This window comes from Bufo gargarizans, chromosome 2, assembly GCF_014858855.1.
Source record: "Bufo gargarizans isolate SCDJY-AF-19 chromosome 2, ASM1485885v1, whole genome shotgun sequence".
NCBI lineage: Eukaryota > Metazoa > Chordata > Amphibia > Anura > Bufonidae > Bufo > Bufo gargarizans.
Genome location: NC_058081.1, coordinates 451739660 through 451811748, shown reverse-complemented (window position 1 = coordinate 451811748; position 72089 = coordinate 451739660).

The following is a 72089-nucleotide window of genomic DNA, read 5'->3' as shown; positions in this document are numbered from 1 at the left end:
CAAAATACAGTGCTGTACAGCCTCAGTGCAGGGCTGATCGAGGTCTATGGAAGACCCGACAGCTCCTGCACTCACCCGGCCCTGGCGATCACATAACCACCGGGCTGGAACAGGAAGCGGCATAGCGCTTCCTGATCTGTATATACAGTGCTCATTGAGAGCTGTTTATACAACAATCTAGAAGGCAGGAACACCCAGGAACAGTCTCTGCCTTCTTTCTGGGGTGCCCTTCTGTCACCGACAGTGGGCCCACTGCACAGCAGCTGCATGATTATCATGCAGCTGCAATCTCTAAATGGACATTCCAGAACATCCATTCAGAGATAAACCGACCGCCCAAGGGCGTTTATAGTTAATGGGCGGTTGGGAAGTGGTTAAAATCAAAAATAACCCATTATACAGTCTCTGTTGTGGACAATCCTTACTTGTTAAAATGGTCCCTTGACAATAGCTTCACGGGCTGTACAACATTGCTATGAATGCAACATCTGAGGGTTATAATGATGGGGAGCAGCGCAATCGCCGCTTCCAGTCATTGCACTCGCTAGTTACAAATAAATGCGCTTTGTGACAAAGTAATTAGTCATAAAGCAAATTTATTTGTAAAGTTCAGCGAAGCATCTGAATGGAATTTTGAAATACTTCGCTCATCTCTAATTATGGCTTACAGCTACTGAAAACCCAAAAGTCAGTATTTCAGAAAATTAGAATATTATATAAGAGGAATGAAAAAAAATAAAAGATTTTTATTACAGAAATGTTGGCACTCAATAATTGGTTGTGGATCCTTTTGAATGAATTACTGAATTAATGTGGCATAGCATTGAGGTGATAAGCCTGTGGTACTGATAGGGTGTTATGAATGCCAGGTTGCTTTGATAGTGGCCTTCAGCTCATCTGCATTGTTGGTTCTTGTTTCTGTCAGCTTCCTCTTAACAATTTTCTATAGATTTTATATGTGGTTTAAGTCACGTAAGTTTTCTGGTCAATCAAGCACAGTGATTCTGTGGTTATTAAACCAGGTATTGGTACTTTTGGCAGTGTGGGCAGGTGCCAAGTCCTGCTAGAAAATGGAATCAGCATCTCTATAAAGTCTGTCAGCAGAGCTAAGCATTAAGTGCTCTAAAATTTTCAGGTCAAAGGGCTGCTCTGACTTTGGACTTGATATAACACAGTGGACCAACACCAGTAGACGACATGGCTCTCCAAATCATCACAGACCGTGAAAACTTTACACTGGACCTCAAGCAACTTGGGTTGCATGCCTCTCCATTCTTCCTCCAGACTCTGGGACCTTGATTTGCAAATGAAATGCAACATTTACTTTTAACAGGACTTTGGACCTCTGAGCAACACTCCAGTCTTTTTTCTCATTAACCCAGGTAAGACTCCTCTGATGTCTCTGGGTCATGAGCGGATTGACACAAGGAATGCAACAGTTGTAGCCCATGCCCTGGATACGTTTGTGTATGGTAGTTCTAGATGCACTGACTCCAGCCACAGTCCACTCCTTCTGAATCTCCCCCAAATTTTTGAATGGCATTTTCTTGACAATGCATTTAAAGCTTCAGCTACCCATGTTGACTGTGCACCTTTTTCTATCACACTTTTTTCCTTTCACTCAACTTTCCATTCATATCCTTGGATACAGCACTCTGTGAACAGCCAACTTATTTAGCAATGGCCTTTTGTGGCTTACCCTCCTTGTTACCCTCCTTGTTGAGGGTGTCAATAACTGTCTTCTGGACAACTGTGAAGTCAGCAGCTTTCTCCATGATCGTGTAGCCTACTGTACTAGACTGAAGGACAATTTAAAGGCTTAAGTAACCTTTGCAGGTGTTTTATGTTGATGTTCTGATTACAGTGTGACTACAATTAACCAATCAATTAACAATTTGATGATATTCTAATTTATTTAGATGCACCTGTATCAATGGTACAGTGAATTATAAAGAAAAGGTTAATTAAATAATTGACAGAAGCAAACAGAACATACAACTAAAGGATAGTGAAATAAGTGCTATCTACAGTGTATATACTAGCCAGAAACACACACATAGACCACACATTGCCCATCCCTGGAACATCTCAAGGATAGTGTTTTAGCCAATCAGCTCAGCCCATCTGTAGTTTGTAGACACAGTTGTAGAGGCATTTTCAGAACTGTCTTTCCTCTAAGGGTCAATTCACATCATCATCTCCAGTGACCGTGTTCGGTTTTCAGGCTCAAAAAATGCAGATTCGCAAAACACAGACACTGGAGGTGTGCGACCACCATTTTCCCCTTCCATAGATCCAGCACTATGTATTAAATGCTTATTTTCATCCACAAATCGGACAAGAAAAGGACATATTCATTTTGTGGTAAAGTTGCTAAGGCATTTATGGCCCAATTCTTCTCTGCTGTAAAATCCTGAAGTCAGGAGTTTTGGGCTTCCAACGTTTCATTGTATTATTGCTCATAGTTCCCTAAAAGGGAATTGATTTTCTAAACCAAATATCAGCCGTTAGATAATTCTACAAAAAATGTACTTAGAAAATTAGAAGGGGACTCCTTTTCATCCATGCAACACCAATGTTCAATCATGCATCACAACTAGTGTTGAGCGAATAGAAGTATCCAAAGTGGCTGCCAACACCATCTTGCTTGAAGATTCAGCGAGAAAACTTGAATGTTGTGACATGTGATGTCAACATGACGGCCAGTGTGATGATGTTATCACACACAATGCAAGATTTTGTGCTGGATCTTCAAGCAAGGTGGCTGCAGTGACCTTTCACACTCAAATGGATAAGGTAAGTGCGATTAAATTGTTTTTTAAATTATTAACTCCTGAAAAGCCTTAAAGGAAATGTGTCACCAAATATTTTATCTGCCAGTTAAAACCATATCGCACATATCCTTTTTTCTAATCTGATTAGAATTTTCTGAATACAAACTTTTTATTCTGTTTGATGAATATGATTATGAGTGCAGCCATCTTGTCTGAGCTGTTCTTAACAGAATTTACAAAGCATAAAAAATTGCTTTATGGCAGCCACATGGTCCATTGACACAATGGTTAGGAGGGGACCTCATTGACTGCTATGGGAGAGTTTTATAGGCTGTAATGATATCACCTCTGTGTATAGATAAGCAGGTAACTGCAGTAAACTTACAGCCAGGTCCATAAATATTGGGACATCAACACAATTCTCAAATTTTTGTCTCTATACACTATCACAATGGATTTAAATTGAAATAAACAAGATGGGCTTTAACTGCAGACTGTCAGCTTTAATTTGAGGGTATTTACATCCAAATCAGGTGAACTGTGTAGGAATTACAACAGTTTGCATATGTTCCTCCCACTTGTTAAGGTACCAAAAGTAATGGGACAGAATAATAATCATAAATCAAACTTTCATTTTTTTAATACTTGGTTGCAAATCCTGCAGTCAATTACAGCCTGAAGTCTGGAATGCATAGACATCACCAGACGATGGGTTTTTATCCCTGGTGATGCTCTGTCAGGCTTCTACTGCAACTGTCTTTAGTTCCTGCTTGTTCTCAGGGTATTTTCCCTTCAGTTTTGTCTTCAGCAAGTGAAATGCATGCTCAATCAGATTCAGGTCAGGTGATTGACTTGGCCATTGCATAACATTCCAATTCTATCCCTTAAAAACTTTTTGGTTGCTTTAGCAGTATGCTTTGGGTCATTGTCCATCTGCACTGTGAAGCGTCCAATGAGTTCTGAAGCATTTGGCTGAATATGAGCAGATAATATTGCCCGAAACACTTCATAATTCATCCTGCTGCTTTTGTCAGCAGTCACATCATCAATAAATACAAGAGAACCAGTTCCATTGGCAGCCATACATGCCCACGCCATGACACTACCATCACCATGCTTCACTGATGAGGTGGTATGCTTAGGATCATGAGCAGTTCCTTTCCTTCTCCATACGCTTCTCTTCCCAAAACTCTGGTACAAGTTGATCTTGGTCTCATCTGTCCATAGGATGTTGTTCCAGAACTGTGAAGGCTTTTTTAGATGTTGTTTGGCAAACTCTAATCTGGCCTTCCTGTTTTTGAGGCTCACCAATGGTTTACATCTTGTGGTGAACCCTCTGTATTCACTCTGGTGAAGTCTTCTCTTGATTGTTGACTTTGACACACATACACCTACCTCCTAGAGAGTGTTCTTAATCTGGCCAACTGTTGTGAAGGGTGTTTTCTTCACCAGGGAAATAATTTTTCGGTCATCCACCATTGTTTTCAGTGGTTTTCCGGGTCTTTTGGTGTTGCTGAGCTCAACGGTGCATTCCTCAACATAGTTATAAGGGAAAATAATAGCATTCTTTTATACAGATAGTTTAGTAGAAGGTCAATTGAGGGTTAAAAAAAAAAAAAACTCACCTCCTCCTCTTGATCGTGCAGTTGCCAATATCTTCTTACTTCTTTAATCATGAGCTGCCAGCTAAAGGATCTGTGGTGACATCACATCAAATGGTACAATCACATGGTCCATCACCGTGGTGATAGACCATTTGATTGGACCATGTGATGATCTCAGTGACGTCACCACAGGTCCTTTGACAGGTCCTGAAGAAAGAACAGGAGATCGGCAGCTACACGATCAAGAGGAGGAGGTGAGTTATTTATTTATTTATTTTTTAACCCTCAATTGACCTTCTACCAAGCATTCTGTATTAAAGAATGCTATTATTTTCCCTTATAACCATGTTATAAGGGAAAATAATTACATCTACACACCACCAAACCCAAACCTGAATTTCAGTGAAGAAGTTCGGGTCTGGGTACCACTTTCAGGTTTATATCACACGTGTGCAAAACGCACCCGTGCGATAAAAACTGAACAACGGAACGCAATCGCAGTCAAAACTGACTGCAATTGGGTACCTTCTTGCGCAGGTTTGCAGCAGTACACTCGGGACGCATCCTGAACAAATCCGTCACGCCCGTGTGAACTCAGCCTAAGAGTTGTTTAAATTAGGAGATAATGTAAAGTACGAATCAATATTTGAGGTGCTAGAAACAGCATATTTGAGTAGGAAAAGTGGGGTAAACCAAGTATTGTTTATGATGAACTAAATATGTGAGGAATTAAAAAATATTATGGGGATAAAGTGTTATTTAGAATTCACTCCCTTATGGACCAATGTATATCTACAGAGATACAAAATAATAAACAATATGTTAATTGGGAACAAAAAGGTTTAAGAAGAATAAGTCATATAGTTGCAGGATGGATGATAAACTTTGGTAATTTGGTAAGTGAATATGAGATTTCACTTAAAGACTTATATAGGTATTTACAATTGAGGGGTGCTATTGGTTGGTTGCTTACTCTAGAAAGATACAAGAATGCAAAGGACCAATAATTTAAGAACTTGTTAAGAATTAAGAACTCAAAAGGGGCACTAGCAAAAATGTATATGGTGATATTGAGTTCCAAAAACAAAAAGTAACATAGTAAAATAGTATATAAGGCCGAAAAAGGATATTTGTCCATCCAGTTTGGCCTGTCATCCTGCAAGTTGATCCAGAGGAAGGCAAAAAACAAAACAAAAAACTGTGAGGTAGAAGCCAATTTTCCCCACTTTAGGGGGGGGGAATTCCTTCCCGACTCCAATCAGAATAATTCCCTGGATCAACGACCCCTCTCTAATAGCTATCGCCTGTAATATCAATATACTCCAGAAATACATCCAGGCCCCTCTTGAATTCCTTTATTGTACTCACCATCACCACCTCCTCAGGCAGAGAGTTCCATAGTCTCACCGTTCTTACCGTAAAGAATCCTCTTCTATGTTTGTGTACGAACCTTCTTTCCTACAGACGCAGAGGATGTCCCCTCGTCACAGTCAAAGTCCTGGGGATAAATAGATGATGGGATAGATCTCTGTAATGACCCCTGATATATTTATACATAGTAATTACATCTCCCCTCAGTCAGCCTTTTTCTAAAGTGAATAACCCTAATTTTGATAATTTTTCAGGGTACTGTAGTTGCACTATTCCAGTTATTACTTTAGTTGCCCTCCTCTTGACCCTCTCCAGCTCTGCTTGGTCTGCCTTGTTCACAGGTAAATGCAAAATCATTTGCCGATGAAATGCCCCAAACTGTTTAGATATTGGTTTGAAATAATTGCAACAATTAATAAAGTTTATGAATAGTGATGGGCGAACATCGGCCAGGATGGTTCGCGAACGCAATCGCTCGAAGGCGATCAAATGTTTGTGAACCGCAAGTTCACATTGGGTTCCATTCACTTTAATGGCATGCGAAACTGAAAGAGCGGATGCAATACAGAGGCAAGACCACGGTTGAAAAACAAAAGTCCAGTGTTTATTCAGACAAAAAGGCAGAAAAGAAAAACAAATGCATCACAGGGTTCTGGTGTTAAATTCACTCAGCAAGAGTCCCCAGAATCACACAAATCACCTGGCAGTCCACAGGGCTTTAGGACGCCTGACTCCCAGCAGACAGCTCTCATGCGGCTCTCAAACACAGAGTTTCCACAGCTCCACTTTCACTTTTTAAACTTTTTAAACCCCAGCCCAAAACATGGCCTGGGCATGGGGAACAGCCACCCACCCTGCTCTTTGGCTGCTCCCAAAAAGAACTGGCCGGATTGGCTTTACAGCGACACTAAGTGAGGCTACCCAGAACTTGCAGGGGGGTTCTTTCGGGAAGGGAAATCCTGTGTCCCCCCCGCCCCAGACCCAGCGACTGGTGCCCACCAAACTGCTGCCGCTCACACAGAAAATGACCGGTTCTTATCTCACCGAGGCCAGGAACCTCGCGTCACGTACCTTTCGTCAATGATGGACCCTTGCGCCTTCCTACATACCTCCCCCTTTGTTCAACCCTGAGGTGGTGAACACACACCAGACAGTGTACTCGGGACAGGGCATCCGCGTTTCCCTGTAACCGGCCTGCCCTGTGTTCTACTGTAAACGTAAAGTTTTGAAGAGACTATAACCACCTGGTGACTCGAGCATTCCTCTCTTTGGCCTGGCTCATCCACTTGAGAGAGGAGTGGTCGGTCACCAGATGGAACTTCCTCCACAACAGATAATAGCAGAGAGACTCGAGTGCCCACTTGATGGCCAGGCACTCTCTTTCCACTATACTATATTGGGTCTCGGCTGGAGTGAGCTTACGGCTGAGGAACACAACGGGATGCTCCTCCCCGTTGACTTCCTGAGACAGTACCGCACCAAGACCTACTTCGGAGGCATCGGTCTGTCCCACAAATTTCCCTCTCGAAGTCGGGTGTTGCCTAAACCGGGGACCCACACAGGGCCGACTTCAAAGCGGAGAAAGCCTCTTCCGCCTGGTCATTCCAGCGGACTATTATGGACTTCCGTCCCTTTAATAGCCCCGTCAACAGAGCCGCTAAAGTGGCAAAATGGGGACGAACCTCATATAATAGCCCACCATTTCCAGGAACAACTTTACTTGTCTAGAGGTGGCAGGTCGGGGCCAATTCCATATCGCCTGTATTTTCTTTACTTGGGGTTTGATGACTCTGCGCCCAATGACATACCCAAGGTATTTAGTCTCCTCTAACCCTATCACACATTTCTTTGGGTCAGCTGTTAGTCCAGCCTTTCGAAGGGAGTCCACTACGGCCTGTACTTTGGGCAAGTGACTTTCCCAGTCGGTACTGTGAATGATAATATTGTCCAGGTAAGCCAAAGCGTACCGCCAATATGGATGAAGTACAATATCCATTAGCCGCTGAAAAGCGTCAGGGGCGCCATGCAGACCAAAGGGCAAAACCTTATATTGGTACAGCCCCTCTGGTGTGATGAAGGCAGTTTTCTCTTTGGCAGCCTCCATCAAGGGTACCTGCTAATTCCCTTTAGCGAGGTCCAAAACAGAAAAATACTTGGCTCGGCCTAACTTCTCAATTAGTTCATCTACCTGAAGCATGGGATATGCATCAAATTTAGATTTCATTTAACTTTCTAAAATCCTTACAAAATCGTAACGTCCCATCTGGCTCAGGAATCAAGACTATAGTACTGGCCCATGCACTTTTAGCGTCCTCAATGATGTCTAGCCACAGTATGAGCTGCACTTCCTCCGAGATGGCTTTTTTGCCAAGCCTCAGGCACCCGGTATCGCTTTAACCGGACTTTGGCCCGAGATGCATTGACAATGTCATGTTGGATTACGGAAGTGCGTTCAGGGAGGTCCGAGAACACATCCGTGTTCTGACTAACAAACTCCCTGGTCTCCTGAGCCTGTTTAGAGGAGAGGCTGTCAGCAATTTTTATTGTGGCAACCGCTGCCCTCGCATCAGACAGATGAGCCGGAACCGCTTCCCTAGAAAACCAGATTGCGAGCTGTGTTCTGTACAGGTTTCCCTATCCTTCCAAGGTTTTAGAAAATTAACATGGTAAACCTGCTCCGGCTTTTGCCTCCACGACTGGTGTACCTTGTAATTTACGTCTTCAATTTTTTCACGTACCTCGTAGGGCCACTGCCATCTGGCTAGGAACTTACTGTCCACAGTCGGCACCTTAACCAAAACCCGATCATGCAGGTTAAATATCCGGACCCGGGCCTGCCGATTATAGATCTGATTCTGGGTTTGCTGAGCGGCCTCCATATTCTCCCTGACAAGAGGCAAAACAGTCTCTATCCTCTGTTGCATCTTGGTAACATATTCAAGGACGCTTTTATGCGGAGTGGGTTGTTGTTTCCACGCTTCTTTGGCTACGTCCAGCAAACCACGAGGATGTCTGCCATATAGCAATTTGAAGGGCAAGAACCCAGTAGAAGCCTGGGGCACCTCTCGCACTGCGAACATGAGATAGAGCAGAAGAAGGTCTCAATCCTTTCCATCTTTGTACACCACCCTTTTTAACATGGTTTTTAGAGTTTTGTTAAACCTTTCAACCAGTCCGTCCGTTTGTGGATGGTACACGGACGTCCATAACTGTTTAATACGCAGTAACTTACAGAGTTCCCTCATGACCTTGGACATAAAAGGGGTCCCCTGGTCAGTCAGGACCTCTTTAGGTAACCCCACTCGGGAGAACATTTCCATTAGCTCTTTAGCTATAAGTCTTGCCGATGTATTTTGCAGTGGCACTGCCTCCGGGTACCGAGTGGCGTAATCAAGTACAACCAAGCTGTGTTGATGTCCCCTAGCAGACTTCGGTACTGGGCCTACTAGGTCCATAGCGATTAGTTCAATTGGTACCTCGATGATCGGGAGAGGCACCAAGGGACTGTGAAAAAAGTGCTGGGGGCTAGTTGCCTGACAGGTCGGGCAAGACTCACAGAACTCATCTACCTCTTTAAACACACTGGACCAGTAAAACCGTTGTAGTATCCGGTCCTGTGTTTTCTGAATTCCCAGATGACCCCAGAGAACATGCTGGTGGGCTAACTCTAACACAAGTTTGCCATAAGCTTGGGGCACCACCAACTGTTCAATGGATTCCCCTTGCAGCTTATTTACCCGATACAACATATCCTGATGAACCACAAAACGGGGGAACACCGACTCTGCCCCTGGTTGTTGTGGTTCACCATCTATTATTAGTACATTTTCCCATGCTCAGGATAAGGTTGGATCCCGATGTTGTGCAGTACCAAAATTATCTGCCAGCTCAGGCCCCGGCGGCAAGTCCTCCATGTCTCCCACCATTCCCCCTCTTCCACTGAAGTGGTGGTCACTCCTACAGCTGGCCCTTCAGACCCAGGTTCCCAGGGTTCTGGTCTCCCCCCTGAGCCGGGCCACTCTTCTATCACATGGGTATCATTCACTCTCGTAGCCGGCCACAGTGCCAGGAAGTCCGGGAAGTCTCTCCCTATTATAAGTTCATAGTGGAGATTGGTGGCGACAGCCACCTCGTGGCCCTACCTGCCGTAAACCGTGGACAGAGACACCATAGCAGTAGGGTAGTCTTTTAAGTTCCCATGTATACACATGACCCCTACTTTACGGCCAGTATATTCAGCGGAGCACACCAGGGAAGCCCTTACCAGGGTCACTAGACTACCTGAGTCCAAGAGAGCCTCCGCAGGAGTGTCTCCTACCGCTACCTGGCACAGGTGATTCAGAGATTCCGGAGCACCCACGGCACACAGTTTCTGGCATACAATGATTGACAGAAGCCATAGTTCGTGTCCATGGATTCCCCCTTCTGTGGACAGTCCGCTCGAATATGGCCAGGCTCCCGACACCGCCAGCAGACCATTGGAGCGGGGTCTAAAGGGGCCTGATCCCAGGCAGGTTTGGTCGGCACCGGTCGCTGGGTCTGGGGCGGAGGGGCACAGGATTTGAGTGCCGCCTTCCCAAAAGAACCCCCCTGCAAGTTCTGGGTAGCCTCACAGCGCTCCACCAGGTTGACCATCTACAGCGCATTACCGGGAGAGACATGACCAATCCATTGCTGAAGAGGTGGTGGCAGAGCCCTCCAGAACCTGTCTGCTAGCAACCAGTCCAGCATAGCAGTGGGGCTAGGCACGTCAGGTTGTAGCCACTTTTGCAACAGGTTGAGCAGGTTATAATACTGGGGTCTCACGGGCTCAGCCGGGTTGAACTCCCACTGATGTACCCGCTGGGCCGGGACTAGCACATTCACCCACAGTCTTGCCAAAATCTCCCCCTTTACCGTTAGGGAGTCGGCCGCTTGATCATCCGGCAAGTCGAAGTACACGTGCTGAGACTCTGATGCCAGGAAAGGAGCCCACTGGTCCGGGGGAAGCCTTTCTCTGGTGGCCACTTTTTCATACATCACCAGGTATGTTTCGATATCATCTATGGGTGTCATCTTAGGGATCGCTGCACAAACTGCTTTCCAGGCATCGTGGATGCTTGGGGTTGCTCCTGCTGTTTGCAAAGCCATCACGTTTTGTAGCAGCAACCGGTTGGTCTCTTGCTGCTACTCATTAGCCTCGCATTGTTGCAGGTTGGTCTCTTGCTGCTGCAGATTAGCCTCCATGAGGGCCTTTAAAACAGCCTCCATTTTGTCACGTGACACAGGTTTAAATCTAGCAGGTTTGATAAACGACATACACCCGTGTACAAATCAAAAATATTTTGGCGATCATGCCAGCCTCACTGCGCTTGCCCCCTCCAAGCCACCAATTGTAGGGATTTGCTCTGGTAGGCAGGGTAAGCGGACGCAATACAGAGGAAAGACCACGGTTGAAAAACAAAAGTCCAGGGGCGGAGCTAGCGCCGGCAGGAGATGGCTGCATGAGTGAATAGCTCCGTACACAAATCGCCCTAACTAGCCTGGATATAAAGCCTGGAGATCCAACCATGGTCAAAATCGGAGGACCCAAGCCTAGTGACACCGCTGACCAGCATAAAACCCCTGCCTGCAAAGGAGATATGGACAAATTTATAAAAAAAAGCGGCCTCTGCTTATGTGGCGCGGGAAAGCAAGATGGCGCCGGCCTCACCACGCACTGCAGGCCGCCCACAGAAAGAACCGTCCGATTCGTCCCAGGAAGCGGAGGCAGAGGTAGACAGCTTACCTATCTCTAGATCGTATCTCAAAGATGTCCTCACCTCCTCTCTAACGGCAGCGCTGGAGCCTCTGAGCACAGACCTTACAGCGATTAAACAGGACGTTAGACAAATTGGCAGGAGGGTAGAGACACTAGAGGAATCTCAAGCGGTCCTGGTGAGTCACCAAAAAGGGGTAGCTGATAATCTGGTCTTCATACAAAGCAACCTGAATGCCATATATTGCGCTCTTGAAGACCAAGAGAATCGCGGCAGACACAACAATTTGCGCTTTCGGGGAGTGCCAGAATCAACTGTCGCAAGCGATATTCCCCACGTCATCACTCAAATCTGCCTCTCCATCCTGGGCCCTGACTCAGCCCACGAGGTGTTAATAGAAAGAGCGCACAGGGCTCTAAGACCCAAGCCAGCCACATCAGACCCACCAAGGGACATCATTTGTAGGTTCCTAAGCTTCCAAGTTAAAGAAGCCATTATGATCAAAGCTCGCTCTGCAGGAGAAATCTCTTGGGACGGATGCAACATTACTGTTTTTCAAGACCTCTCCCAATCCACACTAAAGAAGAGGAGATCTTTGAAGCCACTAACAGACTGGCTTAGATCACATAACATCCCGTATAGATGGACATTTCCTTTTGGCCTGTCTTTCTTTCACGAAGGTCGCAGGATGAATATATCTACATTCACTGATCTCAACCAAGTTTATGACCACCTCAACATTGAACCTTTGAATATCCAAAACTGGGACATAATCCAGAACTTATTTTCCTTGCCAGATTCACCTACTCCTGCTCCATGGGAAAAGCAACACACCCCAAGATCTACTAAGTCCAGAAGGGATGTCTCACAGTCCACACCAAGAAGACTTCCGTTGGGAGAGTGAGCTGGACTGTCTTATTACTCTTGTCCATTGCACTCCCTCTCTTTAAACTTTAACCCATTCTTCACTTCCGCTTTCTACAACTTCCCATTCTCATATCTATACTTACCACTTAACCCCTTCATTTCCTCCTCCTCTCCAATATCTTTATCTGTTTTGCAATGCTTTGGATCTATGCTTCTAAATAGGGTGATGTCTTTCACATATTTGAAATTCGCCCTTTAATCCACCAACGAGTTTACTGCGCAACAGCGCAAACATTATCTTGCTTAAGTTTACTCTTATGTTTATGTTTATGGTTTTACCATTTGTTCTTGTTTAGTAGATACCTTCCATACTATGATCTAACCTTACCTCAATCCAGACAACGTATACTCTTTCTCCTAATACCACAGTATATACCAATAATTGCCTTACATCTTAACAGCTCTTCCTACGAGGGAAAGCCTGAGTCGCAGTGGTCCACCCTACTAACTAGGAAATTATGGCAGATCTCACAATAGCTTCATATAATGTTAAAGGCTTCAATGCTCCTTCTAAAAGATGCCAATTTTTTTTGCTTTTAAAAAAAAAAAACACCTCCATATTATTTTTACAAGAAACCCATTTTAAGTTTAACCACTACCCAGACCTTTCTCATTCCAGCTTTCCTGTGTGGTTCCATTGCGGCTCGGGCTCCTCCGCTTCCAGGGGAGTTAGCATCGGATTCGGCAAAAACACATTTTTCCAATATGTTTCGCATATTCAGGACGCAGAAGGAAGGTATATAATGCTAAAAGGTACTATAGCTGACCATGTCTATACTTTGATAAACGTATACGCCCCTAATGTCAACCAGACTTCTTGGTTTGATACTATCTGCCCAATAATAGAATCTTTCCAGGAAGGCACAGTTATCATGGGAGGGGACTTTAACGTTACCCTGAATCCCGTTTTAGACTCCTCAACTAAAAAATCTGTCCTCTCACGGAAAAAACGTAACTTTCTTTGCAACAACTTGCATGGTTTAAACCTAGTCGATGCCTGGAGATCATTTAATCCCACGGAGAGGGACTTCACCTTTTTTTCGAACGTACATGGCTCATACCAAAGGTTGGATTACCTATTTATTTCTAAAACACATCTTCAGTTTTGCTCCAAAACCCATATAGACTCCATTCACTTATCCGATCACTCTCCAATCTTTATCACTATCTCCACCCCCCGACTAGCTCCTAGAACAACTATCTGGAGACTCAATGAACAATTGATTTCATCTAAAGAGAATAGAGATAGAATAAAAAAATCCCTAGACAACTTCTTTTCCCTGAACGCCCTCCCAGAAACCTCCCACCACGTCCTATGGGACACCCACAAGGCATATATAAGGGGCCAATTTATCAGCCTTGGTGCCCATCTTAAAAAATTGAGACAAGCCCGAATTGATGGCCTTCTTTCAGAAATTAGGAAAATGGAAGCGATTCACAAAAAATCCCTCTCTGACCAACACCTCCCTAAACTCAACTCACTTCGCTCTGAACTTAAAAACATCTTAAACTCTATATCGGCTAAATACTTTCTCAACTCCCAATTCAAATATTTTGCCCATGGAGATAAAGCGTCCAAATTTATTATGAATAGGATTAAAAAAAGGAGGAATCACAACTATATTTGCAAAGTCCATAATAATGAAGGTGGTTCAGTTTCTACTTCCAAAGAAATAGCCTCTCAATTTCAAGCCTTCTACCAAGCTCTCTATAATTTACCCCAGCCCACTCCCTCAGCCAATGCCCCTTCCACTATAGGAGCCATCAACAGCTTCCTAGATTCTGTCTCCCTCCCTAAACTTAATACTTCTGACACTAAGATTTTAGAATCTCCTTTTTCTATAGATGAACTGAAAAATGCTATCAAACAGCTCCCAAAAAATAAAGCCCCAGGCCCCGATGGTCTATCAGCCCTTTACTATAGCACATTCGCAGATTCTATCTCTCCTTTCCTTCTTAATATTTGTAATCAATCACTCAAAGGCACCCCACTCACTACAGATATGACGAGAGCCCTGATAACCATTATCCCTAAAGAAGGCAAAGATCCAGCACACTGCGCAAATTATCGGCCCATTTCTTTATTGAACCTTGACCTAAAGCTTCTAGCTAAGATGTTAGCAAACCGTCTCTCCCCCATTCTCCCATCTTTGATACATGGTGACCAAACGGGTTTTGTGATTGGTAGGGAAGGTAAGGACAACTCGGTTAGAATTATTAATGCCATCCATCATGCCACCAAGCTCTTTCATCCCCTAGTTCTCCTCAGCACCGACGCCAAAAAGGCTTTTGACAGAATCAGCTGGAATTTTCTGCGTCTTACTTTGATTAGGTTTGGACTACCCACATCTTTTATTGACGCAGTTTTCTCCATGTATTCCAATGCCTCGGCGTCGGTGCTGGTGAATGAAACTACCTCCCCCTCCTTCCCCATTAGAAATGGTACGCGCCAAGGTTGCCCACTTTCCCCCCTAGTTTTTGTACTATCTATGGAACCACTCCTACAATCCTTTCGCCAAAATGACAAAATCAAAGGTATTAAACTTGGAAACCATGAACATAAAGTTGCAGCACTTGCGGACGACCTCCTTCTCATCACCTCTAACCCGAAAACATCCCTCCCATTAATATACAAAACTTTTGAAAACATTAGTCCCCTATCTAACCTCAAAATTAACATGAAAAGGTCTCATGTCTTGTGTATAGGCCTAGATACTCGCACTAAATTAGACTTAGCAGCACAATCCCCGTTTAACTGGGACACCCCTTTCATAACATATTTAGGAGTTAAAATCAGCACGGATATTTCCAAATTATTCCAACTAAATTTTGCCCCACTTTTACAAAACATGCAAGACCAATTAAACAACCTTCACCTTCAAACTTTATCCAGGTTTAGCCGTAAAAATATATTTACCTCATTAGTCCTCCCTAAACTTAATTATTTACAACAAGTCCTCCCCCTCCCCATTCCCAGATCCTTCTTCCAATCCCTTGATAAGGAAATTCGCTCCTTTATATGGAGTCGTTAGAAAGCACGTATACGATTTTCTGTACTGCAGAACCCCAAAACCTTGGGTGGCATCAACCTCCCAAATCCCTCCCTATATAACTTAGCTACCTTATTAACCAGGGTTGTTGACTGGTTCAGGAACCCTACATACAAGTCCTGGCCTAGTATGGAATCTGCCCTAGCTAACATCTCATTCAGAACTTTACTAATTCACCCTCAGCAGAATCGGGTTAAATTTAGGAATGCTGGCCCAATTATAACTGCTACCCTGGAGGCATGGGATAAATTCCAAAGATCTGTCAATGGAATCCCACTTCCCTCTCCACTTACTCAAATAAAAGACTTAATAGGCCTCGCTCCATTAGAGCTGAAACAAAGTCTCCCTCCATATATTTGTAATTCTGAAAGTCCGGCTCTTTCTCTTTACATGGAAGATGGTAAGGTGATCCATAAAGATAAATTTGCCTCCACCTTCCCCGAATCTAAGATATTCCCTTCTCTCTTTTCATTTATACAAACCAGCTTAACAAAGTTTGTCCCCTACCATGCACTTTTAAGACCACTTACCTGGTTTGAAAGCCTCATTAATTCTAAACACCCCCCTAAGAAACTAATTTCTCAACTATATAGGAAATTAAGCCTTCCTATATGCCCTCCTAAATTGGCATTCATTGGTGCCTGGGAAAGAGATCTGGATACTCTGTTCTCTGATGAGGCTCAAATGAAACTTTTTAGAGAGCCTCATAGCTCCTCTAGATGCATTCAGATACAATAAAATGGCTACAAGGTACTCACCAGGTGGTACAAAACACCTGATATCACATGTAGATATAACAGTACTGGTTCTGACGCATGCTGGAGGTGTGGTGAGGAGGGTGGCAAATTCCTTCACATTTGGTGGTCTTGTCCACCTTTGTATAATTGGTGGTCTGAGATCTTTAAACAAGGCAACACAATCTGCAATTTCAAGATTGCACCTTCTCCTCAACTTGCTCTCTTAAGCCTCCCCTCCTCCCACACGTCCACCGGGGTCACTCCACTGTTTAAGAAATTATTGTCAGCAGCACGCCTCTTAGTCCCTAGATTCTGGCTTTCATCAGACCTCCCTCCTCTTGAATACTGGGTGAACAAGGTGGATTCCATATACAGATTTGAAGAGCTGTCCGCTTGGGAAAACCGTTCTCATGACAAATTCACCGCCCTCTGGAAACCCTGGATGGTTTTTAGACACTTTAACGAGGTACATTGATGGTTTTAGGTCATATTCTCTCTCACCTGCACTCTATACTGATTTTGCTTAACTTATGCATTATAACTGGAAAAAGATATCTACTATGTTATATTTGTTATTTCTTTCTGTTGAAAACTAAGTAGTACAAAAATACTTTATACGGCTGTATATCGTCCACTACTGTCCACTGAAGTGGAAATATTTGTACTGCTGAATTAAGTCTTCAATAAAGATTTGAAAAAAAAAAGTCCAGTGTTTAGTCACACAAAAAGGCAGAAAAGAAAAACAAATGCATCACAGGGTTCTGGTGTTAATTTCACACAGTAAGAGTCCCCAGAATCATACAAATCACTCAGCAAACTGTTCTCATGCGGCTCTTAAATATGCAGGGTAATCTACCAACAGCTGAGCTGCTGGCTGGGTTTTTAAACCCCAGCCCAAAACATGGCCTGGATGTGGAGAACAGCCACCCACCCTGCTCTTTGGCTGCTCCCAATAAGAACTGGCCCGAATTGGCTTTACAGCCACACTAAGTAGAGCAGTGTCAGCGAGCACTAGCTGCCGCTGGCCAGGAGCCTCGGTGACACATGCCTTCCTACACCGGACACAAAAGATCAAGTGATTATTAGGGATGAGCGAACCCGAACTGTATAGTTCGGGTTCGTACCGAATTTTGGGGTGTTCGTGACACGGACCCGAACATTTTCGTAAAAGTCCGGGTTCGGTGTTCGTCGCTTTCTTGTCGCTTTTTGAAAGGCTGCAAAGCTGCCAATCAACAAGCGTCATACTACTTGCCCCAAGAGGCCATCACAGTCATGCCTACTATTGGCATGGCTGTGATTGGCCAGTGCAGCATGTGACCCAGCCTCTATTTAAACTGGAGTCATGTAGCGCCGCACGTCACTCTGCTCTGATCAGTGTAGGGATAGGATGCAGCTGCTGCTGTTAGGGCGAGATTAGGCAGGGATTTACTCTTTCAAAACACTTAGCTTAAGTTCACACTTGAGCATTTTACAGCGCGTTCCTACGCGCTGTAAAAAGCTCAACAAGGAGAAACCAATGCTTCCCTATGGGAATGGTTCACACCTGGGCGTTTTACAGCGCGTACGATCGCGCTGTAAAACGCCCGACGCTCAAACAAGTTCTTGAGCTTTTTTGGGGCGTTTTGTCGCGCGTTCCCGTACTTAGATATTCTGGAAAGCGCGACAATGGGCTTGTCTCTGTATGCGCGATTGTAAACGCCGGTACAATCGCGCATACAGAGCGCTCCTTTCAGAACGCTCAGGTGTGCCACCAAGTACATTTAACCAATAGTGTTTTTTTTTTTTTTTTGCTATATCCTATATTAGGGCCTTGGCTGTGCCTACTATTTTATTGAGGGGTGAAATACAATTGCCAAAATAGCAGTACCCTAAATCTGGTGTTTCAGCTGTGGCTAGCCAATTGTAATACTGTCTGCTGTCTGGCAAAGGATATATTTTTTTCTGGGTTGAAATACAATTCCCAAATTAGCGATTCCCTAAATCAGTGGTTTCCCGCTGTAGCAGGCCAAGTTTAAAACTATCCATAAAAGGGTATATTAGATTGAAGGTGCTGATAGGGTCATCCTCAATAACTTCACACGCTACCGTGCATTTACAAGTCTAATTCTGTCCGTAAACGTATACATGTCATCCAGGGCCTAAATACTAGGCCTACAATTTATATTCAGCTAAATCTGTGGTTACTGCTGTGCCTGTATTAGTATAATACGGTACCTAAATAGATAGCCAGATAGTGTTAAGTGCCTGTAATAAAAGGCCTGAATTTGAATTCAATACATTGGGCCAAATAATTTTTTTCTTATTGTTGTGAACGGTAACAATAAGAAAAACATCTAGTAAGGGAAGCGGACGCGGACATGGTCGTGGTGGTGTTAGTGGACCCTCTGGTTCTGGGAGAGGACATGGCCGTTCTGCCATAGCCACACGTCCTAGTGTACCAACTACCTCAGGTCCCAGTAGACGCCAGAATTTGCAGCGATTTTTGGTGGGGCCCAATGCTGTTCTAAGGATGGTAAGGCCTGAGCAGGTACAGGCATTAGTCAATTGGGTGGCCGACAGTGGATCCTGCACATTCACATTATCTCCCACCTGTCTTCTGCCGAAAGCTCAGAGATGGCGCCTGAAAACCAAGCCTATCAGTCTGTCACATCACCCCCATGCATATCAGGGAATCTGTCTGAGCCTCAAGTTATGCAGCAGTCTCTTATGCTGTTTAAAGACTCTGCTGGCAGGGTTTCCCAAGGGCATCCACCTAGCCCTTCCCCAGCGGTGGAAGACATAGAATGCACTGATGCACAACCACTTATGTTTCCTGATGATGAGAACATGGGAATACCACCTCAGCACGTCTCTGATGATGAAACACAGGTGCCAACTGCTGCGTCTTTCTGCAGTGTGCAGACTGAACAGGAGGTCAGGGAGGAAGACTGGGTGGAAGACGATGCAGAGGACGATGAGGTCCTAGACCCCATATGGAATGAAGGTCGTGCCACTGACTTTCACAGTTCGGAGGAAGAGGCAGTGGTGAGACCGAGCCAACAGCGTAGAAAAAGAGGGAGCAGTGGGCAAAAGCAGAACACCCGCCGCCAAGAGACTCCGCCTGCTACTGACCGCCGCCATCTGGGACCGAGCACCCAAAAGGCAGCTTCAAGGAGTTCCCTGGCGTGGCAGTTCTTCAAACAATGTGCTGATGACAAGACCCGAGTGGTTTGCACGCTGTGCCATCAGAGCCTGAAGCGAGGCATTAACGTTCTGAATCTTAGCACAACCTGCATGACCAGGCACCTGCATGCAAAGCATGAACTGCAGTGGAGTAAACACCTTAAAAACAAGGAAGTCACTCAGGCTCCCCCTGCTACCTCTTCTGCTGCTGCCGCCTCGGCCTCTTCTGCTGCTGCCGCCTCGGCCTCTTCCTCCGCCTCTGGAGGAACGTTGGCACCTGCCGCCCAACAAATAGAGGATGTTCCACCAACACCACCACCTCCGTCACCAAGCATCTCAACCATGTCACACGGCAGCGTTCAGCTCTCCATCTCACAAACATTTGAGAGAAAGCGTAAAATCCCACCTAGCCAACCTCGAACCCTGGCCCTGAATGCCAGCATTTCTAAACTACTGGCCTATGAAATGCTGTCATTCAGGCTGGTGGACACAGACAGCTTCAAACAGCTCATGTCGCTTGCTGTCCCACAGTATGTTGTTCCCAGCCGCCACTACTTCTCCAAGAGAGCCGTGCCTTCCCTGCACAACCAAGTATCCGATAAAATCAAGTGTGCACTGCGCAACGCCATCCGTGGCAAGGTCCACCTAACCACATATATGTGGACCAGTAAGCACGGCCAGGGACGCTATATCTCCCTAACTGCACACTGGGTAAAAGTAGTGGCGGCTGGGCCCCAGGCGGAGAGCTGTTTGGCGCACGTCCTTCCGCCGCCAAGGATCGCAGGGCAACATTCTTTGCTTCCTGTAGCCTCCTCCTCCTACTTGGCTTCCTCCTCCTCTTCTTCCACCTGCTCATCCAGTCAGCCACACACCTTCACCACCAACTTTAGCACAGCCCGGGGTAAACGTCAGAAGGCCATTCTGAAACTGGTCCCACACCGCACAAGAGTTGTGGCGGGGTATAGAACAACAGACCGACGAGTGGTTGCTGCCGGTGAGCCTCAAGCCCGGCCTGGTGGTGTGTGATAATGGGCGAAATCTCGTTGCAGCTCTGGGACTAGCCGGTTTGACGCACATCCCTTGCCTGGCACATGTGCTGAATTTGGTGGTGCAGAAGTTCATTCACAACTACCCCGACATGTCAGAGCTGCGCGCTTCCGACGTTCACATCCTGCCGCTGCTCGCCTGTCTATGCTACAGCGTAACTTCGGCCTTCCCGCTCACCGCCTCATATGCAACGTGCCCACCAGGTGGAATTCCACCTTGCACATGCTGGACAGACTGTGCGAGCAGCAGCAGGCCATAGTGGAGTTTCAGCTGCAGCACGCACGGGTCAGTCGCACTGCAGAACAGCACCACTTCACCACCAATGACTGGGCCTCCATGCGAGACCTGTGTGCCCTGTTGCGCTGTTTCGAGTACTCCACCAACATGGCCAGTGGCGATGACGCTGTTATTAGCGTTACAATACCACTTCTATGTCTCCTTGAGAAAACACTTAGGGCGATGATGGAAGAGGAGGTGGCCCAGGAGGAGGAGGAGGAAGAGGGGTCATTTTTAGCACTTTCAGGCCAGTCTCTTCGAAGTGACTCAGAGGGAGGTTTTTGGCAACAGCAGATGCCAGGTACAAATATGGCCAGCCAGGGCCCACTACTGGAGGACGAGGAGGACGAGGATGAGGTGGAGGAGGATGAGGATGAAGCATGTTCACAGCGGAGTGGCACCCAACGCAGCTCGGGCCCATCACTGGTGTGTGGCTGGGGGGAAATGCAGGACGATGACGATACGCCTCCCACAGAGGACAGCTTGTCCTTACCTCTGGGCAGCCTGGCACACATGAGCAACTACATGCTGCAGTGCCTGCGCAACGACAGCAGAGTTGCCCACATTTTTACGTGTGCAGACTACTGGGTTGCCACCTTGTTGGATCCCCGGTACAAAGACAATGTGCCCACCTTACTTCCTGCACTGGAGCGTGATAGGAAGATGTGCGAGTACAAGCGCACGTTGGTAGACACACTACTGAGAGCATTCCCAAATGTCCAAGGATTTCCGAAAAGTTTAAAGTCGCCCTCAAAGCTCTTCTTGCTCCTCCACCTCCTCCACCCAGCCACCATCCTCCTCTGACTCCTCTTCAGACTTCTGCTGACTTGTCTCAGATGGAGTAGCCCCCCTGGGAATTCATTCAGCATTGCAACTTCCTCATCTTCCAGCTCCTGCTCCTCGACGGCTTGATCAATGACACAAAGCAATGCATGCTTCAGAAAGAAGGCGTGAGGTAAATTTCAAGGATGGTGCTCTGGATACGACTGACCATTTTGGTGATCTTATCAAATGGCTGCAGAAGTCTACATGCATCGCGCATGAGTAGCTACTGGTGCAGTGAAAATAAACCAAGCTCCCCAGAACCTGTCCTTCCGCAGAGTTCATACTGTTAGTCGTTAATGGCATGTTTCTGCTAAAGCAGCCTATCAAGCATATACAAGGTGGAGTTCCAGCGCGTCGGGCTGTTACAAATCAGACATCTGACAGGCAGGTGGTGTCGCCGCTGAACGTCAGCAAGGCGAGCCATGAGAGCTTCTAAAATGGCCTGCCGCAAGACGTCCTGGACACCAGGGTATTTGGCAACGAATCACTGCACGACTAAGTTCAGGACGTGTGCCATGCACGGCAGGTGGGTCGTTTTGCCCTGTTTCAGCACGCTCAGCAGATTGGCACCGTTGTCACACTCCACTTTGCCAACTGTCAAATTGAGTAGGGTTAGCCACTGATCGGCCTCTGACCGCAAAGCTGAAAGGAGTGCAGGATCGGTGTGGTTTTAGGTTTCCAGGCACAAGAACCGCAGCACAGCATGGCAACGTCTCACCTGGCACGTCAAATAGGTTCTGGGGAGCTTGCGGGGCGCAGTAGAAGAGGAGGTAGTAGTGGAAAAGGAGGAGTCAGCCGAGGAGATGGAGGATAGAGTAGGAGGAGGAGAAGAAGAGGCAGGCCTGCATGCAATCCATGGCGGTAACACCAAATCCACACGGCTGCCACAGGTTGCATGCTTGACAGCCATCAGAAGGTTCACCCAGTGGGCAGTAAAAGTTATGTACCTTTGCTGCCCGTGTTTGCTAGACCATGTGTCTGTGGTCGGATGTATCTTGACATCGACACTGTGTGCCAGAGATACATTCACTTGCCACTGAACGTGGCCATATTGCTCCGGGATGCCCTTCTTTGAGAAATATTTTCTTCTGGGGACCTTCCATTGTTGTGTGCCAATGGCCACCCATTTTTTATAGGCCTCCGAGTCCACTAGTTTATATGGCAGTAGTTGGTAGGTTAGCAGTTACGACAAGCCAGCCGTCAGCCATTGGGCAAGAGGGTTATCCGGCGTAATCATCTTTTTACACTCAAACATTTGGGCCATGGAAGACTGCCTTTTGCCAGATGAACGCGACGACGGCACGGTGGAAGGTGGAGTGGAGGACAAATTGATGTGAGAGGAGAAGGAGAAGAGGCAGGACTTGGAGCACCGGAATGTGGCTTTGTGGGTTATGATGGGGTTGCTCCCACTGGGCTCGGTGATGGGAGTCCAGGTGCCTTCTTAAGGTGGTCATTTCTAGGTGAGTGTTGGGCTTATCGTGACTTATGCGTTGACAGCACAGGCTGCAGATGTAAACACTATGTTCAGCAGCGGATACGTTATAAAAAGCTTACGCTGCGGAGCCATGTGCCAGCGTCCTGGGAGCGCTAGATTTGACCGTGCATGGTAGATGTTTCATTCCAGATACATTAGCAGTATGCTTTTTGCCTACTGTGCAATGTAAGTTCTGCCTGCTTCTTCTCCTTCTCCTCCCTATCTGCTGCTCCGTCTCTCCCTCTGAATTCCCCTTCTCTTGCTCTCTTGTGGGCACCCATGTGACCTCCTTCGACACGTCATCATCGTCACCTTCACCACCCCTGACATTAGAGATCTCAGAGTAGGCAGCAACAGCAGGGACCATTCTCCTTGGGCTGATCTGGGTACTGTCGTTAGACTGCTGTGTGGCGACCGTTGCTACCTCCTTCTTCCTGATCCGATGCCAAGAATGGCCTTGCAGAGCGGATATTGTGGTGGTGGTGTCTTTGGGGGTGCACACAGTAGAGAGTGAAGAGGGTGCAGATAGAGAGGAAGAGGAGGGTGCAGAAGCGGAAGGCTGAGTGAACCACTCAACCAAGTCTGGTGCGTCCTTTGACGTAATCACACGCACCTTTTGCAACTTCTGACCTTTTGCACCTGCCTGACCCCTATCATCCCTGCGGAATGGCCTGCCTCTTCCTCTGCCTGTCATTTTCAAAATGACCTTGTGACAAAATTCCCTATAGAAGAGCAGTATTTGTGGAAGAAGGTATATCACACCCCTGCCTCATGTCTCAATCAGTTTGTTTGGGGGGCAACTGGTTTATCACACCAGTAGAAATTATTTGTTCCAATAGCGTTTGTCACTCTGTGTAGCTGCGGTAAGGCAGCAAAATCGTGAACAAATGCTGCACTACCCAAATGCACTATATAGAAAGTATTTTATTGGGATATAACACCCCTGCTTAATCAGTATTTTGGGGGGGCAACTGGTATATCACACCAGTAGAAATTATTTGTTCCAATAGCGTTTGTCACTCTGTGTAGCTGCAGTATTGCAGCAGAACCGCACACAACTGCTGCACAATACAAATGCACTATAATATACTTTCTATGTTAGAAAGTATATTATAAGTATATTTCATCCCTCGGTATGTCACACCTATCGATAGCACACCTATACCAGTCCTTAAAAGGACTTTTGTGGCACTAAGCTAGCATTTGGTGTCCCTAACAGTCTGTCCCTGCTCCACACAGCAACCTCTCCCTACACTGGCAAAAGATTGAATGTAAAATGGCAGCCAGATAAGGTTTATTTATAAGGTAGGGGGTATGACCATGTGCTGAAACATCTCAATTAGCTGTCCTGTATCACCAGATGGATGTGTCATGGGTCAAAATTCTTCACAATGTAAAAGAATATGGCGCCAGCAGACATCACCATAAGTTCACCTGTTCGGCGAACCACAAACGTGCAAAGTTTGCCATGAAACGACCGCCGGGCAAACCGAAAGGCCATCTCTATTTATGAATATAAAATTGAAAGTGATCCAGTTGTATGTATTTTGGGAGCTTTGGGACAATTAAGTATACCAAAAAGAATTCAACTAGTTTTGGGCAAAGTACTGTTTCAAGCTAGACTGTTGATTTTGAAGAAATGTAAAACAGCAGAACCACCGACATACTTAGAATGGAAACAATGAAAAATGATTTGGTTATATATCAAAATAAGGGGAAGAAGGAGTTATTTATTCTCACAAACAATGGAAAAAGTTTTACGTCCACTAAATATATAGAATTATCTGCCTGAATAGACGTATAGAGGAAAATAATAAATAGTTTATTAAATCAAGTACTAAAACAGGAAACTGAATATCACATCCGTGACTATCAGGCTTCCAGAATCAGGTGAAGTGGTGTAGGAGTGGGATTAGATCCACACCACAACCTAAGAGTCTGGACTAGATCCCTATCCAGCTAGCACGTAGGTGCTAATATATGCTGGCAAGGGAAAAGGACACGGTTCATATAAATGAACCAGGCACAGGTGCATCATAGGCGGATCTACCTGACTGGGCGATGTGAAATAGCTAGCGAGTGAAATAACACCCCGTTAGGTGTACAGCATCCACAAGGTGCTAATATATGTGGACGCTCACTCAGCTATCTCCATTAGCCTGCCTAAAACAATTAGGTATTCGATTATGATCACATACCCTATGTATGCAACCAAGTCAGCTGTAGCGCTGCTTGGCACACAATAACACCCTGCCTAGAGAGCCATGTCCTAACACAAGATCACCGGCTCAATGCGTTTCGCTATGGCAGGGATGTCAAACTCGTGGCCCTCCAGCTGTTGCAAAACTACAACTCCGATCATGCCTGGGCATACTACAGCTATCAGGGAATGATGGGAGTTGTAGTTTTGCAACATCTGGAGGGCCATGAGTTTGACATCCATGCGTTATGGCAATGTGAGCCACAATTCATCAGGAGCGAAAATCTCTTTTTAACATTAGTTGCCTGTCAAGCAGAACAGCCTCACACTTTTGCGTGTCAAGGCTTCGCTGCTGTGATGGCCGTACGCGGCCACTTGAACGCCGAGAAGATATCGAGTCAACCCTGCCTACAGTGGAGGCGTGTGTTAGCACTCAGCCAATCAGAGAAAGGCGCGTCATCTGACATTCACCCCTGATCCGCCCAGCGCTCACATCATAACACACGCCTCCAAATAGCACAACAAGCGCTTATGTATGAAAGGGGGAATCAAAAGTCGCGGCTTACTATCTGCCACCTAGACGCCTAGTTCTGATGTCAACATAACAAGGGATCGAGAATTGGTGACATAACGGTATGTATATGCATTCATATGAGAACCGTACACAGGAAAAACATAAACAAAAGCAGTGACACATATAAGGACACGGACAGAAAAGCAAGGACATAGTCCAAAACATTTGGACAAAATGTTACCCTTAAATAACCCCCCAAAATTATCGAGCATTTCTATATAAGGAGAGCAATCATAGAAATGCAAGAAGCAATAGAACTTTCAGGGGTGCCCGTGCCAATCAGAGTGTATATGCACTTAAGGGAAGAAGGAGCATCCGAAATAATGGATACCTATGACTCAAATGAAGCATGAGTAAGAAATTGCTTAATTTCACCCATTAGGCTGGATGGTTTGCAATCTGAAGATCCACATAGCCTCTTTTTGAAGCAATAATATACCTATATCACCATCGCGTGTCGATATTTTATGCATTACAATACCCTGAACTTTCAATACATCTGGATTCCCAGCATGTGCTTCACGCACATGACGAGACACCGTAGTGTCCCGTGAGTTCCGGATGTCTGATAGTTGTTCTCCTAGCCTTCGCCTCAGTTCTCGCTTGGTCTTCCTCACATACTGTAGCCCACATTTACAGGTAATGAGGTGTATCAGACCCACTGAGGTGCATCTGATGAAGGACCGAATCTTATATCTTAGTCCACTAGTGGAACTAGTGAAAGAATCTCCTTTGGTGATGAACTTGCATATAATGCACGAACCACAGGGGAAGTTACCTTTTGCTGAATTTTTGAGCCATGTTTCAGGAGTGGGCCGAGTATAGAGGTTGTGCACCAGTCGATCACGTAAATTAGAACCATGTCTATATGTGACCAATAGGCGGTCGGATAGGGATGATCCAATGTCAGGGTCCGATTGGAGAATGGACCAGTGGTTCTGCAGAATTTGACGGACTTGGCGGTGGGCCTTGTCAAAATTAGCCAGAATACGTGGTGCAGAATCAGCATTGTCCCTATTTTTTGGGATCAATAATTGACTCCGGTTTGTACTCATGGCATGATGGTATGCCTTTTTAAGGGTATACTCTGGGTATCCTCTGTTTTTAAACCTGTATTTCAGGTCTAGAGCTACGGCCTTGAAATCCCCAAGCTCCGAACAATTTCTCCTGGCCCTGAGATATTGTCCCTTAGGGATACCCCTTCTCAGGGCCAGAGGATGTCCACTCTCCCAATGTAAGAGACTATTGGTCGAGGTTTGTTTTCTAAACAGCTTGGTGGTAATGCGCCTATCAACGCCTATCGAGATGGTAAGGTCTAGGAACGTGATTTGGCTCTCCTGCATCTCTGATGTAAAGAAAAGGCCGACCGCGTTGGTGTTTAAGGTCTCCACAAATTCAAGAAATCCATTTCTGGTACCATTCCACAATATCAATACATCATCCAGATATCTAATCCATAACTGGATACAGGATGTGTATTGGTCCATAGAGTCTGTAAACACCACCTCCTTCTCCCACCAGCCCAGGAAGAGGTTTGCGAAAGTGGGGGCACAAGGACTGCCCATCACAACCCCCCTGAGCTGGTGGTAGATAAGTTGGTCAAAGAGGAAGATGTTACGCGTCAAAATGAAATTCAAAAGTTGCATAATAAAGGCATTATGGCGGCAACACTGATCCCCCCTCTGTCGGAGGAACATCTCCACCGCTTTACATCCCAGATCATGTGGTATAGAGGTGTAAAGGGCTTCAACATCCAAACTAGCCAACCATATACCCTGATCACAATAGATGCCATCCAGCCTCTGTAGCACATCCATAGTGTCGCGGGCATAGGAGGGCAGACTCACCACAAATGGATGCAGAATGATGTCCACATATGTGCTTATATTTGCAGTGAGGCTGCCCATGCCCGAGACAATGGGTCTACCCTATAGAGGAAAGCCTTGTTTGTGTAGCTTAGGCAAGCTATATAGTGTAGCAAGAACAGGGAATTTAGGTAATAGAAATTCGTACTCTGTCTTGCTAATTAGTCTCTCTTCCATAGCATCACACAGTATTGCCGCGAGTTGAGCCTTAAAAGTAGATGTGGGATCAGAACTCAGAATATTATAGGTATTTTTATCCTCCAAGAGTCTGAGGCACATAGAACAGTAGTTCTCCTGGTCCATGACAACAATGTTGCCACCCTTATCAGAGGACTTAATGACAACACTGTTGTCATTTTCCAACTGTTCTAGGGCAGTCCTTTCCTCGGGGTTCATGTTATCGCGTCCAAGGCACATCCCATTAAGTTTCTGGAGATCCCGAATCACCACATTTAGAAAAGTATCGATGGGAGAATTATCATTAAGGGGTGGGAATAGTTTTGAGGGATTCTTCAAATCCGTATACGGACCATAAACTATATTCCTATCCCCCTCCTCCGATAAACCCACCAGAAGATTTAAATCCTGCAGGTCCTCCACATCAATGCCCAACTCAAGACACTGTAAATTTCTTCCACTTAAGCTTGCGTGCATATAGCTGTAGATCTTTAATCCAATAAAACAAATTAAACTTTTGAAGGGGTACAAAAGATAAACCCTTTTGAAGGACCTCCATTTGTAATGGAGAGAGGTCACATTTAGACAGGTTAACAACCTGGAGTTCATCTACTTTGGATCCACTGGGGGTCTCCTGTAACGTAGTAGGTAGTCGGATATCGGTGGGGTCTGATCTAAAAAAAAACCCCGTGAACCTCTCCCTTCTCTACCACCTTGTATGGGTCCCCGTGGTCCCTGAGATCTTCTATTCGAGTTGCCCCATCCACGGGATGGCGGAACCAACCGTTCACCGTCTGTGTCACATTCAGAAGAAGACAAATCCGTGTCTATCTCTGAAGTGACTTGACGTCTTGGGCCAAATTCGAGTACTCTCCCTTCCTTAAAGTGACTAGTGTCTCTATTGTATAGGAAATGTTTCCTTTCTTTGATTTGGGCTGTGAAACGCTCAATATTTTGTTGTAAGAGTGTTTCTTTTTTGTTAAAGTCACTATGTTCACTGAATTTTTTAGCCTGTGAGATGCTTTCCTTCAGTTCTTTTTTTTTTTTTTTTTTTAAACATATTTATTTTGTTTTCAAAGCCGTAAAGCATGACAGTAGGTTACAGGGTAAAATGTAACATGGAAAGGTACATAATCTTCAGCAATTTTGAAATCAAGGCATCAATGTAGAGGAAGCACGCACTCAGATGACCTACATATGCAAATCAGGTACATTGTACGAACATTCTGACCATATTCACAACTACCTGTGTGTGGAGGAATTTTCTCAGGTTTGGAGCATAAAACTATGCGCGGAGCTGTTTAGTCTAGAGTAGCCTAAATGTCATTAGGGTCAAGATGCTGGAAGCAAACCCCTGCATGAGGGGCAATCCAAGCTTAGAAGGCTCGAGGTATGTGTGGGATATGACAACAGAGCATATGAGAAAGGATGTGTAAACAACCAGGGGGGGGGGGGAAGTGCCTATGAGCTATTGGAGAATCTAAAGGTGGACCAGAGTGACCAACGCTTCAAAAAGGTCGGGTGTGTGCGAGATTCCCAAGCAGATAGTTCTTCAAAACGATAAAGCTGGTCCACCTTAAGCTTCCACTGCTCAATTGTCGGCAACGAGGTCTGGAGCCAGTGTTTGGGGACGAGTAGACGCGCTGCAATCAAGAGCTGTTTGAAAAGATAACTTGGAGAGGGTTGATTTGCGTCTGTATAGTGGGACAGCAATGCGCCAAGTGGAGACATCTTTACCGATTCACGGCAAATTTGGTTGCTTAATCGAAAGATATCTGCCCACCATTTGCTAATAACTGGACAGTTCCACCAAATATGGAGGAAGGTCCCAGTCCCCTCGGAGCACCTCCAGCACCTGTCCGAGGAAGACACAGCGAAGTGTGCAGATCTAGATGGGGTAATATACCATTGGGTCAGTATTTTGTATCCATTTTCCTGGATGCGCACGCATCGGGAAGCCTTATGGGGGGTGTTAAATAAGTCGGGCAGATCATTGAAGGGTATAGTTAACCCGGTTTCTCTTTCCCAGTTGTGTATAAAAGATGGCTTAGCGATAAGTGGTGGGGTGCGCAATTTGCCATGTATTTGCGATATTATTTTCCTCAGGGGTTTAGGGCTGATGATGAGGGCTTCAAACCAACCTATTGGACGAAGGAGTTCACCTTCAGTGTTGTTTCTTATTAGAAAGGACCTAATATGAGGAATCAAGGTAAGGTCGCATGGATTTGGGTTAAGCAGAGTATGTATGGCTGCAGTCTCTAGTGGTTTCCCAGGGAGGTCCAAGAGGTTTCTAATGGGCAAAGAGGAGGATTTGATATGTTTAGAGGAAGATTGCAGTAATAATGGAGAGGATGCACCTAAGATATCTGCAATCGTCAGGATAGGGGAAGGGAAGGGAATTGAGTAGTGGGAAGAGTTCAGCCATCTCCAGGCATCTAGTGTTGCTTTTAGAATTGGATAGTTAGGCAGTGGTATATGTGGTGGAAATTGGTGTCCTAGTAGGGTTGTCCGAAAAGAAGTGACTAGTATGCTTTGTTCTAGGCTAACCCAAGGTTTATCAATGGGGTTGCGGAGCCAATCTATTGCTCTAGCTAATAGTATCGCTTTTCCATACAGTTCAGGGTCAGGGAGGCCAATGCCGCCTAGCTGGCGTGGATGGGCCAAGAGTTTGTAGGAAAGTCTGGCCTTTTTGCCGTTCCATATGAAGTTTCTAAACTTTTGTTTCAGGGATGTGTAAAATGAATTGGGTATAGGTATTGGGAGGACCTGTTGCAGGTACGTCAGGCGCTGTAAAATCAAAGAGGTAAGGAGGTTTTTACGCCCAAACCAGGATAACATTGGCGCCCTGGTCTGTAAATTGTCTATGGCTGAAAATAGAGAGTTTTTAAGGGGGATGTAGTTTAGTGAAAAGAGATCCGAGATTTGGGGGCTGATCTTGACTCCTAAATAAGTGATAGTTGGGGATGACCAGTTAAAGGGGGAATTTTTCATCAGTTGGGACCTGGTATGAGTGGATATTCCAAGCGTAATGATCAGCGATTTGCTAGCATTTATCTTAAAGTTTGAAATAGAACTATATTGTTGTAGGTGATTTTGTATATAAGACAGGGAAGTGGTTGGGTTTGTTGCCATGATCATAACATCATCGGCAAATGCCGCAATTTTGTGGTCCCTTCCTCCCAAAGCAAAGCCTCTGATGTTATGATCATTCCTAAACGTGGATAGAAGGGGTTCCATAGCCAAAACAAAAAGGAGGGGGGACAAGGGACAACCTTGGCGGGTGCCATTGTGTATGCGAAAGGGCAATGAAAGACTGCCATTAACCATTACCAGGGCAGTGGCCTGTGCATACATAGCAAAGATCGCTTGAACATAGGGACCAGGTAGACCTGTCATGGAACCATGAACCAGACGTACAACAAGAGATAAGTGGAAAATAAGAAGGTTTTATTGAAGAGCAAGCCGTAGCAAAGTCCGAACGGATGGCTAAACCGAAGCAGGGTCTTGCGGAGACAGAGGTCAGGAACCAGAAGGGTAGTCAGACGAAGCCAGGAACAGGAACCAACGGGGTAGTCAGACGAAGCCGGAATCAGGAACCAACGGGGTAGTCAGACGAAGCCGGAATCAGGAACCAACGGGGTAGTCAGACGAGGCCAGGATCAGGAACCAGAAGCAGCAGCAGTCTTGGAAGCATGTGAACACAGGAGGACCAAGCAAGGAACTGAAGCCACAGACCTCCTATATATATGAGCTAGGCATCCAGCTCCTCCCAGTGGGAAGGAGGAGCCGCAGGGTGGGAGGCTACAAGAAAACCCAGAAACCAAGATGGCCGCCAGCACATGTCAAACGAAGGGAACAGCAAGGAGGTAAGACCATGACAGTACCTCCCCCTCAAGGGCCCCTCCTCCGCGGAGTAAGGAACGGTTTCTGAGGGAAGCGTGCGTGGAAGGCTCGGAGCAAGACAGGAGCATGGACATCTGCGGAGGGAACCCAGGAACGCTCCTCTGGACCATAACCACGCCAATGGACCAAAAACTGCACCCGGCCACGGACCAGGCGTGAGTCCAGGATATTGCTCACCTCATACTCCTCACGATTGCCCACTTGGACCGGACGAGGCCGAGGAATCGAGGAAGTGAAACGATTACACACCAGTGGCTTCAACAGGGAGACATGAAACACGTTGGAGATCCGCATGCCAGGAGGAAGCGCAAGGGCATAGGCTACCGGGTTTACCCTGCGAAGCACTCGGAAGGGACCAACAAAGCGAGGCGCCAGCTTGGGAGTGGGCACTCGAAGGTTGAGGTTGCGGGTGGACAACCATACGCGGTCTCCGACCTGGTAGGAAGGAGCGGGCGCTCGTCTGCGATCAGCCTGGAGTTTCTGGCGCTGCGCAGAGACCTCAAGGGACCTCTGGATCTGTACCCAAGAAGCACGTAGGACGGAAAGGTGATCCTCCACAGCCGGAATATCCTGGGGAGAGAATACCTCCGGTAACACGGCAGGTTGGAACCCATAATTGGCCATGAAGGGAGACGTCCCAGAGGAAGAGTTCACCGCCGTGTTCCTGGCAAACTCAGCCCAAGGCAGGAGGTCAACCCAATTGTCTTGGTGATCGGAGACATAGCAACGAAGGAATTGCTCCAAGGCCTGATTGGATCGTTCTGCGGCCCCATTGGACTGAGGGTGGTAGGCCGAGGAGAAAGAGAGATGAATCCCCAACTGGGAGCAAAAGGCGCGCCAGAACCTGGACACAAACTGACTCCCCCGATCCGACACAATCTCCTTGGGCAAACCGTGCAACCGGAAGACCTCCCTGGCAAAAATCGAGGCCAACTCTTGTGCAGAGGGTAACTTCTTGAGAGGAACACAGTGGCACATTTTGGAAAACCGATCCACAATCATGAGAATGACCGTATGGCCTCGGGATGCAGGGAGGTCCACAATGAAATCCATCCCCAGGTGTGACCATGGACGCTCCCCGGTGGCTATGGGTTGCAAAAGGCCCAACGGAAGGTGCCGAGGGGACTTACTCTGGGCACAAACGGAGCATGCCGCTACATATGCGGCGATGTCGGAACGTAGAGAAGGCCACCAGAACAGACGTGAAACCGCCCAGGACAGCTGATTCTTTCCAGGGTGCCCCGCGGCCTTGGAGTTATGGTAGGTTCGCAACAACCGAGTGCGCAACTCCTCAGGCACAAAACATCTGCCGTTGGGTCTCCCAGAGGGAGCACCAGATTGAGCCGCCAAAATCTGCTCACCCAGAGGAGAAGTCAGGCTGGTGCGAATAGCGGCCAGGATCTGATTCGGGGGTATGACCGTAGTCGGAATCGACTCCTCCCCGGACAGCTCGGAGTACTGCCGTGATAAGGCATCCGCTCTGATGTTCTTGGAGCCGGGTAGGTAGGAGACCACGTAATTAAAACGTGACAAGAACAGAGCCCATCTGGCCTGACGTGGTGTCAATCTCTTGGCCTCAGAGAGGTAGGTCAGATTCTTGTGGTCCGTCAGGATGAGAACCGGAACCACCGAGCCCTCGAGCAAGTGCCTCCATTCTTTAAGGGCCTGCACGATGGCCAATAACTCCCTGTCACCAATCTGATAGTTGCACTCCGCGGAAGACAGTTTCCGGGAGTAAAACCCACAAGGAAGCAGAGGACCCTCTGGTGTTCTACGCTGAGACAGGAGGGCGCCTACTCCCGTCTCAGACGCGTCCACCTCGAGGACAAAAGGCAACCCAGGGTTGGGATGCGACAGAATCGGAGCCGACACAAAGGCGGACTTTAGAGCCTCAAAAGCTCGGATGGCCTCGAGCGGCCAGACCTGAGGATTACTGCCCTTCCTGGTCAGATCCGTGAGAGGCTTGGCTAGCATGGAAAAGTCCCTGATGAACTTCCGATAATAATTGGCGAAGCCCAAAAAGCGCTGCAGGGCACGAAGCCCACTGGGCTGGGGCCACTGTAAGACAGCCGAAACCTTCTCAGGATCCATGGAGAACCCCTCAGCGGAAATGATGTAACCTAAGAAGGTTACCTGGGATCGGTGAAATTCGCATTTCTCAAGCTTACCGAACAGCTTGTTCTCTCGTAAGCGTTGCAACACTCGTCTGACATCCAGAATGTGGGCCTCCATGGATGCAGAATATACCAAGATGTCATCCAAATAGACCACCACACACTGCTGCAACAGGTCACGGAAAACATCGTTGATGAATTCCTGGAAGACTGCGGGCGCATTGCACAACCCAAAGGGCATAACCAAGGATTCATAATGACCGGTCCTGGTGTTAAACGCGGTCTTCCACTCATCGCCCGCCTTGATCCTTACCAGGTTATATGCCGCCCTCAGGTCGAGTTTGGTAAAGACCGTGGCCCCTTTGAGGCGATCGAACAGCTCGGAAATCAAGGGTATCGGGTAAGCGTTCTTGATCGTGATGCGATTGAGACCCCTGTAATCGATGCAAGGCCTCAACTCGCCGCCCTTCTTTTTCACAAAGAAAAATCCAGCCCCTGCCGGGGACGAGGATTTGCGAATGTGTCCGCGTGAAAGCGCCTCCCTCACGTACTCCTCCATGGCCTCATTCTCCGCTACCGACAGTGGATAGACTTTGCCACGAGGAGGAACGGCACCGGATTGTAACTCTATGGCACAATCGTATGGGCGGTGCGGAGGTAGGGCAACCGCGCGCACCTTATCGAATACATCCCGGTACTCTTCGTATTCAGGAGGCAACAGAGAGTCCGAGGAAGTACACAGCAACTTGACAGGCCCATGGATGCAACTAGCCCCACACTGCGGTGACCACGAGAGGATCTCGACCGATCTCCAATCGAAAGTCGGATTATGCTTCTGGAGCCAGGGGTACCCCAAGACCACCGAGTAGTGTGGAGACGAAATAACCTGGAGACAGACCGACTCTCTGTGAACGGCACCAATGGCTATCCCCACTGGAAGGGTCTCATGAGTCACGTGTGGCGGCAGAAGGGGTCTGCCGTCTATCGCCTCAAGAGCCAGTGGGGAACCTCGAGGCTGCAGAGGAATGGAATTGGCGGCAACGAACACTCTATCAATGAACAAACCACCAGCACCAGAGTCCACCAACGCCTGGGTCGTCACCGAGCCCCCGACCCAGGAGAGGACAACCGTGATCAGTGGTTTGTCAACACGGGAAACCGGGGACGAGGAGACTCCACCCAAGATCTGCCCCCGACAGGACCTCAGGTGCGAGCGTTCTCCCGGACGGTTCGGACATGCCAACCGAAAATGCCCACCGAGACCACAGTACATGCATCGGCCCTCGCGTCTCCGGAGTACCCTCTCCCCCTCAGACAGGCGAGCAAACCCCCGCTGCATGGGTTCACCCCCAGACAAGTCATCCCCAGGAGGCGTGGGAGGAGAGGGAGGCACGGGTGGGACAGCAAACGTAGGCGCCAATCTGTTAGGAGACCTCCGCAGGCTCTCCTTAAAGGAAGGTCTCTCCCTGAGTCTGGTGTCAATCAAAATCAGGAAAGAAATAAGAGACTCGAGCTCCACTGGTAGGTCCTTAGCTGCAACCTCATCCTTCAAGGCATCCGAGAGACCATGAGAGAAAGCAGCGACCAGAGCCTCATTATTCCAGCCCACCTCTGCTGCCAGGGTACGAAACTCAATGGCGTATTCAGCTACGGATCGTGAACCCTGTCTGATGGACATAAGGAGCTTCGCAGCAGAGGCAGCACGAGCCGGCACATCGAATACCTTCCGAAGAGAAGCAACAAAACCGGAAAACTCGGCAACCACCGGATTGTTGTTCTCCCATAAAGGGCTGGCCCAGGCCAAGGCCTTGTCCGAGAGCAGCGAGATCAAGAAGCCCACCCTTGATCTCTCAGTAGGAAAGGCATGTGGCAGCAACTCGAAGTAAATGCCCACCTGGTTAAGGAAACCTCGGCACTGAGTTGGCTCTCCCCCAAAGCGCTGTGGAAGGGGGGCAGAACCGGTCATACCCTGAAACACCACAGGCGCAGCAACAGGTGTCAGGGTAGACTCTGGCGCAACAACCGGAGCGGCAGTAGGAGCGGGCCCAGGAGCGACAACCGACCCATCGGCAACGGAAGCTAAATGAGCCGTGCGTTCAAGCAGGGTTTGCAACGCCACAGCGAACCGACCCAACAGGTGATCCTGCTGATCAAGTCTGGCAACCAGCGTAGGTAGCGAGGGTGGCCCTGTACCGTCAGAATTCATGGCTTGGTCCTAATGTCATGGAACCATGAACCAGACGTACAACAAGAGATAAGTGGAAAATAAGAAGGTTTTATTGAAGAGCAAGCCGTAAGCAAAGTCCGAACGGATGGCTAAACCGAAGCAGGGTCTTGCGGAGACAGAGGTCAGGAACCAGAAGGGTAGTCAGACGAAGCCAGGAACAGGAACCAACGGGGTAGTCAGACGAAGCCGGAATCAGGAACCAACGGGGTAGTCAGACGAAGCCGGAATCAGGAACCAACGGGGTAGTCAGACGAGGCCAGGATCAGGAACCAGAAGCAGCAGCAGTCTTGGAAGCATGTGAACACAGGAGGACCAAGCAAGGAACTGAAGCCACAGACCTCCTATATATATGAGCTAGGGCATCCAGCTCCTCCCAGTGGGAAGGAGGAGCCGCAGGGTGGGAGGCTACAAGAAAACCCAGAAACCAAGATGGCCGCCAGCACATGTCAAACGAAGGGAACAGCAAGGAGGTAAGACCATGACAGTACCTCCCCCTCAAGGGCCCCTCCTCCGCGGAGTAAGGAACGGTTTCTGAGGGAAGCGTGCGTGGAAGGCTCGGAGCAAGACAGGAGCATGGACATCTGCGGAGGGAACCCAGGAACGCTCCTCTGGACCATAACCACGCCAATGGACCAAAAACTGCACCCGGCCGCGGACCAGGCGTGAGTCCAGGATATTGCTCACCTCATACTCCTCACGATTGCCCACTTGGACCGGACGAGGCCGAGGAATCGAGGAAGTGAAACGATTACACACCAGTGGCTTCAACAGGGAGACATGAAACACGTTGGAGATCCGCATGCCAGGAGGAAGCGCAAGGGCATAGGCTACCGGGTTTACCCTGCGAAGCACTCGGAAGGGACCAACAAAGCGAGGCGCCAGCTTGGGAGTGGGCACTCGAAGGTTGAGGTTGCGGGTGGACAACCATACGCGGTCTCCGACCTGGTAGGAAGGAGCGGGCGCTCGTCTGCGATCAGCCTGGAGTTTCTGGCGCTGCGCAGAGACCTCAAGGGACCTCTGGATCTGTACCCAAGAAGCACGTAGGACGGAAAGGTGATCCTCCACAGCCGGAATATCCTGGGGAGAGAATACCTCCGGTAACACGGCAGGTTGGAACCCATAATTGGCCATGAAGGGAGACGTCCCAGAGGAAGAGTTCACCGCCGTGTTCCTGGCAAACTCAGCCCAAGGCAGGAGGTCAACCCAATTGTCTTGGTGATCGGAGACATAGCAACGAAGGAATTGCTCCAAGGCCTGATTGGATCGTTCTGCGGCCCCATTGGACTGAGGGTGGTAGGCCGAGGAGAAAGAGAGATGAATCCCCAACTGGGAGCAAAAGGCGCGCCAGAACCTGGACACAAACTGACTCCCCCGATCCGACACAATCTCCTTGGGCAAACCGTGCAACCGGAAGACCTCCCTGGCAAAAATCGAGGCCAACTCTTGTGCAGAGGGTAACTTCTTGAGAGGAACACAGTGGCACATTTTGGAAAACCGATCCACAATCATGAGAATGACCGTATGGCCTCGGGATGCAGGGAGGTCCACAATGAAATCCATCCCCAGGTGTGACCATGGACGCTCCCCGGTGGCTATGGGTTGCAAAAGGCCCAACGGAAGGTGCCGAGGGGACTTACTCTGGGCACAAACGGAGCATGCCGCTACATATGCGGCGATGTCGGAACGTAGAGAAGGCCACCAGAACAGACGTGAAACCGCCCAGGACAGCTGATTCTTTCCAGGGTGCCCCGCGGCCTTGGAGTTATGGTAGGTTCGCAACAACCGAGTGCGCAACTCCTCAGGCACAAAACATCTGCCGTTGGGTCTCCCAGAGGGAGCACCAGATTGAGCCGCCAAAATCTGCTCACCCAGAGGAGAAGTCAGGCTGGTGCGAATAGCGGCCAGGATCTGATTCGGGGGTATGACCGTAGTCGGAATCGACTCCTCCCCGGACAGCTCGGAGTACTGCCGTGATAAGGCATCCGCTCTGATGTTCTTGGAGCCGGGTAGGTAGGAGACCACGTAATTAAAACGTGACAAGAACAGAGCCCATCTGGCCTGACGTGGTGTCAATCTCTTGGCCTCAGAGAGGTAGGTCAGATTCTTGTGGTCCGTCAGGATGAGAACCGGAACCACCGAGCCCTCGAGCAAGTGCCTCCATTCTTTAAGGGCCTGCACGATGGCCAATAACTCCCTGTCACCAATCTGATAGTTGCACTCCGCGGAAGACAGTTTCCGGGAGTAAAACCCACAAGGAAGCAGAGGACCCTCTGGTGTTCTACGCTGAGACAGGAGGGCGCCTACTCCCGTCTCAGACGCGTCCACCTCGAGGACAAAAGGCAACCCAGGGTTGGGATGCGACAGAATCGGAGCCGACACAAAGGCGGACTTTAGAGCCTCAAAAGCTCGGATGGCCTCGAGCGGCCAGACCTGAGGATTACTGCCCTTCCTGGTCAGATCCGTGAGAGGCTTGGCTAGCATGGAAAAGTCCCTGATGAACTTCCGATAATAATTGGCGAAGCCCAAAAAGCGCTGCAGGGCACGAAGCCCACTGGGCTGGGGCCACTGTAAGACAGCCGAAACCTTCTCAGGATCCATGGAGAACCCCTCAGCGGAAATGATGTAACCTAAGAAGGTTACCTGGGATCGGTGAAATTCGCATTTCTCAAGCTTACCGAACAGCTTGTTCTCTCGTAAGCGTTGCAACACTCGTCTGACATCCAGAATGTGGGCCTCCATGGATGCAGAATATACCAAGATGTCATCCAAATAGACCACCACACACTGCTGCAACAGGTCACGGAAAACATCGTTGATGAATTCCTGGAAGACTGCGGGCGCATTGCACAACCCAAAGGGCATAACCAAGGATTCATAATGACCGGTCCTGGTGTTAAACGCGGTCTTCCACTCATCGCCCGCCTTGATCCTTACCAGGTTATATGCCGCCCTCAGGTCGAGTTTGGTAAAGACCGTGGCCCCTTTGAGGCGATCGAACAGCTCGGAAATCAAGGGTATCGGGTAAGCGTTCTTGATCGTGATGCGATTGAGACCCCTGTAATCGATGCAAGGCCTCAACTCGCCGCCCTTCTTTTTCACAAAGAAAAATCCAGCCCCTGCCGGGGACGAGGATTTGCGAATGTGTCCGCGTGAAAGCGCCTCCCTCACGTACTCCTCCATGGCCTCATTCTCCGCTACCGACAGTGGATAGACTTTGCCACGAGGAGGAACGGCACCGGATTGTAACTCTATGGCACAATCGTATGGGCGGTGCGGAGGTAGGGCAACCGCGCGCACCTTATCGAATACATCCCGGTACTCTTCGTATTCAGGAGGCAACAGAGAGTCCGAGGAAGTACACAGCAACTTGACAGGCCCATGGATGCAACTAGCCCCACACTGCGGTGACCACGAGAGGATCTCGACCGATCTCCAATCGAAAGTCGGATTATGCTTCTGGAGCCAGGGGTACCCCAAGACCACCGAGTAGTGTGGAGACGAAATAACCTGGAGACAGACCGACTCTCTGTGAACGGCACCAATGGCTATCCCCACTGGAAGGGTCTCATGAGTCACGTGTGGCGGCAGAAGGGGTCTGCCGTCTATCGCCTCAAGAGCCAGTGGGGAACCTCGAGGCTGCAGAGGAATGGAATTGGCGGCAACGAACACTCTATCAATGAACAAACCACCAGCACCAGAGTCCACCAACGCCTGGGTCGTCACCGAGCCCCCGACCCAGGAGAGGACAACCGTGATCAGTGGTTTGTCAACACGGGAAACCGGGGACGAGGAGACTCCACCCAAGATCTGCCCCCGACAGGACCTCAGGTGCGAGCGTTCTCCCGGACGGTTCGGACATGCCAACCGAAAATGCCCACCGAGACCACAGTACATGCATCGGCCCTCGCGTCTCCGGAGTACCCTCTCCCCCTCAGACAGGCGAGCAAACCCCCGCTGCATGGGTTCACCCCCAGACAAGTCATCCCCAGGAGGCGTGGGAGGAGAGGGAGGCACGGGTGGGACAGCAAACGTAGGCGCCAATCTGTTAGGAGACCTCCGCAGGCTCTCCTTAAAGGAAGGTCTCTCCCTGAGTCTGGTGTCAATCAAAATCAGGAAAGAAATAAGAGACTCGAGCTCCACTGGTAGGTCCTTAGCTGCAACCTCATCCTTCAAGGCATCCGAGAGACCATGAGAGAAAGCAGCGACCAGAGCCTCATTATTCCAGCCCACCTCTGCTGCCAGGGTACGAAACTCAATGGCGTATTCAGCTACGGATCGTGAACCCTGTCTGATGGACATAAGGAGCTTCGCAGCAGAGGCAGCACGAGCCGGCACATCGAATACCTTCCGAAGAGAAGCAACAAAACCGGAAAACTCGGCAACCACCGGATTGTTGTTCTCCCATAAAGGGCTGGCCCAGGCCAAGGCCTTGTCCGAGAGCAGCGAGATCAAGAAGCCCACCCTTGATCTCTCAGTAGGAAAGGCATGTGGCAGCAACTCGAAGTAAATGCCCACCTGGTTAAGGAAACCTCGGCACTGAGTTGGCTCTCCCCCAAAGCGCTGTGGAAGGGGGGCAGAACCGGTCATACCCTGAAACACCACAGGCGCAGCAACAGGTGTCAGGGTAGACTCTGGCGCAACAACCGGAGCGGCAGTAGGAGCGGGCCCAGGAGCGACAACCGACCCATCGGCAACGGAAGCTAAATGAGCCGTGCGTTCAAGCAGGGTTTGCAACGCCACAGCGAACCGACCCAACAGGTGATCCTGCTGATCAAGTCTGGCAACCAGCGTAGGTAGCGAGGGTGGCCCTGTACCGTCAGAATTCATGGCTTGGTCCTAATGTCATGGAACCATGAACCAGACGTACAACAAGAGATAAGTGGAAAATAAGAAGGTTTTATTGAAGAGCAAGCCGTAAGCAAAGTCCGAACGGATGGCTAAACCGAAGCAGGGTCTTGCGGAGACAGAGGTCAGGAACCAGAAGGGTAGTCAGACGAAGCCAGGAACAGGAACCAACGGGGTAGTCAGACGAAGCCGGAATCAGGAACCAACGGGGTAGTCAGACGAAGCCGGAATCAGGAACCAACGGGGTAGTCAGACGAGGCCAGGATCAGGAACCAGAAGCAGCAGCAGTCTTGGAAGCATGTGAACACAGGAGGACCAAGCAAGGAACTGAAGCCACAGACCTCCTATATATATGAGCTAGGCATCCAGCTCCTCCCAGTGGGAAGGAGGAGCCGCAGGGTGGGAGGCTACAAGAAAACCCAGAAACCAAGATGGCCGCCAGCACATGTCAAACGAAGGGAACAGCAAGGAGGTAAGACCATGACAAGACCAAAGCCCAGAAGAACTTGTCTTAAATATATCCAATTGATCCTATCAAACGCTTTTTCTGCGTCGGTGCTGAGTAGAAGGAGAGGGGAGGAATTGTGCTTGGCATGACATATTGCGTTGATAACTCTCGCAGTGTTATCTTTGCCCTCTCTTTTGCGGACAAAGCCCACCTGGTCCCCATGTATCAAAGAGGGAAGGAAGTTTGCCAGTCGGTTGGCCAACATTTTAGCTAGCAGTTTGAGATCCAAATTCAGGAGGGAAATGGGTCTGTAATTAGCGCAGAGTGTGGGATCCTTTCCCTCCTTGGGGATCAGTGCTATGTGTGCAGTCGTCATATCTCTAGATAGGGCATTACCCTGCAATGCAAAATTGCATACATTAAGGAGGTGTGGGAGTAGCTGGGTCTTAAAGGCTTTGTAATATGTTGACGGGAGGCCGTCAGGGCCAGGACTTTTCCCCAGGGGTAGTTGGGAGAGAGCTACGGAAAGTTCCTCGATAGAGAAAGGAGCTGCCAGTAAAGTTCTCTGATTATCGACGAGCTGAGGGAGGGTGTTCGCCTCTAAAAAGGAGGAGATTAAAGATAGATGGGCCTCAGAGGATGAAGGGGGCGGGATATTATAAAGCTCTTCGTAAAATTTTCTAAATTGGGTAGCTATTTGGTTTGTGGCAAAAATTGTGTCGCCATTTGGGGACTTTAGTTGATGTATGTAATTGTTGTCTCTTCTTGCCTTAATTCTATTCATCAAGAACTTAGTAGTCTTATCGCCATGAGCATAAAATTTATGCTGCGAGTTTAGATAGTATTTGGCGGATTTAGCATCCAATAAAGCTTTTAGTTCTGCCCTAAGACTAGAAAGGTCTTGACGCTGAGAATCGGCTAGGGAACGTTTGTGTTGGGTCTCTAGCTTTCTAATTCTAGTAAGAAGAGATGTTATCTTCTGTTCTCTAATTTTCTTAATGTGTGATCCAATACTAATGAAGTGTCCCCTTATGAAAGGTTTGTGTGCGTCCCAGAGAGTTTGAGGGGATATAGAGGGGTCGTTATTCATTTTAAAGTACTCCTCTAGTAAGGAAGAGATTTTTGTAATGATTTTGGGGTCTCCTATAATGGATTCGTTCAGGCGCCAATTAAAACATGGGAAATTGCGTGTAGGGGACGTGACCGTGAGAAAAACAGGTGCATGATCGGAAATATGAATAGATCCGATCTTGGCCTCTGAGCAGTGCTGGAGGTGCTCCTTGGACACAAATAAGTAGTCGATACGGTGGTACGTATTGTGAACATGTGAAAAGAAGGTGTAGTCTACATCGCTAGGATGAAGAGAACGCCAAGAGTCAACCAGATGCAAGTTCCAGAAACCCTCTCTCGCCCTTCTCAGTGAGTTCAGGGAGTGAGCTGATTTATGGGAAGAGACATCTAGCTCGGGGTCGAGCGCAATATTAAAGTCGCCTCCCAGCACCACAATACCTTCTTTAAAGGACTCAATGAGTTTATACAAGCTGGCAAACCAGGATATTTGTTTGTTGTTGGGAGCGTACAGGTTGATAAATGTGTATGTCTGAGGGCCTATATTCCCTTTCACTAAAAGATATCTCCCCTCTGGGTCTTGAGTGTGTTCAGAGTATTTAAAAGGGATTTTTCTTTTAAAACCGATGCTGACACCTCCGGAAGCCGACGAATTACCACCACAATGGAACCACACAGGATAATGTGAAAATTCCAGGTTGGGGTAATGGTTGAACCGGAAGTGTGTCTCCTGGAGAAGCAACACATCTGATCCCTCTTTGCGTAGCATTGCTAAAATTTGGCTTCTCTTAGAAGGGGAGTTAAATCCTCTCACATTGTATGTAGCAATGTGTAGATCAGCCATGATCGTTCAGAGAGTGGGGATCAAGGCGCGTCAATGTGTCAGTCCCCCAGGGGAGAGCACTTACCGGTGAGGTATCAGTCAGCTGGTCAGAAGAAAAGGATGGGATCCATAAGCTAGAGTGGAAACCTCTACTGAGTTGTGACAATAGAATCATGTACCTTAGAACAAACTGGGGAAAAAAAGAAAACATTAGAACAGGAAAAAAACATTTCAAGCATAGGGTCACCCCTAAGCTAGTCATCTTGGGGGGAAAAGGTCTAGTGACCGAATTGTGTGCCGTCTAGTACATTAACAAGCAGCCTACTTGGAATAAAAGGTCCCTCCACTAAGGGAGAAGTTGTTGACTATTTACGAAAAGGCTAGCTAACTAGTGGCAAGGACTGAGCAAATCTTGTATTAGGAAATTGGACAGAGCTAACAGACCAATTAGATAGAAAGCGAGAGAATAAGGACTGGACATGAGACAGTGGTAAAGGGACAAAAGTGAAGTGGGGGAGGAAAGACATACTGGAAGACAGACAGACAATAGGTTACATCAAATGGCTGGGTCTTCTCTGGATTTCGGTGAGACAAGTCCGTTCCGTGAGACGTCCGCTGTTATTCGTTCAAATGTAGATGAAATTCTGGCAGTCAGGATATACCGGACGAGAGACAGGAATGGGCCAAAGAAAGTTCACCGGTCTTGGGTAAGTCTCATTGGGGTCATCTGCCTCCCCTTCTTACCCGTTTTATGGGCTTTAGGGGTATGCATCACGGTGAAGGGCGTAACGGTTGGAATCTCTGGAAGTGCAGCAACATCTTGAAATAAGTCCCAATTTTCAATCTGGAAGGGAGGGATTTGCAAAACGTCATACATTGCATCCAGATCCGCATGTGAAGAAATGTTGAAACGACGTCCATCATGGGAAAAAGATATGCCAAACGGAAAGTTCCATTTATATTGGATCCTATTAGCACGTAGCCATTCTGTCAGGGGTTTCATGACCCGGCGCTTTCTGAGCGTGGAGGGAGCTAAATCTTGATAAATGGAAACTTGCGCTCCTTCAAAAACGAGATCAGGGCGGTTTCTGGCCGCTTCTTGAACTGCAGCTTTCACTTGGAAGTTCAGAAATTTACAAATTATGTCCCTGGGGGGATCTTCTGCTTTGGGCTTAGGGCGTAGAGCCCTGTGTGCTCTCTCCAGTGTTATTTCTGGGGTGAAATTTGGGCCGAGGAGTGAAACGCAGAGGTGTCTGACCGCATTTGGGACGTCACCTGGGGCAACCGTTTCAGGAATCCCACGTATCCGGAGGTTATTGCGGCGCCCCCTATTCTCCTGGTCTTCCAGGGCATTATGCAGCTCATTGAGGTAAGCGCTGCACTTCTGTAGTGAAGTAGACGTAGCCCTTTGATGTTCCAGCACCATGAACTGTTGTGTCTCGAGGGCCTCCACCCTATCTCCCACTTGCCTCATGTCCTGGCGCATCGCTGCTATCTCGCTCAGAACAGGCTCCATGGCTTTGCACAGGGCCTGTTTCAGATAGTGCCGGGTTATGGGGAGAGTCCCTTTACCTTGCGGCTCATCGGAGATACTTTCATCATCGGACCTCTCCTGCACGCTGGCTCTGTGGGGCTGTGCGGGCTGAGTCGGCGCCATCTTGATTTCTCGCGCCACAAACGAGGACGCCGCTTTCTTAATAAACTTGTCCATTTCTCCGCTCGCTGGCAGGGTTTTTTGCTGAGTCGGGTGCTCACCGAGTTTAGGGTTGCCAATTTTCACCATAGTGAGGCTGATAGCTGCAGATTGCTAGAGGTTTAGACGGCGGTAGTGCAGGAGCTCAGCAAAGTGCGGCCATCACAGACCGGCGCAGGCTCCGCCCCCTCGCTTTCCTTCAGTTCTGTCTCGCTCACTGATAATAACCGTCTCTCTTCCTCCAATAATAACCGCATTAAGCGGAGGGAGCCTGCAATTGATTCCTGCTCCCATTTCTTGAGAAACTCACTTGAGCATACACGTGCTGTAGGGAGGATCGGACTTCTAAGGCCTCTTGGAACTATGTTATTTTTTATATAAGTATCCAAGGTTTGAACCTCCCACCAGCATCGAACATGATCTTTGTATATACGGTTCAGATGTTTAAAGGATGCAGTGATACTAGTTTGAGCTGTCTGTGAGGGCAACTCATTTTCCGAAAACACCTCCTTAGGATCCCCCAGCCAACATTCAGAGCTCAGGTCGATGGACAGGAAGCCTGCCATTCCCCAACTAAGACTATAAGCAATAATTTATTCTCACAAACAATAGAAAAAGTTTTACGTCTACTAAATATATAGAATTATCTGCCTGAATAGACGTATAGAAGAAAATAATAAATAGTTTATTAAATCAAGTAATAAAACAGGAAACTGAATATCACATCCGTGATCAGGCTTCCAGACTCAGGTGAAGTAGTGTAGGAGTGGGATTAGATCCACACCACAACCTAAGAGTCTGGACTAGATCCCTATCCAGCTAGCACGTAGGTGCTTATATATGCTGGCAAGGGAAAAGGACACGGTTCATATAAATGAACCAGGCACAGGTGCGTCATAGGCGGATCTACCTGACTGGGCGATGTGAAATAGCTAGCGAGTGAAATAACACCCCGTTAGGTGTACAGCATCCACAAGGTGCTAATATATGTGGACGCTCACTCAGCTATCTCCATCAGCCTGCCTAAAACAATTAGGTATTCGATTATGATCACAGACCCTATGTATGCAACCAAGTCAGCTGTAGTGCTGCTTGGCACACAATAACACCCTGCCTAGAGAGCCGTGTCCTAACACAAGATCACCGGCTCAACGCGAAGAAGGAGTTATACCTAAAGTATTGGAACTCATGGATCATCCGGAGCTAAATTACCATTATTTTTTATTTATTTATATTTATTGATATATTCATTTTTCTCTTTTGTTTACATTAGCCTTGCCATCCTTGTCTCGAGGGGAGGAGGGGGGCAGATGGGAGGCGAAAGGGGGGGAATTCTTATTATATGTACAGGGTGGGCCATTTATATGGATACACCTTAATAAAATGGGAATAGTTGGTGATATTAACTTCCTGTTTGTGGCACATTAGTATATGTGAGGGGGAAACTTTTCAAAATGGGTGGTGACCATGGCGGCCATTTTGAAGTCGGCCATTTTGAATCCAACTTTAGTTTTTTCAATAGGAAGAGGGTCATTTGACACATTAAACTTATTGGGAATTTCACAAGAAAAACAATGGTGTGCTTGGTTTTAACGTAAATTTATTCTTTCATGAGTTATTTACACGTTTCTGACCACTTATAAAATGTGTTCAATGTGCTGCCCGTTGTGTTGGATAGTGAATGCAACCCTCTTCTCCCACTCTTCACACACTGATAGCAACACGCAGGAGAAATGCTAGCACAGGCTTCCAGTATCCGTAGTTTCAGGTGCTGCACATCTTGTATCTTCACAGCATATGCTGTAAAGTTTTATTTCATTTCCAATGTTTTTACCCACTGTGAATATGGTGGTTGGGTGACCCTAACTTTTTATTTGTTTGACTACCAAAATCATTTTTGTGATGTATTTTACTTGACACTTAGGACGTTTAATTAGCTTTTTTTCCCCCTTTTTTATGTTTAATTTTGGGGAAAACCACAAATTCTTATAATTTTTTTTAATTTTTTTATTAGAGCTTTGTATTTCTTAGATTTTAAAACTGACACATAAATGTACTATTGCAATGGGTAGCCTATTTTGTGATGATTGTTTTGATATGTAACATGTATAAATTTGAGTGAACATGGTGACTATGGTAACAGTTTCTGTTAGCGACAAAAAAATTTTAAAAAAATTTATTTGCATATTTTTTTTTTTACTACTGTATATTTTAATTTATTTTTGCCACATAATATGTCTCCCAGGAAGTCATTAAAGACCTCTGGCGGACACCGACTTTTATTATTTTTTATTTTTTTTCTGTGGAAGCCCCAGTTACAGGGGAAAGCAACTGAGCAACGTACAGAGCTGATTACGGTCTTCTTAGACCTTGCATCTCTGCTTTCCTGCTCCAGACACTCCATGGTCATGTGACCACCAGGACTAACTGAGAAAGTGGTTCGGCTGCTTCTTGCTCTCCCCTCTGCACTCAAGTACTGCTCTGCTGCCGGCAGATCAGAAGGCATAAGTGGTAATAAACCACTCCTGTCTTCTCCTCAGGGTCTCCGCTGTGTATGACAGCCAGGACCCAACCTACTTCTTCTAGATTTCAGGTGCAGGAGCTTTAATCCCAGAGCTTAGCAGCGATGGGATTAAAGCACTGTCTGAAAGTTTATATACAGTATGTGCTATCTGCATGGGGAATGTGCAGATAGGATGCCTTCTTGATTGAAGAATATGTGTCAAATCTTGCATACATCAGGGTGCGCAAGATTTTGATCTTTTGTTCAATCAAGATGGTCTCTCCGGGAGAAAATTTGGTGAGTAGGTATTTTTCTTTTTGTTTTTAACCCAAGATTAACCCCTGAAAGGCCTCAATGTGACTGTCAGATGCCATGATCAGTGTTGAACGCAGCATATTAGGGGTTCAATTATAGGGGCGGCGCGATCGCCGCTACAAATTATTGCGCCCGCTACATATAATGGAATTTGATTCATGACAAAGTAATTTGTCACTAATTGAATTTCTTTGCGAACTTCAGTGATACAGCCGAATCAAATTTTTGATAACTTTGCTCATCCCTAATTATAAATACGGTCTAAACCCATCTTTTAATTAAATCACTAAAATTACAAGAGCAGAAAAAGTCTATTTATATTTAACAGGTATTTAAACTATAGCCATACTTGACATTTGACGAAGAACTGTGAAGTGATTCTCCTATGCTTCTAATCATACTGAAGAATTGTGAAATCCTGAGGGATGAAAATAGGCTGTTACCATCGGCTGCCATGCAAATATAAAGTCCTCTATGTTTAATAATGTTAAAAAAAGGAAGATCGTGACGTTCATTTCCAACCCTTGCTCTCCGATTGGCGTGTTTGTTTTCACATACTTCCTCATGAGGATTTGCCAATCTTATACAAGAGAAACCCCTTGACAAGGTCTTCCTAGGAAAACATGATGCTCTACAGTTTGTATGCATAATCAGAGCTGGTAGTAATTAGAGAGGCTTTAATATTCACAAAGAAACAAAACGGGTCAATACTTTGATAGTTGATGCTTCATCTTTGCTCATCTTTGTTTAATCTTTGAAAAGTCTTCAGTGCAAACAGCGGTAATTGTAAAAGACACCAAAATGTCTTTTATCTTCTATTGACAAAGCGTTCCTGAATCACAGTGTAAGGCAGAGGTTGCCAGGGTTAAATATCACTAGAGAACGGAAGTTTATCGGAAAATAGACATAAAATCATAATCTGACATGGATCATCCATTTGAGTCATCTGCAAAAAAATCCTAGCATGCATCTAAGAGAAAAGGAGAAGTTAAGTACTCTAAGAACGTGTGTTAAAATTGAACCAAAGCCATCCTTACTGAAAGAAATATTTCCCAAAAGAAATAACAGCTGCTTGTACATTATTCTAGAATATTTTGGGGTTTATTTACTGGGTTGTGGGTTTAAGTACCTTAGGAGGCTGAAGGAGACTGCAAAGTCCTCTTCATTGGTAATTATGTCATGCATGGACAAGTTTTCCAGCAATGCCATGTAACTAGGGATGAGCGAACCCGAACTGTATAGTTCGGGTTCGTACCGAATTTTGGGGTGCCACTCAACAAGCGTCATAATACTCGCCCCAAGAGGCTGTCACAGCCATGCCTACTATTGGCATGGCTGTGATTGTCCAGTGCAGCATGTGACCCAGCCTCTATTTAAGCTGGAGTCATGTAGCGCCGCATGCCACTCTGCTCTGATCAGTGTAGGGAGAGGTTGCAGCTGCGACGTTAGGGCGAGATTAGGCAGTGATTAACTCCTCCAAAAGACTTAATTCAGTGATCGATCTACAGCTGTGGATCATTGAACTGCTGCTATTCAATTGCTCACTGTTTTTAGGCTGCCCAGAGCGTTTTTCAGTCACTTTTTTCTGGGGTGATCGGCGGCCATTTTGTGTCTTGTGGTGCGCCAGCACAAGCTGCCACCAAGTACATTTAACCATCAATAGTGTGGTTATTTTTTGGCTATATCCTACATTAGGGGCAAGCTGTCACCAAGTGCATTTAACCATCAATAGTGTGGTTATTTTTTGGCTATATCCTACATCAGGGGCTTGGCTGTGCTTGCTATTTTATTGAGTGGTGAAATACAATTGCAAAAATAGCAGTACCCTAAATCTGGTGTTTCAGCTGTGGCCAGCCAATTGTAATACTGTCTGCTGTCTGGCAAAGGATATATTTTTGTTCAGGGTTGAAATACAATTCCCAACTTAGCAATTTCCTAAATTAGTGGTTTCTGCTGTATCAGGGCTACTTTAAATCTATTCATTAAAGGGGTATATAAGATTCAAGGTGCAGATAGGGTCATTCTCAATAACTTCACACACGCTACTGTGCAACTCCAAGTCTAATTCTGTCTGTAAACGTATACCTGTCACCCAGCGCCTAAATAATAGGCCTCAAATTTATATTCATCTAAATCTGTGGTTATTGCTGTGGCTGGGCAAGTTATTTAGTGTCCGTCAAAGCACAGTTTTTGTTCTGGGTTGAAATACAATTCCCAATTTAGCAATTCTCTAAATTAGTGGTTTCTGCTGTATCAGGCCTACTTTAAATCTATCCCTAAAAGGGTATATTAGATTCAAGGTGAAGATAGGGCCATTCTCAATAACTTCACACACACGCTTCTGTGCAATTCCAAGTCTAATTCTGTGTGTAAACGTATACCTGTCACCCAGCGCCTAAATAATAGGCCTCAAATTTATATTCATCTAAATCTGTCATTATTGCTGTGGTTGGTCAAGTTATTTAGTGTCCGTCAAAGCACAGTTTTTGTTCTGGGTTGAAATACAATTCCCAATTTAGCAATTCTCTAAATTAGTGGTTTCTGCTGTATCAGGCCTACTTTAAATCTATCCCTAAAAGGCTACATTAGATTCAAGGTGCAGATAGGGTCATTCTCAATTACTTCACACACACGCTACTGAGCAATTTTAAGTCTGATTCTGTCTGTAAACGTATACCTGTCACCCAGCGCCTAAATAATAGGCCTCAAATTTATATTCATCTAAATCTGTGGTTATTGCTGTGGCTGGGCAAGTTATTTAGTGTCCGTCAAAGCACAGTTTTTGTTCTGGGTTGAAATACAATTCCCAATTTAGCAATTCTCTAAATTAGTGGTTTCTGCTGTATCAGGCCTTCTTTAAATCTATCCCTAAAAGGGTATATTAGATTCAAGGTGAAGATAGGGTCATTCTCAATAACTTCACACACACGCTACTGTCCAATTCCAAGTCTAATTCTGTGTGTAAACGTATACCTGTCACCCAGCGCCTAAATAATAGGCCTCAAATTTATATTCATCTAAATCTGTCATTATTGCTGTGGTTGGTCAAGTTATTTAGTGTCCGTCAAAGCACAGTTTTTGTTCTGGGTTGAAATACAATTCCCAATTTAGCAATTCTCTAAATTAGTGGTTTCTGCTGTATCAGGCCTACTTTAAATCTATCCCTAAAAGGCTACATTAGATTCAAGGTGCAGATAGGTCATTCTCAATAACTTCACACACACGCTACTGAGCAATTCCAAGTCTAATTCTGTCTGTAAATGTATACCTGTCACTCAGCGCCTAAATAATAGGCCTCAAATTTATATTCATCTAAATCTGTCATTATTGCTGTGGTTGGTCAAGTTATTTAGTGTCCGTCAAAGCACAGTTTTTGTTCTGGGTTGAAATACAATTCCCAATTTAGCAATTCTCTAAATTAGTGGTTTCTGCTGTATCAGGCCTACTTTAAACCTATCCCTAAAAGGGTATATTAGATTCAAGGTGCAGATAGGGTCATTCTCAATAACTTCACACACACGCTACTGTGCAATTCCAAGTCTAATTCTGTCCGTAAACGTATACCTGTCATCCAGAGCCTAAATACTAGGCCTCAAATTTATATTCAACTAAATCTGTCGTTACTGCTGTGCCTGTATTAGTGTAATACAGTTCCCAAATAGATAGCCAGATAGTGTTAGGTGTTTGTAAAAAAAGGCCTGAATTTGAATTCAATACATTGGGCCAAATAATATTTTTGTTATTGTGGTGAACGGTAACAATGAGGAAAACATCTAGTAAGGGACGCGGACGCGGACATGGTCGTGGTGGTGTTAGTGGACCCTCTGGTGCTGGGAGAGGACGTGGCCATTCTGCCATAGCCACACGTCCTAGTGTACCAACTACCTCAGGTCCCAGTAGCCGCCATAATTTTCAGCGATTTTTGGTGGGGCCCAATGCCGTTCTAAGGATGGTAAGGCCTGAGCAGGTACAGGCATTAGTCAATTGGGTGGCCGACAGTGGATCCAGCACGTTCACATTATCTCCCACCTAGTCTTCTGCAGAAAGTGCACAGATGGCGCCTGAAAACCAAGCCCATCAGTCTGTCACATCACCCCCATGCATATCAGGGAAACTGTCTGAGCCTCAAGTTATGCAGCAGTCTCTTATGCTGTTTGAAGACTCCGCTGGTAGGGTTTCCCAAGGGCATCCACCTAGCCCTTCCCTAGCGGTGGAAGACATAGAATGCACTGACGCACAACCACTTATGTTTCCTGATGATGAGGACATGGGAATACCACCTCAGCACGTCTCTGATGATGACGAAACACAGGTGCCAACTGCTGCGTCTTTCTGCAGTGTGCAGACTGAACAGGAGGTCAGGGATCAAGACTGGTGGAAGACGATGCAGGGGACGATGAGGTCCTAGACCCCACAAGAAATGAAGGTCGTGCCACTGACTTTCACAGTTCGGAGGAAGAGGCAGTGGTGAGACCGAGCCAACAGCGTAGCAAAAGAGGGAGCAGTGGGCAAAGCAGAACACCCACCGCCAAGAAACTCCTCCTGCTACTGACCGCCGCCATCTGGGACCGAGCACCCCAAAGGCAGCTTCAAGGAGTTCCCTGGCATGGCAGTTCTTCAAACAATGTGCTGACGACAAGACCCGAGTGGTTTGCACGCTGTGCCATCAGAGCCTGAAGCGAGGCATTAAAGTTCTGAACCTTAGCACAACCTGCATGACCAGGCACCTGCATGCAAAGCAGGAACTGCAGTGGAGTAAACACCTTAAAAACAAGGAAGTCACTCAGGCTCCCCTGCTACCTCTTCTGCTGCTGCTGCCTCGGCCTCTTCTGCTGCTGCCGCCGCCTCGGCCTCTTCCTCCGCCTCTGGAGGAACGTTGGCACCTGCCGCCCAGCAAACAGGGGATGTACCACCAACACCACCACCTGCGTCACCAAGCATCTCAACCATGTCACACGGCAGCGTTCAGCTCTCCATCTCACAAACATTTGAGAGAAAGCGTAAATTCCCACCTGAATGCCAGCATTTCTAAACTACCGGCCTATGAAATGCTGTCTTTTAGGCTTGTGGACACAGACAGCTTCAAACAGCTCATGTCGCTTGCTGTCCCACAGTATGTTGTTCCCAGCCGACACTACTTCTCCAAGACAGCCGTGCCTTCCCTGCACAACCAAGTATCCGATAAAATCAAGTGTGCACTGCGCAACGCCATCTGTGGCAAGGTCCACCTAACCACAGATACGTGGACCAGTAAGCACGGCCAGGGACGCTATATCTCCCTAACTGCACACTGGGTAAATGTAGTGGCGGCTGGACCCCAGGCGGAGAGCTGTTTGGCGCACGTCCTTCCGCCGCCAAGGATCGCAGGGCAACATTCTTTGCCTCCTGTTGCCACCTCCTCCTACTCAGCTTCCTCCTCCTCTTCTTCCACCTGCTCATCCAGTCAGCCACACACCTTCACCACCAACTTCAGCACAGCCCGGGGTAAACGTCAGCAGGCCATTCTGAAACTCATATGTTTGGGGGACAGGCCCCACACCGCACAGGAGTTGTGGCGGGGGATAGAACAACAGACCGACGAGTGGTTGCTGCCGGTGAGCCTCAAGCCCGGCCTGGTGGTGTGCGATAATGGACGAAATCTCGTTGCAGCTCTGGGAATAGCCGGTTTGACGCACATCCCTTGCCTGGCGCATGTGCTGAATTTGGTGGTGCAGAAGTTCATTCACAACTACCCCGACATGTCAGAGCTGCTGCATAAAGTGCGGGCCGTCTGTTCGCGCTTCCAGCGTTCACATCCTGCCGCTGCTCGCCTGTCCGCGCTACAGCGTTACTTCGGCCTTCCCGCTCACCGCCTCATATGCGACGTGCCCACCAGGTGGAACTCCACCTTGCACATGCTGGACAGACTGTGCGAGCAGCAACAGGCCATAGTGGAGTTTCAGCTGCAGCACGCACGGGTCAGTCGCACTGCGGAACAGCACCACTTTACCACCAATGACTGGGCCTCCATGCGAGACCTGTGTGCCCTGTTGTCAGCGTTACAATACCACTTCTATGTCTCCTTGAGAAAACACTTAGGGCGATGATGGAAGAGGAGGTGGCCCAGGAGGAGGAGGAGGAAGAGGGGTCATTTTTAGCACTTTCAGGCCAGTCTCTTTGAAGTGACTCAGAGAGAGGTTTTTTGCAACAGCAGAGGCCAGGTACAAATGTGGCCAGCCAGGGCCCACTACTGGAGGACGAGGAGGATGAGGAGGAGGTGGTGGAGGATGAGGATGAAGCATGGTCACAGCGCGGGGGCACCCAATGCAGCTCGGGCCCATCACTGGTGCGTGGCTGGGGGGAAACGCAGGACGATGACGATACGCCTTCCCTCAGAGGACAAGCTTGTCCATACCTCTGGGCAGCATGGCACACATGAGCGACTACATGCTGCAGTGCCTGCGCAACGACAGCAGAGTTGCCCACATTTTAACGTGTGTGGACTACTGGGTTGCCACCCTGCCGGATCCACGGTACAAAGACAATGTGCCCACCTTACTTCCTGCACTGGAGCGTGATAGGAAGATGTGCGAGTACAAGCGCACGTTGGTAGACGCGCTACTGAGAGCATTCCCAAATGTCACAGGGGAACAAGTGGAAGCCCAAGGCAGAGGAGGAGCAAGAGGTCCCCAAGGCAGCTGTGTCACGTCCAGCTCCTCTGAGGGCAGGGTTAGCATGGCAGAGATGTGGAAAAGTTTTGTCAACATGCCACAGCTAACTGCACCACCACCTGATACGCAACGTGTTAGCAGGAGGCAACATTTCACTAACATGGTGGAACAGTATGTGTGCACACCCCTCCACGTACTGACTGATGGTTCGGCCCCATTCAACTTCTGGGTCTCTAAATTGTCCACGTGGCCAGAGCTAGCCTTTTATGCCTTGGAGTTGCTGGCCTGCCCGGCGGCCAGCGTTTTGTCTGAATGTGTATTCAGCATGGCAGGGGGCGTCATTACAGACAAACGCAGCCGCCTGTCTACAGCCAATGTGGACAAGCTGACGTTCATAAAAATAAACCAGGCATGGATCCCACAGGACCTGTCCATCCCTTGTGCAGATTAGATATTAACTACCTCCACTTAACCATATATTATTGTACTCCAGTGCACTTCCTCATTCAATCCTCTTTTTATTTTCATTTTACCATTATATTGCGGGGCAACCCAAAGTTGAATGAACCTCTCCTCTGTCTGGGTGCCGGGGCCTAAATATATGACAATGGACTGTTCCAATGTTGGGTGACGTGAAGCATGATTCTCTGCTATGACATAAAGACTGATTCTCTGCTGACATGAAGCCAGATTCTCTGTTACGGGACCTCTCTCCTCTGCCTGGGTGCCTGGGCCTAAATATCTGACAATGGACTGTTCCAGTGTTGGGTGACGTAAAGCATGATTCTCTGCTATGAAATGAAGACTGATTCTCTGCTGACATGAAGCCAGATTCTCTGTTACGGGACCTCTCTCCTCTGCCTGGGTGCCTGGGCCTAAATATCTGACAATGGACTATTCCAGTGTTGGGTGACGTGAAGCATGATTCTCTGCTATGACATGAAGACTGATTCTCTGCTGACATCAAGACTGATTCTCTGTTATGGGACCTCTCTCCTCTGCCTGGGTGCCTGGGCCTAAATATCTGACAATGGACTGTTCCAGTGTTGGGTGACGTGAAGCCTGATTCTCTGCTATGACATGAAGACTGATTCTCTGCTGACATGAAGCCAGATTCTCTGTTATGGGACCTCTCTCCTCTGCCTGGGTGCCGGGGCCTAAATATATGACAATGGACTGTTACAGTGTTGGGTGACGTGAAGCCTGATTCTCTGCTATGACATGAAGACTGATTCTCTGCTGACATGAAGCCAGATTCTCTGTTATGGGACCTCTCTCCTCTGCCTGGGTGCCGGGGCCTAAATATATGACAATGGACTGTTACAGTGGTGGGTGACGTGAAGCCTGATTCTCTGCTATGACATGAAGACAGATTCTCTGCTGACATGAAGCCAAATTCTCTGTTACGGGTCCTCTCTCCTCTGCCTAGGTGCCTGGGCCTAAATATCTGACAATGGACTGTTCCAGTGTTGGGTGACGTGAAGCCTGATTCTCTGCTATGACATGAAGACTGATTCTCTGCTGACATGAAGCCAGATTCTCTGTTATGGGACCTCTCTCCTCTGCCTGGGTGCCGGGGCCTAAATATATGACAATGGACTGTTACAGTGGTGGGTGACGTGAAGCCTGATTCTCTGCTATGACATGAAGACAGATTCTCTGCTGACATGAAGCCAAATTCTCTGTTACGGGTCCTCTCTCCTCTGCCTAGGTGCCTGGGCCTAAATATCTGACAATGGACTGTTCCAGTGTTGGGTGACGTGAAGCATGATTCTCTGCTATGACATGAAGACTGATTCTCTGCTGACATGAAGCCAGATTCTCTGTTACGGGACCTCTCTCCTCTGCCTGGGTGCCTAGGCCTAAATATCTGACAATGGACTGTTCCAGTGTTGGGTGACGTGAAGCCTGATTCTTTGCTATGACATGAAGACTGATTCTCTGCTGACATGAAGCCAGATTCTCTGTTATGGGACCTCTCTCCTCTGCCTGGGTGCCGGGGCCTAAATATATGACAATGGACTGTTACAGTGGTGGGTGACGTGAAGCCAGATTCTCTGCTATGGGACCTCTCTCCAATTGATATTGGTTAATTTTTATTTATGTTATTTTTATTTATTTCCTACATGTTGCTGCCTTTTGCAGCCCTCTAGTCCTTTCCTGGGCTGTTCTACAGCCTTTTTAGTGCCGAAAAGTTCGGGTCCCAATTGACGAACCCGAACATTTCCGGGAAGTTCGGCCGAACTTCTTGAACCCGAACATCCAGGTGTTCGCTCAACTCTACATGTAACCCATAATGATGTCCCTTTGTTATATTAGGTTTATTCTCAGAAGATCTAATACACATTTTTACTATCAATTTATTTGTTGCTGCTAACTGAAATATTACAGTTTAACTTACTAGCATATACTGTACATGTATCTAAAATGTCAATATTAACATCTGAAAGATTATGTGGCTGGAGGTATATTGGACAGTAGTGTTGATCACGATTATTCGAATTGCGAATTTTAATCGCGAATATCGGCACTTCGAGAATTCGCGAATATTTTGAATATCGCAAAATATATTCGTAATTGCGAATATTCAATTTTTGTGAAAATACCAGTTCATGCGAATTTTTATGCGAAAATTTGTATGCGAATTGTATGCGAATTTTCGCAATCAAGAAAATAATGCCTGGAGATCATGAATTCGCAAATTCTCGAATATATGGCGAATATTCGCCCAAATATTCGTGAAATATTGCGAATTCGAATATTGCCCCTGCCGCTCATCACTATTGGACAGTCGGTGTATATAAATTTTACTGCAGGCCAGTGGAGTACAGGCACCAAACATTAGGCATTCACCGGACAGGAAAGATCTAGTGATTATGTGGCTGGAGGTATATTAGACGGTCATCGGATAACAATTTTACTGTAGGTCAGTACGAATACATGTCAAATACGTTTGAAAGAACTAAACATATAAAATTGGATTAAAAACATGGCTATGGAAATCCCCCCCCCCCTTGAATAAACCCCAATTGATAATAGGTGAAATTCGATAACACATGGTTGTCACAGGTGTTAAATTTCTCCGAGGCCCCAACAATTTGGCATTCACCGTATAGCAATTATTTTGCTGGAGATATATTAGACGGTTATCGGATAACATTTTTACTGCAGGCCAGTGAAGCACAGGCCCCAAACATTAGGCATTCACCGAACAGAAAAGGCCTTTTATGCCTCTGTATTTACATAAGACAGGGACCATTCTTTGTTCTGGGTGGTAGCAGATATGTGTGGGCTGCAATGAGGAAATTCAATTAAACGTGGTTGTCACAGTTGTTGAATTCCTCCGAGATCCATGCCTTATTCATTTTTAGAAATGTGAGGTAGTCCACACTGTCAAGAGCTAGGTGAGTGCGCTTATCGGTCACAATTCCCCCAGCTGCAGTAGATGTTTATTCGGACAGGACACTGGACAAGGGGCAAGCCAAGATTTCCATGGGAAATTGTGCCAGCTCTGGCCACAGGTCAAGCCTGCACACTCAGAAGTCCAGAGGTTCCTCACTTCTCAGAGCCTCCACATCGGCCGTTAACCCGATGTAGTCAGACATCTGTTGGCCTAGACGTTCCCTGAGGCTGGATCCAGATGGCGGCTGTCGATGGGTAGGCTGCAAGAATGATTTCATATCCAAAGTGCAAATCTTCAAACCACCCTCTTCTTGCAGGTGCGGTAGGATTGGTACCCTCACCTTTTTTGCTGTGGGTGGAAATTCCTCTGCCAGCATCCGTAACAAAAGAATGCAGCGTCTCACGCAGCAAGGCCTGAAAATGCTGCCTTCTGACAGTCCTCTGTGATTCTGGTAACATGTCCACCATTTTGTGTTTGTATTGGGGGTCTAAGTACGTTGCCACCCAGTATTGGTACTTGCCCTTTATGATTTTTTTACGGTGGTCCCTCTTAATACACTGGAGCATAAAGGCCCCTATTTGCACTAAATTGGAAGCGGTGAAGCGCCCTGGCTCCTGCTCATCGCCCAGGAGAATGTCGTCCTTGGTCTCCTCCCACCAGCCACGAACAACACCAGGGATCCCAAAAAAGTTTAAAGTCCCCCTCAAAGCCTGCTCTTCTTGCTCCTCCACCTTCTCCTCCCCCCAGTCACCATCCTCCTTTGACTCCTCTTCAGACTCCTGCTGAGACGCCTGCTGACTTTTCTCAGATGAAGTAGCCCACCTGGGAATTAATTCAGCATTGTGACTTTCTCATCTTCCAGCTTCTGCTCTTCGACCGCTTGATCAATGACACAACGCAATGCACACTCCAGAAAGAAAGTGTAAGGTATGATGTCAATTATAGTGCCCTGGCTACGACAAACCATTTTGGTGATCTCATCAAATGGCCGCAGAAGTCTGCATGCATCTCGCATGAGAAGCCACTGGCACGGTGAAAAAACAAGCTCCCCAGAACCTGTCCTGCCGTAGATTTTGTACAGGTAATTGTTAAAGTTTCTGCTGTAGCAGCCTATCAAGCATGTACAAGGTGGACTTCCAGCGCGTCAAGCTATCACGAATCATACGTCTGACAGGCAGGTGGTGTCGCCGCTGAACGTCAGCAAGGCGAGCCATGACCGTGTAAGATCTTCTAAAATTGCCAGAGATTTTCCTGGCCTTTCGCAAGACATCCTGGACCTCGGGGTATTTGGCAACAAAACACTGCATGACTTAGTTCAGGATGTGTGCCATGCACGGAATGTGTGTCGTCTTGCCCTGTTTCAGCACGCTCAGCAGATTGGCACCATTGTTGCATACCACTTTACCAACTGTAAAAATGAAGCTGCGTTAGCCACTGATCGGCCTGTGACTGCAGAGCTGAAACCAGTGCACGACCGATGTGACTCTTGGATTCCAGGCACAACAGCCACAGCACATCATGGCAACATCTCGCCTGGCACGTCAAATAGGTTCTGAATAGCTTGGGTGGTGCAGCAAAAGAGTTGGTAGCAGTGTTAAATGAAGGAGTTAGTCAAGTAGGAGACAGAGGATGGAGTAGGAGGAGGCGAAGAAGAGGCAGGCTTGCATGCAATCCGTGACGGTAACACCAAATCCACAGGGGTGCCACGGGTTGTACTCTTGACAGCCATTAGAAGGTTCACCCAGTGAGCAGTAAAAGTCATGTACCTTCCCTGCCATTGTTTGCTAGACGATGTGTCTGTGGTTAGATGTATCTTGGCACCGACACTGTGTGCCAGAGATACATTCACTTGCCACTGAACATGGCCATAAAGCTCTGGGATGACTTTCTGGGAAAAATATTTCCTTCCGGGGATCATTCATTGCAGTGTATCAATGGCAACAAATTTTCAAAAGTTCAAAAGACCTCCGAGTCCACCAGTTTTTTATGGCAGTAGTTGGGGGGCTAGCAGTTCCGACAAGCCAGCAGTCAGCCGTTGAACATTTGGGCCATGGAAGCCTGCCTTTTGTTAGATGAACGCGACAACGGCACAGTGGAAGGTGGAGTGGAGGACAAATGGGAGGAGAGAGGAGAAGGAGAAGAGACAGGATGTGGAGCGCCGGGAGTGTGGCTTTGTGGGTTCTAACAGTGTTGCTCCCACTGGGCTCTGTGATGGGAGTCCAGGTGCCTTCTTAAGGCGGTCGTCTATAGGTGAGTGTTGGGCTTACCACAACATATGCGTTGACAGCACAGGCTGCAGATGGCAACACTATTGTCAGCAGCTGACACGGTAAAAACAGCCCACACTGCGGAGCCATGTGCGGCCGTACTGGGAGCGCCAGATGTGATCATGCATGGTGGATGGATCGCTCCTGATACATTTGCAGTCTGCTTTTTGCCTCCTGTGCACTGCAAATTCTGCCTTCTTTTCCTCCTTCTACCCCCTATCTGCTGCTCTGTCTCTCCCTCTGAACTCCCCTCCTCTTCCTCTCTTGTGGGCACCCACGTGACATCCGTCGACACGTCGTCATCGTCACCTTCACCACCACTGACATTAGAGATCTCGGAGTATGCAGCAACAGTGGGGACCTCTGTCCTTGGGCTGATCTGGGTACTGTCATCAGACCGCTGAGTTGGGTCTGTTGCTACCTCCTCTTACTGATCTGATGCCAAGAATGGCTGTGCAACGGTAAGGTCTGGTAATGGATGGGAAAATAATGTCTCTGACTTGAGTGGAGGCGCTATGGTGAAGCCCCTTAACCACCTCCCGTGACACTAACGCCGATCGGTGTCAGGGAGGTGGTGTTCTCAGGTCTCGATCACGCCAACAGGCGTAATCTCGTGAGACCCGGGATTCCCGTGAACGCGTGCTCACAGGAGCGTGCGTTCACAGGATAGCGCAGTTCACAAGTTTATCTATAGCCTGCCGGCAGCGATCATTGGCTGGCAGGCTGTAGATTTTTCAATGAAATTAGTATATCAGTCGCTATTTTGTAAATAGCGTCTGATATACCTGCTACCTGGTCCTCTGGTGGTCCCTTTTGCTTGGATCGATCACCAGAGGACACAGGCAGCTCTGTAAGTAGCACCAATCACCACTCATACACTACACCCCCCGTCACTTATTAACCCCTGATCACCCCATATAGTCTCCCTGATCACCCCCCTGTCACCCCTCTGTCATTGATTACCCCCCTGTAAGGGTCCCTTATCACCGCCAGGTAGTTAGCTACTTGTTAGGTAGTTAGCACCCAGCCCACCGCAACCGCAGTCACTGATTAGTCGCTGATTAGCGTCATCGCTGTCGCTAATCAGCACTAGTACTAAATAGTATCTGTAAGTGAGCAAGACTGATCGCAATCAGATCTATATAAGTACATTAGGGTCACCTTAGGCTCTACAAAAAACGCAGTGTTCGCCCCGATCAGGCCTGATCTTGTGCGCACACTTGCGTTCAGTCCGCCCCACTGCAGTGACAGAATTATTTTTTTCTGATCATTGCAAAAACACCGTAAAATTGCTGCGCCGCTATAAAGATCACTTTTGAGCTTTTTGGATCTTTATTAGCGATCGCAGCTTTACTTTGCAAGCACTCCTTTTTACTAGGCAGGTTTACTCTTTTTCCTGGGTAGTCTCAGAGGAATACCCCCTAAATTTAGTTAGCCCAAAATGTCAAACAAGGGGTATTTCCGCTGAAGAGGCCTACAGGATTCTGGCCGTGATGGATGAAAGCGATGGTGACGCTTCACCCACTGAATCCAGTGGTTCAGAATATGAACCTGTAGACAGCAGTGGCACTCTAACAACTAGTGAAGATGACGAGGTTGAGGTCCCTGCTACGGTCAGGTGTACCCGATCCCATGTCAGTGTTCTGCGTGATGAGCCTCATTTGCAGCAGAGTGGTGCTAGCGCTGATCTTTTTTATGGTGCGGCATACACCAGCAGCGCAGCACATCCTGGACCTTCTACCAGAACTGCCGTATTCCCTGGTGAAGTGGTGAGCACCAGAAGGGCAATTCAAGCTGGTACGGTGGCACGTGCATTAACTCCTGCGTCGCAGCCACCAAGTTCACAGGCCCGTAGAGCCCTTCGTATCCCAGAGGTGCTGGCAAAACCTAATTGGCACTCCCCTGCTTCCGCCGCACCTTTATTGCCCCCTTTCACCGCCCAGTCTGGAGTTCGCATGGAGACAGCTCATTTAGGATTGGCCCTTCAGTTTTTTTAGCTGTTCTTCACCACGGATCTCTATGACTTAGTTGTGGCAGAAACCATACGCCACAGACTATATAACCGCCAATCCGGAAAGCTTCTATGCCCAGCCTTTCCGATGGAAACCAGTCACAGTTTCCGAATTTAAAATATTTTTGGGCCTTATCCTCAGCATGGGTCTAACTAAAAATTTTTTATTGCGGTCCTATTGGTCTAAAGACCCAATACATTACATGCCCATGTTCTCTGCTGCAATGTCCAGGGCACGTTTTGAGGTCATCATGCACTTTATGCATTTTGCTGACAATAAAACCTGTCATCCAAGAGGCCACCCTGCTTATGACCGACTCCACAAAATTCTGCCCCTCAAAGACGATATGTCATCCAGATTTGCAGATGCGTATACCCCCAATCAGAACATCTGCATAGACGAGTCCCTTGTACATTTTACTGGGCGCCTTGGCATCAAACAGTACATCCCCAGCAAGCGCGCCCGGTATGGGGTCAAACTGTATAAGCTCTGTGAAAGGGCCACATACTATACATATCGTTTTAGGGTCTATGAGGGAAAAGACTCAAAACTGGAGCCGGTCGGATGCCCTGACTACCTGGGGAGCAGTGGCAAGATTGTCTGGGACTTGGTGTCACCCTTACTCCACAAGGGGTACCACTTATACGTGGACAATTTTTACACAAGTGTGGCCTTCTTTCAGCACTTACATCTAGTCGGAATTCAATGCTGTGGCATCGCGCGACCTAGTGGCCGGGGCTTCCCCCAACGGCTCGTTAATACGCGACTTGCACGGAGGGAGAGGGCTGCCTTGTGTGACCAAGAACTGCTCGCGGTGAAGTGGAGGGACAAGAGGGACGTTTGCCTTCTGTCCACCATTCACGCAGACACGACAGTAGAAATTGAAAGGGCAACTGGAGTCATTACGAAACCCCTATCTGTCCACGAAAAAAAAAAAAATATATAAAAAATCACAGGTAAAAGTTAATGTTCTGTTTCAAATGTTCAATAAAGTTTATAAAAGTTAATGTTCTGTTTCAAATGTTATATAAAGTTAAATTTATTTTTTACCTTCTAGGTGGACCAAACGATCAACCAGCTGCAGCACTGATGTGCATTCTGACAGAAGCATTGCGCTGCTGTCAGATTACACAAAAGTCGATGTATGCGGCCCTGCAAGACGAGATTTCTCCTCTGCAGCAAAAAGATATGTTTGCTGAGGCTTATGAGCTGAGGGGCGGTGTTCATATACTTTGGCAAACACTTTGTATAAAAAAAAAATTAAAAAAATTCTGCCAATGATTTATTCATCCACATCGATTGATGTGAATGGAGAAATCGGGTTTGCCAGGGCATACGAGCTGAGTGGGTTTGGATGTTGGGTGGAACTCCTATGTCCTGGCAGACGCCTTTCCCCTCTTTTTTTTTTTTTTTGCCACAATTTTTGGCAGAGATTTTTTCATCCACATTGATCAATGCGAATGAAGAAATCTGTGCCATTATTTTTTTCTTTCAGCCCAGAGGCTGAACGGAAAAAAAAATCTCATTACCCGTATGCTCAATATAAGGAGAATAGCAGAAACTCCAAATGCTGGCCATACATGTAAAGATTTTGGAGACCCTCAAATGCCAGGGCAGTACAAACACCCCACAAATGACCCCATTTTGGAAAGAAGACACACCAAGGTATTCGCTGAGGGGCATATTAAGTCCATGAAAGATTGAACTTTTTGTCCCAAGTTAGCAGAAAGGGAGACTTTGTGAGAAAAATTTTAAAAAATCAATTTCCGCTAACTTGTGCCAAAAAAATTAAAAATCTTCTATGAACTCGCCAAGCCCCTCACGGAATACCTTGGGGTGTCTTCTTTCCAAAATGGGGTCACATGTGGGGTACTTATACTGCCCTGGCATTTTAGGGGCCCTAAAGCGTGAGAAGTCTGGAATCCAAATGTCTAAAAATGCCCTCCTAAAAGGTACTCATTGGAATTTGGGCCCCTTTGCGCACCTAGACTGCAAAAAAGTGTCACACATGTGGTATCGCCGTACTCAGGAGAAGTAGGGCAATTTATTTTGGGGTATCTTTTCACACATACCCATCCTGTGGGTGAGAAATTTCTCTTTAAATGACAACTTTTTAAAAAAAATTATACAGTTGTCAATTTACAGAGATATTTCTCTCACCCATACTGCCCTGGCATTTTTGGGGCCCTAAAGCGTGAAAAGTAAAATAATTTTTTTTGTCACAAGTTAGTGGAATATGAGAATTTGTAAGAAAAAAATATATAAAATCATTTTCTGCTAACTTATGCCCCAAAAAAATAATCTAAAAATCTTCTATGAACTCGCCATTCCCCTCATGGAATACCTTGGGGTGTCTTCTTTCCAAAATGGGATCACTTGTGGGGTATTTATACTGCCCTGGCATTTTAGGGGCCCTAAAGCGTGAGAAGTAGTTTGGAATCCAAATGCGTAAAAAAATGCCCTGTGAAATCCTAAAAGTACTTATTAGAATTTGGGCCCCTTTGTGCACCTAGGCTGCAAAAAAGTGTCACACATATGGTATCGCTGTGCTCAAAAGAAGTAGGGCAATGTGTTTTGGGGTGTATTTTTACATATACCCATGCTGGGTGTGAGAAATATCTCTGTAAATGACAACTTAAAAAAAAAAAAATTATACAAAGTTGTCAATTTACAGAGATATTTCTCTCACCCAGCATGGGTATATGTAAAAATACACCACAAAACACATTGCCCTACTTCTTTTGAGTATGGCGATACCACATGTGTGACATTTTTTGCAGCCTAGGTGCGTAAAGGGGCCGAAAGTCCAACGAGTACCTTTAGGCTTTAAAGGGTTGCTCACAATTTACCCCCGCCCAAAATGCCAGAACAGTAAACACACCCCACAAATGACCCCATTTTGGAAAGTAGACACCCCAAGGTATTCACTGAGGGGCATAGTGAGTCCGTGGGAGATTTTTATTTATTTTTTTGCCAGAAGTTAGCAGAAATGGAAACTTTATATTTTTTTCCTCAGAAAGTGTCATTTTCTGCTAACTTGTGAAAAAAAAAAAAAAAATCATACATGAACTCACCATGCCCCTCCACGAATACTTTCTAAAATTGGGTCATTTGGGGGGTATTTATACTATCCTGGCATTCTAGCACCTCAAGAAACATGACAGGTGCTCAGAAAGTCAGAGCTGCTTCAAAATGCGGAAATTCACATTTCTGTACCATAGTTTGTAAACGCTATAACTTTTGCGCAAACCAATAAATATACACTTATTGTTTTTTTTTAATCAAAGACATGTAGCACAATAAATTCTGACACAAACTTGTATAGAAATGTTTTTATATTTGAACAATTTAACCAGATAAAGTTAAAAATACACTTTTTTTTTTGAAAATTGCAGGTCTATTTTGATTAATATCAGAAAAATGAAAAATCTCAACAGCAATCAAATACCACCAAAAGAAAGCTGTATTTGTGAGAAGAAAAGGAGGTACAATTCATTTGTCTGCCAAGTTGTATGACCGAACAATAAACCGTTACATTTGTGAAGTGCCAATTTCTAAAAAAGGGCCTGGTCACTAGGGAGGTATAAACCTGTGGTCCTAAAGTGGTTAAACAATTTTTGGTCAATGCCGGTTTATTGCAGGCCTCAATTTATTTTGATGAAAGCCGGTATATTGATCCCCTCTATCAGTATTTTGTGGAAACAGGTATATAGAACCCCTTAAAGAGGACCTTTCGCCGATTATTACAATGTGAACTAAGTATACAGACATTTAGAGCGGCGCCCAGAGATCTCACTGCACTTACTATTATCCCTGGGCGCCGCTCCGTTTTCCTGCTATGACCTCCGGTATCTCCGCTTACTAAGTTATAGTAGGCGGAGATTTCAGTCACTAAGTTATGGTAGGCGGAGTCTGCCCATGTTCTACTGTAGCGCTGGCCAATCGCAGCACAGAGCTCACAGCCTGGGAGTTTATTTTCTCCCAGGCTATGAGCTCTGCAATGCGATTGGCCAGCGCTACAGAAGAACAAGGGCAGACTCCGCCTACCATAACTTTGTGACCGGAGATACCGGAGGGCATAGCAGGAGAACGGAGCGGTGCCCAGGGATAATAGTAAGTGCAGTGAGATCCCCGGGCGCCGCTCTACATGTCTGACATGGTTTTCACTTCACAGGTGTGCCCTGTCAGGTTTAATAAGTGGGATTTCTTGCCTTATAAATGGGGTTGGGACCATCAGTTGCGTTGTGGAGAAGTCAGGTGGATACACAGCTGTTAGAATTTGCGTTATGGCAAGAAAAAAGCAGCTAAGTAAAGAAAAACGAGTGGCCATCATTACTTTAAAGGGAACCTGTCACCGGGATTTTGTGTATATAGTTGAGGACATGGGTTGCTAGATTACCGCTAGCACATCCGCAATACCCAGTCCCCATAGCTCTGTGTGCTTTTATTGTGTAAAAAAAACAATTTGATACATATGCAAATTAACCTGAGATGAGTCCTGTCCCTGACTCATCTCACGTACAGGACTCATCTCAGGTTAATTTGCATATGGATCAAATCGTTTTTTTTTACACAATAAAAGCACACAGGGCTATGGGGACTGGGTATTGCGAATGTGCTAGCGGCCATCTAGCAACCCATGTAATCAGCTCTATACACAAAATCCAGGTGACAGGTTTCCTTTAGGAAATGAAGGTCAGTCAGTCCGAAAAATGAGGAAAACTTTGAAAGTGTCCCCAAGTGCAGTCACAAAAAACATCAAGCGCTACAAAGAAACTGGCTCACATGCGGACCGCCCCAGGAAAGGAAGACCAAGAGTCACCTCTGCTGCAGAGGATAAGTTCATCCGAGTCACCAGCCTCAGAAATTGCAGGTTAACAGCAGCTCAGATTAGAGACCAGGTCAATGCTTCACAGAGTTCTAGCAGCAGACACATCTCTAGAACAACTGTTAAGAGGAGACTGTGTGAATCAGGCCTTCATGGTAGAATATCTGCTAGGAAACCACTGCTAAGGACAGGCAACAATCAGAAGAGACTTGTTTGGACTAAATAACACAATGAATGGACATTAGACCAGTGGAAATCTGTGCTTTGGTCTGATGAGTCCAAATTTTAGATCTTTGGTTCCAACCACCGTGTCTTTGTGCGACGCAGAAAAGGTGAACGGATGGACTCTACATGCCTGGTTCCCACCGTGAAGCATGGAGTAGGAGGTGTGATGGAGTGGGGGTGCTTTGCTGGTGACACTGTTGGGGATTTATTCAAAATTGAAGGCATACTGAACCAGCATGGATACCACAGCATCTTGCAGCGGCATGCTATTCCTTCCGGTTTGCGTTTAGTTGGACCATCATTTATTTTTCAACAGTACAATGACCCCAAACACACCTCCAGGCTGTGTAAGGGCTATTTGACCATGAATGAGAGTGATGGGGTGCTGCGCCAGATGACCTGGCCTCCACAATCACCGAACCTGAATCCAACCGAGATGGTTTGGGGCGAGCTGGACCGCAGAGTGAAGGCAAAAGGGCCAACAAGTGCTAAGCATCTCTGGGAACTCCTTCAAGACTGTTGGAAAACCATTTCAGGTGACTACCTCTTGAAGCTCATCAAGAGAATGCCAAGAGTGTGCAAAGCAGTAATTAAAGCAAAAGGTGGCTACTTTGAAGAACCTAGAATAAGACATATTTTCAGTTGTTTCACACTTTTTTGTTATGTATATAATTCCACATGTGTTAATTCATAGTTTTGATGCCTTCAATGTGAATCTACAATTTTCATAGTCATGAAAATAAAGAAAACTCTTTGAATGAGAAGGTGTGTCCAAACTTTTGATCTGTACTGTATATATAAGTTTACTGCCTACTGTAATAACACAAAGCACAGAGCACAGCAATGACACCTCTATCTCTTTCATAACTGCAATAAAATTTAGAAAATAGCTACTTGGGAGGTTCTTATATAGTAAGGGGAAGGCAACTTTTCTATTGGTTGCTAGGAATGTTGCTAAGCTGTGACAAAGCCTTCTCATTGGCCCACAAACTAGAAAAAGGGAGGGATGATAACCTGATGTGTATTGTGTTAAAAAATAAATAAAATAAATAAAAATAAAAATTTTATAAATATTTTATTGTTTTAATGCAAAATTAATAACCATGTTACATATCTAATATTTTATAATCCATAAGTCCGTCTAATCTAGTCCATGGACGTAATTAACAATAATTGCATACAAATGTCCATATTTATGTGAAGAATTTAAAAACCAAGTGGAGGACTCTATCTGAGGAGAATGGAAGGATTCGCCCGGCATCCAAAGCCTAGTAAAGGAGTTGTGCGAGGTAGCCCATTTTACCTAAGTTCTCTATAATTGGCGGGGGTAGAGGCCCGGAGTCCGGACGGCCCCCCCAGCAACGAGCGCGCCCCGCGCACGCCCTCTCCCAGACACGGGCAGGCACGATCGACAGAGTCAACACTCATGTGGCCGATCACTTAATACTCGCATGCTACATACTACATAAAAGATGAGCTTACAGCAAGCTTTAATCTCAAGCTTTTTATAAGACAAAGGACAGAGAAGGGGGTCCAGCAGTCTTTGTCACCGTGGTAAATAACCCACTCGCATATTTTACTGCCTCGTCCCCATATGCTTGAATAAGATATCAGTGCAGTAGTTCGCCATAACTCACAGAGATCTCATGTGGTAGAAACTAAAGTCGGATATCCCTCGACAGTCTCGAGGAATTAAAGAGGATGTAAGCAAGAATCAGGGCCAAAGGCCCACTCTGTGTCGTTAAAAATGCACTCAGTAGCACGCCCACCACACGTGTCGTCTCATTGCCTGCTGTCAAGCCTCATGTCTGACGAGAGGAGCCATACCCTGAGTCGCGCCCGGCGCCCGGACGTCCCCGGGTCCCGAGCCCCAGTGCCCCGCCCATATATCACTCACTATTCTAAATACGAGTTCCAACCTTTGTTTTACTGCCGGAAGGTCCTCCCATCCTCCAACATTCCTAGAGATCCTCGTGTGCTCAAATGTAGCTTCACATTCTTCCCCGATAGTATACATATAAGCAAACCGGACAAATGGAATTTCCCCCTAACTAACCCCAACCACCCACCCTCCCACCTTGCAGGAAAAAATAAATAAAAAAATTATATACAGTAGCGAAGAGAAGTAGACTCCTAATTAATTATCTATGTCCCAATCTTTCCATAAATTATTCCACTTTAAGTGAGCTCCTCTTTGTTTGTGAAGTATCTTCTCGTAGCTTTTCACTTTCTCAACCAAGCTCAGCCAGTTTTTACAGTCTGGGGCGACAGAGGAAAACCAGGCTCTGGAAATGAGGAGTCTAGCCAAGAATATCACCTTAATCAACAGATGGCATTTTATGGGCTGGTAATTAACCTCCGATAAGTCTCCCAGGACCCATATCCTGGGGGACAAAGGAACAACAATTTTAAGTTTACGCGCCAGTTTCTTTTGGACCAAGCTCCAATACCTACTCACCATTGGGCAATCCCAGAACATATGTAAATGATCTGCCTCAGATTCACCACAACGTGGGCAGCTAGAGGAGGCCCTGAGTCCTCTTCTATGTAGCCATATGGGTGTCACATAAATTTTGTGCAGAATATTGAATTGTACAACAGTGTGATTGAAATTGTGTGAAACCAGCTTTAAGCTTTCCCCTATATTCTCCCAATTTGGATGGCCCACCTCTGCAAGAAGAGAAGACCAAGCTCTCTGTCCTGGAGAGAAAACATCCAGAAAAAAATTATCCATTAAGTGTCTATAGCAGTGTGATAGTTTAATTCTCGTGACAATTTTCTTACAAATTAAATCATGTAAAAATGCAGGAGTATCTATAATAAAGAAGTGACTATTTAAAGTGCTAGAAAGTGCGGATCTCAATTGAAAATATGCATACCAAGCCACCTCACCTAACTTTGCCCTTAATTCCGTGAGGGGCAAAATTTGTCCCCCACTGACTACTTGATGTAGATACTGAACTTTTTTAATCCTCCAATACTGGCGGCAGCTTAAGTCGTTTAAATTAGGAAGTTTTGAGTTATGCCATAATGGGGTGCAGGTGAGTGATAAAATAAATAAATTAATATTTGTCAATACGAAAATATAGCACTATATTCTAAATATTTTAAAATTCTTCAAGTGCCGATATTCACAATAAAAATTTGCTTTTTGAATATTCGTGCTCAACACTATATTGAACCCCTTAAAGAGTATTTGCTTTAAACTGGTATATCAAACCCGTTAATATTTGGAGGAAGCTGTTGTATCGAGGGCCTCAATCAATATTTGATGGAATCTGGTATATCAATTTTCTCTATCAGTATCTTGTGAAAACAGGTATATAGAACCCCTTAACCACTAAAGGACCATAGGTTTATACCCCCCTTGTGACCAGGCCCTTTTTTTACAAATCAGCACTTTACAACTTTAACGATTTATTGCTCGGTCATGCAACTTGGCACCCAAATTAATTTTACCTCCTTTTCTTCTCACAAATACAGCTTTCTTTTGGTGGTATTTGATTGCTGCTGAGATTTTTTCGTTTTTCTGATATTAATCAAAATAGACCGCAATTTTAAAAAAAAAAGTGTATTTTTAACTTTTTCTGGTAAAATTGTTCAGATTTAATTACATTTCTATACAAGTTTGTGTCAGAATTTATTGTGCTACATGTCTTTGATAAAAAAAATTCCAATAAGTGTATATTTATTGGTTTGCGCAAAAGTTATAGCGTTTACAAACTACGGTACAAAAATTTGAATTTCCGCATTTTGAAGCAGCTCTAACTTTCTGAGCAGCTGTCATGTTTCTTGAGGTGCTAGAACGTCAGGATAGTATAAATACCCCCCAAATGACCCCATTTTAGAAAGAAGACACCCCAAAGTATTCGTGGAGGGGCATGGTGAGTTCATGTATGATTTAATTTTTTTTCACAAGTTAGCAGAAAATGACACTTTCTGAGGAAAAAATATAAAGTTTCCATTTCTGCTAACTTCTGGCAAAAAAATAAAAATAAAATCTCCCACGGACTCAACATGCCCCTCAGTGAATACCTTGGGGTGTCTACTTTCTGAAATTGGGTCATTTGTGGGGTGTGTTTACTGTTCTGGCATTTTGGGCGGGGCTAAATTGTGAGCAACCCTGTAAAGCCTAATGGTACTCATTGGACTTTCGGCCCCTTTACGCACCTAGGCTGCAAAAAAGTGTCACACATGTGGTATCGCCATACTCAGAAGAAGTAGGGCAATGTGTTTTGGGGTGTATTTTTACATATACCCATAGTGTGTGTGAGAAATATCTCTGTAAATGACAACTTTGTCCATTTTTTTATACAAAGTTGTCAATTTACAGAGATATTTCTCTCACCCAGCATGGGTATATGTAAAAATACACCCCAGAACACATTGCCCTACTTCTCCTGAGTACCGCAATACCAAATGATTGACACTTTTTTGCAGCCAAGATGCACAAAGGGGCCAATGAGTACCTTTTAGGAGGGCATTTTTAGACATTTGGATCCCAGACTTCTTCTCACGCTTTAGGGCCCCTAAAAAGCCAGGGCAGTATAAATACCCCACATCCGACCCCATTTTGGAAAGAAGACACCCCAAGGTATTCAATAAGGGGCATGGCGAGTTCATAGATTTTTTTTTTTATTTGGCACAAGTTAGCGGAAATTGTTTTTGTTTTTTTTGTTTTTTTCTCACAAAGTCTCCCTTTCCGCTAACTTGGGACAAAAATTTCAATCTTTCATGGACTCAATATGCCCCTCAGCGAATACCTTGGGGTGTCTTCTTTCCAAAATGGGGTAATTTGTGGGGTGTTTGTACTGCCCTGGCATTATAGGGCCTCCGCAATCATTACATGTATGGCCAGCATTAGGAGTTTCTGCTATTCTCCTTATATTGAGCATACAGGTAATGAGATTTTTTTTTTTCCGTTCAGCCTCTAGGCTGAAAAAAAAAAATGAACGGCACAGATT